A 72,089-nucleotide genomic window follows, 5' to 3' on the forward strand; every position below is an offset into this window, starting at 1 on the left:
AAACAAGAGGAGATTCGCCCTGTCCCTTAATCTGAATTTGTTACACTGATGTAAAACCCTGCAGAGAATAAATTGTAAAATGTAGAAAAGGTCACTGTGACAGAATTCTGGATGACTTTTCTCAGTAAAAGGGGTAATTTCTGATTCACAAAGTCAGCCTTTTAGTCACTGCCAACAGAGTGACTCCAAGCCGTAGATCAGTATGACATCACAGATTTGAGTCTTCACTGGTTGGACATAATAACACAAATGTCAGTTTCAGTGAGATTCCCAGCAGAGATTTTATTTGCTGCGCTTGTCAATAAGGAGCTAAAGAGAGTGAAAACCCAGTGACGAGATTAAATGAAATAAAAGACTAAAATTACCATTTCATTTCCAGTTAGCTAATCAGCTGATACACTAATCTCTTCATAGTCTCTTTGAAGGTTCAGTAAATTTACTATTTTCTGTTTCTTTTCAGAAACCACTGTTTGGCACAGTTGTAGCTGATGTTAACCAGAGGACCATTGAGCAAGCAATGTCTAAGCTTCTCAGAAAGAGCAAATGCTCTATTGCAACTTTTAATGCCAAGGACATCTGTTACTACAGAATCTTAATGTCACCATAACTGCTTATATTTTCACTAAATGCTAGCATATTTAGCCTTCCAGTTATGCCACATCTCTTGCATTTGTTTTATCATTAAAAGTATTGGTTAATAAAATTATTTATTAATATTGGAAAGGAAATGCATTGTGAATCATTACAAATACTTTGCTTTGAAAGCACCAAAAGAAAGAGTAAAAGAATAAATTCTATATAGAAAAAAAATGCATTAACACTTATTTTAGTTCGATAAGAGTAGACGTATTCAGGGTCTGCTGGGAAGGGGAAGAGTTTGGAGGTACCTCGACTTTTCCTCTAGTGCCACCATAAGCTTTATATTTGTAGGTTTGAATGACAACTTAATACTTAATAATGCTTAATTAGTTAGTCAATTTTCAATGTCAGTCTTTAACATCACCACTGTACAATGTCACAGAGCTACTAGCAGAGTTGGTAGAATTACTTTTTGTGCCTCCCAAAACTAAGTTTCAAATCTGCTGACAGACTGGGCACTGGCCACCGAGCCCCTGTGCCATTTCTGCCTCTCTAGCTTCAAAAACCAGTGGGTGTGAACCCCCACAAGTGGATAACAACGAGACAAAGTCCATACCATGCTAGACTCCAAGAAGGAGTAAAGGAAAATGTCAAATATCTCCACTGATGAAAGCCTGGAGCTGCCTGATCATGTCACAGTTCTCTCTGCCCAATCATCATCACCTTCAGTCTGACTCAGTCACACTGAGGGTGGGGTAGTAGATGCTGAGCCGGCCCTTCATATTGGCACACCTTTCCTCAGGTGAAGCACCAAGCCACTGCAGATGATATAAGATTCACTGAATCATTTCCGTGAATTTCTTTCTACCAACTATTCCTCACAATAACGATAAATTGAATAATCTCAGTGTTTTTGAAATAAAAAAAGCACCATCTGCTGCAAAATCACCAACAGTCTGCACACAGCAGGACAAATCTGAGAAGTGGTCCAGTGACATTCTTTAGGAGGTGATCCGTGAAAGAAGCAGGGGTCTAATTGTTTTGAGATGGATACAGAAATGTCTTCTGTGTCCTGGCAACCGAGTTAAGATGTGTACCGAACAATTCTACATCCTCAAAATCTTGTGCGTGTTATTCCCCTCACACATGTCTCTGAATTGAGTTTTCTAACTTTTAAGTATAGTCCATTAAGACACAGGGAAGTGCTCTTTTCCTGAACATAGTTCTGGAGTATAAGCTTTGGAAGAAGCTAGTAAGTGAAGCTTGAGCTGCTACCACCTACCAGCATGTACAGTATGTCCTCATGTTATGTTATGTAGTCTACAGTGTGTGTAATATATCTGCTTTTTATGTCTTTGTCTAGGTAACTGACCATACATGGTTTCCAATATGATGCTTTTAGCATTCATATGATTATTGCTGTGCAGTTTTTCTAAATGATTGCAATATGTTTATCATTTTAATTATACATGTTATTTTGAACATGCCACCCCTGAAAGCCACTCCAAAAACGTGTGTACACCTGTGTAAGTGGCCACTGTGTGTATATTTGCAGAAAAGAACACTTTTTATGGCCAGGATCTCTCATTTCTAAAGTTTTTAAGACATTAACAGGAACAATGAAGCGATTAGGACACTGTCTTAAACTACCTCCAGGTGGAGCTGAAAGACAACACATGTCTGCAGGTCCGTGATCCTGCAGAGGCAGACTTCCTCCTGCAGTAGATCTCTCTTTCTCTCTTTTATTTTTTAATAACCACTGTAATCACAGTCAACTCCCACACATGTGAGCCAATAGATCTGTATAAGTACCTCTTTTTATTTACAACCGCAGGCTGTTTATTGACTACAGTTTACAGCTTTCTTTTGCTATATCCTTTGTTTTATTGTTTGTTTTAATACTGTGTGAGTGCTTAAATTCAGTTTTCATCTCCCCTGCTGAATCTTATTGCTCTGACTGCTGCAACAAGCCTTCTTCTGCAGGTTGATCAATAATCATCTTATTGTAGTCTAATTTCATGGAGGCTGACTGTACAGGGCTGAAGAGAATGGCATTAAAAGGACATAGCATTGAATTATAGAGATGATTCAACTGAAATGTCGCACGACAGAATGAGATATTGTTTATTATGCGACATGCTGGTAGAGCTGCTGAGTGGTTAGATAAGGAATAAAACCACGTTTCCCACAAGGCCTTGCGCTGTCAATAAGGAAATACGTTAGGTAAATGTGTGTTTTGTCAAGATCATGTGGGCTTACCTGTGGTTTTACCTGTGGTTTTACCTGTAAACGAATCCGTCTGTCGTCTTTACAGATGTGCAGTGTTTGTAAATAAGGTATTTGTTGAACACAAAAAGTCGGACTTAATTGGGTTTCCGCGCAGAAACGGCCTACGTAGCTAAAGTTTCACAGAACTTCGTTTGAAATGCAACTAAATGTGGGATCGCCGTGTTTTTAAAGGAGAAACACAGCGGCCGCAACACAACTTAAAGACATTTCACAATTATATCAACGGCTTTATTTAATTCGGCGTGTTTAAAATGCTTTCAGTGTAAAGATAAATCGCTAAGAAGTTGAAAGATTAGAACTAGCTTAATGCGCCAGTTCAGGATTGTAGACTAAGTCTGTTTAGTCTGAGTCGATATTGCTAGAAACTTCATCCACTTATGTTGATGCCTTTATTCACTTGATCATATTCCTCTGATGACTCTCCACACTGAAGCTGAGGTGTCTGTTTTTGTTTTTTGTTTTGCAGGCAGCTCATGCAGCGGCCTGGCTCTTCCTCTCCCAGCTGCTCCTCCACCTCTCGCTGCTTCCCCCTCACACACCTCGCTGCGGCTCGATGTGGAAGTGAGACTGCAGCTGAAGCAGAGAAACGCGAAGTGAGAGCACACAGCACCGTGAGTAGCAGTCAGAGACCGAGCAGGCAGAGTCGTGGCAAAAGCAAAGCCCCCTCGAAAAACTCCTACATGATGTGGAATCAGGTTGAGTGTTTGTAGAGCTGCAGCTGCTTTCAGTGTGAGGTCAGCTGGGGACGGAGGAAGGTAAGGCTGCACACTTCTGCAGCTTGCAATGGAAACATGCAAAGATAAATGCTGCTGGTTGAAGGATAGAAGCTTTAGTATGTGTTCAGCCACGCCTCTTGAACAGTTTTATCAGAAGCTTGAACACTTTTATGGACTTGAGGTTAATTTGAACATGTTTGAGATATTTGAACTTGACTGAATCACTTCTGACTGGATCAGCACCGTGACTCTCTCTGTCTGTCTCTCTTTCATCTCTCTAGCCTCCAGAGCCCTCCAGGATGAGGTCCATCGTCATTTTCTACTCGTGCTACCTGTCGTGCCTGTGCCTCGGCCTGGCCTGTGTGGCGTGCGTGTGCGTGTGGTTCAGCCAGTGGCGCGGCGGGTTCGCCTGGGACGGCTCGCCCCTGCAGTTCAACTGGCACCCGGTCCTGATGGTCACAGGCCTGGTGGTGGTGTACGGCATCGGTGAGCCACTTTTCAGATTTGGATGGTGCTCAGTTTCATTTCTGTTTCTCACTTCTGTTCTTCTTCGTGACAGTCACACAAACATAATAACACGCTGTGGCTTTCACAGAGGCCTAGTGTGTCATTTGAGGCCTTTGAGCCACTGTTATGTACAGTATCTCCACCGTGGTACATGACGTACCGCACATTACAATCTAACAATGGCACCTGTGTGTGTGTTTCTGGATGGACACATTCATGTGAACACATAATAGGAACTTCACACTTCTGCTAATTTTCATCGTCCTCTTTAAACGATGTTGCGAAAAGATTCAAAACCTCCAGAGAGATCTCTGTACACAAAGGACAAGGATAAAAAGCAGTAGTAGTAATCTTTGTAACCTTTGATTCCTCAAGTAGCACCGTATTAAAAACAGACGCGCTTCTGCTGTGGGAATCAGTGCGTGGGCTCAGGAACACGGCAGAAAACCATTATTAGCACACTGTTCCAAAGCCAACATCTGTGATGTTATGGGGATTCATGTTAGTGTCAGACATTGTACAGAAAATGCTAAGCTAAGGTCAAGTCAATGGGTCCTTATGGAATACGTCTTATTGTTGATTATTGGTTGGATAGAGCTGGAATCTGAATGGCATCGTCCGTTTCTGTCACAGACTAAACGAGTGGTTTAGTTTGTGGTGACGAATCAGTTTCACTGAACGAACACGAGTTGAGAAGTCGTATTCAAATGAAGCAGCTGAGAAAGTCACTCACAGTTAGAACAGTTATATTCTCTTCACGCAGGTGTTACACAGTGTTTATTATAAATGATAAATAAATGAAATACAGTAGAGAGATTTTCATTTTGACTTTAATCTGAGTGCACTGATCATATTGATCCATCCTTTCTCTTGGTGCCGCTGTCTTGCAGGAGCTGTGTTGTACCGCATTCCCCTGACCTGGGGTCAGAATAAACTCCCCTGGAAGCTCCTCCATGCTGCGCTGATGCTCGTCGCCCTTGTCCTGTCAATCGTGGGACTGTGCGCCGTGTTTGACAACCACAACCACAGCAACATCCCCAACCTCTACTCCATGCACAGCTGGATTGGAATTGCCGCTACGGCTCTTTTCGCCACGCAGGTACACGAGTTCACATGCAGAAGAAGAGTCATTTCCTTTTTTCGTTAGCGAAGTTCCTTTTTTTTTTTTATTTTGGAGTCGTGTTTTTTTTCTCCGCTCTACCTGTGGATGTCTCCTCTGTGTGTTTGTCCATCTAGTGGGTGTTTGGTGTAGCTGGCTTCCTCCTGCCCTGCTCCCCCATATCGCTACGTAAACTCCTGAAGCCCGTCCACGTGTGGTTCGGAGGCACCATATTGCTGCTCAGCATCGCTGCCTGCATCTCCGGGATCAACGAGAAGCTCTTCTTTACTCTGTGAGTGCACTTGTTCTCGGTTCCCTTATTGTGAGTTCTCTCAGTTCAGATAAAATGTAAAAACTTCTCCACGCGATGATCTTTCCACAGTAAAGGAAACGCCACCGGAACTCAGCCGTACTCCAAACTTCCACCTGAGGCTGTGTTAGGGAACTCATTAGGAGTGCTGATTGTAGCCTTTGGCTTAGTTGTCCTCAAGATTTTATCCAACCCTGAATGGCAGCGCCCGGACTCTCGACCTGAGGACTTTGCATACGCGGTGAGTTGATGTGACATAGAAGAAGTTAGAGGATGCTATTAAATGTCTTTAATACCGGTCATTTTCTGCTGTTTCCACAGCCGTTGATTCATGAAGACAATGAATGAAGGGAAGGAACTTCAGTTCAACCTGCAGAAGTCTGGATTCTGTGCTGAATGTAAACGCAGCCGCCTCAGTGCGTGACAGTGACCTGCGTCCTGAAATATTTATTTGAAATTGTATTTAAGAGTGCTTCTTCCCAAAAGAATTAAAACAGGTTTCCCATCAAGTTCCCCAATTTCCAGAGACAAAAGATGTTTTGTAATGTTTCAAAGATCCATGAGCAAATCATTTCAAATGTTTTTATAATACATCTACATACAGTGGGTGTGAAAGTACAAGTGGAAGAAAATAAACACATCAGCCAGTAAGGAACATTCACATGAGTGGGTTGGTGTATGGTTATGTGGTTTTTAACCAGCGATATTCACAAATCAGCTTCCTCTGTTCTGTTATATGTGACCTGTTGGATGCCTACACAGGGAGATCGAGTTTGTTTATGCATAAGTAGGTGTCGGGGTGTGTTTCATCTTTATGTGTTTACATATTTTAATGATTTCAGCTCACAGTTCATAGAATTATAAAATCCAGTAGCCAGTTCCTGCTTCCTGGAAACACTAAGAATTGTTCACACGCCAAACACACTGATAAAAGTCTGATCACTTGAAACAGTGGGAGCGACGTACAGGGGTCCTCCCTGCAGTATCTGTGGCCTGTCTAGAGTAAACACATCATTGTGCTGTGTGTCCTGGAAGATGAATCCCTCCTCTGTTTTTCTTCCTGATGTTTCTTCCATTTTTTTTCTGGGACTGGGGATTTGATGTTGTGTTGTTTGTTTGTTTTTTATATTCTGAGTGGAGTTTCAAGCCCAATGAGTTCACCTTATGCACTGGTAATTTCAGTTCATGTGATTATATACGTCTGTTTGCTTGCATTCTGTTTGTGAACCCCCTAAATTACCATACAATTAATAAAATGAAGAACTGACGTGACCCAGAGTGTTTTCACTTTGATTTACTGCAGCACACTGAGGAATTTAAACTTTAGTTTAGAGGGTTCCCTGAGCTCCGTTACTCAAAGCAGTTTTTTGATGGTGGGAACTTGATCTCACCACCTTGTAATGGCTGTTTTGGAGTGTTTATGGATTTGATGGCTTTTGTTTGGTGTCTGACAGCAGAACAGTTTGGTTTAGATGTAAGACTCCAGGGTTTGTGTGGTGTGTCTGGTTTCAACAGGATGAGCATTTGTGTTGAAGTTGAGCCAATCAAGAAATAGACCCTGGCAATAAACGAAAACTATTAGACTCAAACTTCGTGTAAAATAACTTAATAATTTCATTGAGCCTCAAATTTCATGGTAAATACTGCAGTGTCTTATCAGGCTGAACTCAGTGGGAGTGATTCCCTTGTAGCTACATGTAGTAAATAGCAGCTTCAGATAAAGAAATGTGATGTTTGTTATAAGAACAAATCAGTCTCTATGTGGATGTCCTCCCTGGTGTGACTGTTAATCTGCCGAGGCCCCAAGGTGCCGTGTGGTAACATTAACACAGTGGAGCAACACAACCTGCAAGAACAATCACTGATGTTCTATTATATGATATTAAACACCATCACGCTGTATTAAAAAAGCACCAACGTGGACAGTAGTGGTCAGTGACTGGCTGGTGAAGTAGAGTACCTGCCTGCAATAGGAACCATAAAACACCACAACACTCCCCAGTGGGCTGTGTGACACTGCTGGTCACTTTACGTGACACACTCCTTATGTTTGTTTGTTTTGTTGGATGTCAATGACCACAGTGATGGTGATGGTGTAACCACTAGGTGGTGCTAAGTTGGGTACATGCCGAGAAATGTGACTAAAGATGTTGGCCAGTATTTACGTGACCAGTATGTGACTCCAGACATGTGAGGAGCCAAGAGAATGAATAAATGTATTGAAACAGAGACACCGATTTACTGTGAGTATGAACACGTCTGTTACATTTTAGCAGAATATCAACCAGGTGAGACCCAAAATGACCAGCTAAGTCCCAGTTACAGGTAGAAAAAATTGTGTTGAAAACCCCTGAATCTGGTTAAAGATCACTGTTCATCCATATGTGAGGAACAGTTCAGTTCTACTGCACTTTATGTTAGTAGCTGACAGGTTCAGTGTCTAGTGTGTTGGGGTTTGCCATCTATTAGATGCCAAGAAAATCTCTGAAATATCTCCAGGTTCCTATAGCCACTCAAAAACCTACATAATAACACAATTACACTTTACACGTTCAAATCCAGTTCAAGTTCTACTTGGTTTACAATACGATGCATTAGGTCACCTTCTCTCCCCAGATTGTTTCCCCGCCGCATAAACGGACAGCTGATTAGGGACTGAGCAGTGCACATTTGTTTTTGTGAACAGGAGGAAATCAGCGTGTGCAGTGAGGTCAGCTGCGATTGTCTGAAACAGTACAAAATGATTAACAGTGCAGAACAAAGTGTTACAGCGTGTTACTCATGTGAAAGATTCAGAGAAGACAGGTTGGTCTGCTGTGGTTGTTTGATGTTTTCTGCAACAGTTCAGAGATTCACAATTTGTTGTTAATTACTTTATCTTTAAAACATATTACAGCTGAACCACAATTAGAAAAGAACCACAACAGCACAAATAGAAATAAATACAAAAACCTCCCCTTAAGGAGAGACATTGATCAGTCTCTGGATGAAGGTGCTGCGCTGTCCAGCCGGCACGCTGCATGGTGAGTGGGAGGGGTTGTCTACTACTGAGAGGAGTGTAGAAAACATCCTCCTCTCAGTCATAACATGTACATGTGAAGGATTCTTTTCCTTTACCAGTGTTGAGCCGTATGATTAAGTTAACACCGTGTTAACTGTACAGTCCCCTGCAAAGATCAAGTCTGATTCATTTATTTTGTCTTTACACTGAAGACATTTGAGCTTCAGATTTAAAGATGGATGTCACATGAAAGTACACAATTATAGTTTTTATTTGATGCTGTTTACACCTTACCTCACACATTATACATTATACAGCAAAAATCCTAAATAAAAGGGTCTGTTCCAGAAGTAGCAGTGACACTACATTACATCCACTGAACCCAAATAGTTGGGGTGTCTAGGGTTGCTGCTCTGCCAGAAGCAGCTCTCTGGTTTTCATGTTGGTATTGTTGTAAATACCATCAAATAAAAGCAGGAATTCTGAAATTGCATCTCATTTCAATCTTAAACTCAAAATGTCTTCAGTGTACAAATGTACAACAACAGACAGCAACAGACAGCCGTCCTGTTTGTGGGGACTGTTGTCACTTTATTCAACAGTCCTGCAATAAAATCCTTCTTCATGACGGTGATACTACTGTGCCGTTTGTTCAAACTGTTTTAGAGACATATTAAGTCAGCTGATCATTTGGGAGGATGCTGTGCTGCTGTTGAACTGTAACACACTAACAGAGGGGTTTTCTGTCTCTAGGCTACCTTCAGTGATGGAAGTGAGTGGTGGAAGGTAGAACACCGCACAGACTGTAAAGTCATCTTAGATGTATTTGTGCTTCGTGAACGTGATTTATTTTAAATCAGACTGCATCATGGTTTTAGCTTGGTGTTCTCAATATAATACTTAACACTCAATAATACTCACTAATACTCCATACTGCCAACTGAGGGCTTTTTTTATTTTGGGGCCACAAAATCAACAGAATCAATATATTTGACAAACTAATTCAAATTTGTAGAGAATTAAAACATCACCTCATGCTACCCCTGATGAAACGTCTTTTATTTCTGTTCAGTTTTAGGTACAGATCATCTGTGTGACTTTTACTCCTCAAATGCAGAAGAACACACTCTTGTTCACATTTAGCTCTTCCAGCCAAAACTGTGACAAAGCATGTTCACAGAGTCTCCTAGTTAATGAGTTCACAGTGAACTCATTAGCTGTTTGGAGGAGAACACAGCTCCCACTTTGTTTTCTTTGCATGTATCATAAGTCAAACTCAGTACTCACATAGTGAATCGACACTGGGATTTAATGCAGTGTTCATTCATCTAAGTCATAAATTATTGTGACTTTACTCTCTGTCAGTTACTGTGTTCACTAACATCTGCCTGCTGTTTGATGCTGAGCAGGTTTTTAGACACAGCAGCTACAGCCAAAACACAACAGTGGAAGAGTGGAGAGTTTTAATACATGACTGTATTTTACCTAGTGAATAAATAACACATGCATCTGACCAGACGGTCAACTTATAAATCTGTGGATATTCAGATTTAAAATCAGTGCTGGTGGGATTATTCTTAAAAGTATTTGTTTATTTATATACAAGAACCTTAAAAACTGTACAGAGACTCCCCGTCATCGACATTCCCACATCCAACAGTCAATTAGTGCAGACTCGGCATTTCTCCGACAGTCTGTGAAAGCAGCATGGCAGCTTCACATCCACGTCCAGGACCCGTTATTTCCACGTCCCGGGAGATCTCCGGTGAGGTCATCGTTAAGGTGGGCGTCAGTGGGCGTGGCCCCGCTCCTCGGAGTGTGCCTCAGGACGGGGGGGGGGGGGGAGTTTGGAGAGAGGGTTAGGAAGAGGAGAGAGGACGCTGAGAAGTTGGAGCTTTGTGTCTGAGCGCACGGAGCTGCAGGCTGCAGGAGCACCCAGCCCTGAAGACCGACTGAAGTGAGGTGAGTCTGAAGTGATCAACTCATTGTTCAACTTCTACAGAAGCTTTAATATGACTGTGAGGAGGTCAGCAGGGATGTCTCCAGTGTCCCTTCATGTTACTGCTGACTGTCACATTATTTAAAGTGAACTGATCAGATGGTCTGTTTTAAAAATCCACACTAAACTGTAGAAACAGTGTCTCCTGGTTTGACTTTCACATCATTAAGGAACGTTTATTATGGACTAACGTGTAGTAGATAAATGTTCTGCGATGAAATGCTTATGTATGAAGCAAAGACACCACAGAGTCTCATTTTCCAGCTTGTCCAGTGTGAAGATCTGGTTCTTTTGTCTCCTCTCTTGGCTTCTGTGTTGCTGAGCTGTGCCTATAGTTACTTAGATTAGGCCTCTTTTCCAGTATTTAGCGTGTTATTATCGAAACAATCCTGTTAATCTGTGCTGAAAACATCCGTGCATTAGAGAAAAGGCTTTTGCTGTAATCGCAGTGAAGCTTTTGACGAGGGCCCCAGCAAAGGGCCTGAGGAGAGCAGTTGCATTCTTATACAGTGACATTTTGACCCTTTCCAACCCTTCAGCATCAGGTGGGACTTATTTCTGCCTTCAGTAAAAGTGAAAGAAGTCTTTTTATAGAAGGGAAAGGCCTTTCGTTTGCTGACATACAAGTAAAGATGCCGTCTTAAACCGAGTTCACATCCGTTCTCTCACATATGCTGTAGCTTTTGTTTCAAAACATCCCAGTGAGAATCATTTCTTTCTTTTGTCCGGAAACATCTGTCAGCGTTTCTGAGGCGAAGCAGCAGAGCAGGTTTCAGGTTTCAACGTTTCAGGTTTAGTGAAAGTCCGATGAGGTTCTTCACGTCCTGTTTGGTTCTTATAAGAAAGGGGAGTAACCGCATGGATTAGCAGCTTTGTCCATGTCCCATCCGCCATGCTGGGATGGGACATGGACATGTCCACTCTGTTGCTTGAGATGAGTGACAGTCAGGAATGAGCTGCTCTGGAAACTCACAGTTGAGCTGTAGCTTTTATGTACGTGCTAGTATGATGTTTATATAATGACAACATGGCTGTTTGGACTCACACATTGTGAGCAGACCCGGAGCCCGTGGGCTTCGTTCCATCTGTCCGTTCTATAATGTGTGTTGTTTTTTTTAAGCTTGTGCAACAGTGCCACGTTACAATGAGAAACGCAGAGACCCTGCAGTTGAAGGATTAGCTCTCTCCTGCCAGATGTTTTTTTACACACGTTTGCAGCATTTAATATTTGAATGGTTTGTGGAAACACAGCTGTTGATGAGTCAGTGGGTGATTTCAAGTGTGTTTTGTCCGATAGTGAACTCCTGGGCAAACCAGTCTTTGATTAGGAGGTTTGATTTGTCTTTAAATGTAGTTAAATTGCAGTGCAATGGCCAGGTGATAGACCAGTGTTTTTGCTGTGGGAGTTTTCACATGACCTCACCTGCAGTTTTGACAATATATAATATATAATATGATTTTAAAAGCAGCATTAACTTTTTTGCCACTTGGGGGCAGTAAAGGGAGATGTAAACATGATACGCCTTTAAAAGTTGAACGAACAATTCCATTTCTGGTCATTTAGCATAAACAGAGCAACATTAGCATTTATGTGCAATTTGTGGAAGTCCAGTACTCGCTGTGTGGTTGTTGTTGGAAACAGGGTTGATGAGGGTGCTGTGGCTGAACCAGAACAATAAACTTGTGGGCCTCAAAACCAAACAACAAGCTGAAAGACACCAAAACAGCCGGTAGTGCTGAAGAAAATTGTAGGGTTGGATGATAATTCTTTATGGGATTGACACAGTGAGCAACCACTTTCACATCATGCATTTAATCTACTGTCAGCATGAAAATATTGATCAGCGCAGCTTTAATATTCCAAGTGGAACATCATCTGTATGAAGTGGTACTTGAACAACTGAGAAGTGCACTTTTATACAGTTAGCAGGTTCACAAGACACACAAATAAACAGCAGTGGAATCCAACATGAGATGAACTCATTATCCTACATTTCCCATAATGCATGAGATGATACCATTAAGTTATTTCCCACTAACCCTCCCATCCTTTTATTTGAAAATGATTCCACTGTAATGAATCAAATATCTACGTCGTTGTCAAGGACTTTTACTGACTGCTTCTCTTTTTTCATCAGTTTCCACCAAAATGCTGGCCACTCATCACTTGCCATCCTACGCTGTCATTCTGATAGTGCTATTAAACCTGGCTCTTGCCCAGTATGAGTACCTCGGCTACCCCCCTGGCTATCCCGATGCAGCCGAGGAGCAGTACACCGCCCCGCAGCTGACACCGGACACGCCTAGAATTCAGCTGAGACTGGCGGGAGATAAGAGGAAACACAACGAGGGCCGCGTTGAGGTTTTCTACAGTGGCGAGTGGGGTACCGTGTGTGATGACGACTTCACGATACACGCAGCTCAGGTGGTGTGCCGGGAGCTGGGCTATGTGGAAGCCGTCTCATGGTCACCTTCCTCAAAATACGGGAAAGGTGAAGGTAGGTGAAGTAAAGCACAGCCACTTCCAGAGGTTTCCTCAGAGCGGAAGCACACACTTACTTAAACAAACATTAAACATCATAATTTCACTGCAAACAAACATTAGATATTTAATAGAATAATACAATACAATACTGCCGAGCATACTATATAATGGATGTGTCCTCAGTGCATGCAGAATGCACAGTTTTTGGAGAACCTAGCTCGCCCTTCAAAGGAAATCTATCTTCTTTCGTAGTTTCCACCAGCAAAGGGAAACTTCCTCCCAGTGGGAGCCTGATGAATATGTGTTTTGTCTGATCAGGACGCATCTGGTTTGACAATCTCCACTGCACCGGCAAAGAGGCAACTTTGGCGCTGTGTCCGTCCAATGGCATCGGTGTCTCAGACTGCAAACACAGTGAAGATGTAGGCGTGGTGTGCAGCGACAAGAGGATACCTGGATTTAAATTTGTCAACACTCTGCCCAACCATATAGAGGTACACCTGCAGTCTCTGTAATCCTTCATGCTCCCATCCAAATGCTTTGCACACCTTTTCCTTTTCACTATTTCCTCAAAGCACATTTATTTGCTTTATGATCTGTTTTCTTTTGGTTGATTTGTACAACCACAACATTAGTCTCAAAAGCCCTGTTAAGGCTCAAAAAGCCACAACACTTGGCCACAAAATTTTGGCTCCTGATGTGCCAGAGGAAGCAGTGGAATTATCACCGCCATTCAGCAAGACAGTTTTCTCCCACAAGCTGTATCAGTGACTGATTTTACAGTTGAAGCCAGAATAAATAAATTACCTAAAGCGTCTGTTAAAACCCTGAATGCAGTTTTCACAAAAAAAAGAGCTTAGATGGTGTAAAAAACAGTGACAGCTGTTAAACGATTGTACGGTTGTACAGTTGGATGACAACTCTAAAGTAAAAGTGAGCTTGTAGTGACAGTTTTACTCAGCAACCTCAGACCTGTAGCAAACTACACCTGTGACTGTAACTTGAGGGCCACCTAACTTTTATATAGCGTCATTAGGAATTGCTTATCCAGCATATTTTCATACTTAAGAAATTGATGCAGGTTGATGCTAACATGAGAGTGAGTGATTATCATATCCTATCTCTTCCCTCATTGGTTGTAATTATTTCACTAATTTCATAATTTCTGACATAATTCTTCTTCTTTCGACATCATCGAAAAATCTATCAAAGATTACCCTGATGGCATCACTGATACTTGTCTTTCAGCCGTGACAAAGCTCCTCCACAGTCATAGCAAACCCATTTCCAGGAGTTTGGCTGGAAACATCGCTGCACACTTAAACTCAGTAACCCATTCCCATGCCGTGCTTTTACAATGGCCCTTTCCAAATAGCCTGCAGCAAAAGTGTGTCAGCAAAAGTGAAGTTTAACTGCTAATTATTGGGTATCGTGCTCGTAACTGTCAGAGTTGACCAGCCTTACCATTAACGGCCCTAATGAGCGTCACTTTCTGGTCCGGCCAATAAACTCCAAGCTTATTGCCACCAAGCGCCGAATGTTATCTTTCAGCTGGCTGGGCAAGTCTCATGAATCCACATTCCAAGGTTATGAGCAAACTGCTGACAAGAGCTAACTCTGCCCCTGTCTCTCTTTTTGACCCATTCATCTGCTTCTTTGAAGAATTTAAGAACTAATATTGCATTTTACCTAATATCCTCAGAACACGGAGTCCCAGTAGAGCATTCATTTTCTTTTCTGACAAGACTTAGCGTTTGTTTTGGTCGGGTTGAAAAACTATTAATTGAGTCAATGAGCTTGTACTGCTCTGCGGAGCGTGTTAATGTGGCTAATATGAGGATTTTTTATAACAATGTATCAGTAGTGAGGTTTTAATTTAATACAGAGCTCTTCAGATTTTTCTCTATTTCTGCATAAACCACCTAAAACTAGATAAAGAGGAGCCAATTAAACATGTGAGGTAAAATAAATAAATAAATAGTAATAGTAGTAATAAAAAGTAATCTATTCATTTATAGTGGAAAATGAGCCAATCTGTTTGTGGATAGCGATGTGTGTTTAGCATCTGGTGCTAATCCCCCTTTTCAGCAATAACTTTGTTGCCAGTAACTTTATCAGCTCTGTACATCAGCTTTGAGGGATTTGAGCCCATTCCTCAGACATGTTGTTTGTCTTCTTATCCTTCAAGTCCACAGCATGGATTAAGATCAGGACATTGACTCGTTTCAAACCGTTAAATGTATTTCTTCTCCTTTATTCTTTGGTAGAACAACTTGTGTGTTGAGGGTTGTTATCTTGTGACATCATCAGCTTTCTGTTGAACTTTAAGGATTGAATACGTTATCCTGTACATCTTATTGTACAAATTAAGGTCCAGAGGCAGCAACCCAGGCCCAAATCATGATACTGCCACCACCATGTTTCACTGATGGGATGAAGTTCTCAAATTTTCTGCTGGAAAATAGAGTTTAGTCATACACAACACAATGCTTTTTCATTTTTCATTAAAGCTGGAAAGTTCTACTTTGTTCCTATCTATGCACAGAACATTCTTCCAGTAGCCTAGTATGGTTTGTCCACATGGCTTTTAGCAAACTGTAGACAAGCAGCTTTTCTTTTGAAGAGTAGTAGCGTCATTCTTTCAATGTTCAATGTTCTTCTGATAAGGGGAACATGATATCATTATATTATTACAATGTTAGAGAGGCATTTAGTTTTCTAGACATTACATGGACCATAACACAGCTGTTCTTGATGTGCTCTACTAAAGGAAGTAATAATTGTATGGAATGTTATCTGCCTGACACTCGCTGGTCAATACGCTTCACAAATCCTTTTGTATCCCTTTAAGCATCAAAATCTTGTCTTCCTCAGAAGTCTTTGTTTGAGCCATGACTCCCATCTACCAACCTGCGTCATCAGGATCACACTTTCATAGTAAGGCCCCCAATGTGTTAAAAAAAGGCAGGGCCTCCCACACTGATGCTTGATTGCCATCCCACTGACTGAAATACCTTTCTCTAATTTGTACCCGTATAAACAAGTGGATAAAAAACCCACCTAACGTACCCACACAGACTTTCCCTTTAAAGCTTTGCTGTAAAAGTGAATACACTTTTCTGACTTCCTGCGTGGAGGCTTTCAGAGACACAGGGTAAAGTTTATGATTCCCAAGGGAGCACGGCTGGAGATGTCTATGTGCCTGGAGTCAAGATGGAATAATAAAAATCAGACTCAGCTTTTCTAGGCTCTAGAAGAAGTCACGTAGACTCTGAGCATGTAAAACATAGCCAGCCAGGTTCCACTGCCACACAGCCACCTTATCATCTGGAAGTGGTAATCTGGTGAGTCACCGGAGCACGTTCTGTTGTGTAATGACGACATGTCGCTGGGGGTTTTGTGGTGCAGGATGATTAGTAGGCTTTCAGAGCACCGAGGAGCCTGCATGTAGAGCCACTGCTGCCTTCTCAGGTGATGGTAACTTCAGTGTGGAGGCCAACCAGTCAGTCAACCACAAAGGAAATACCCAGAGAGTGAGCTAAGAAGGAGGTGAAACGCGAACCCTTGCACTCACATGTTGCTGACCTTTGACACGTGTGCTCAGATTCCTCTGTGTCTGTGCTTCTTACATGGCTGGGTTAAAAGTGGCAGATTTTTCGGACTAACTTGTAAACTGAAAGAAAATAAAACATCTTGTTCCATGAGTTTGGTTTTTTGTGGTCAGCAGAGTTGTTTGCATGGATTCCAGCAACTGTATGTTTTGCATTGTGTCAACACAACACACTGATACCCAGTGTTCAGTTCTGCACAAGTGGAATATTTAGCGTGGCATCTCTCTGCTGTTTATTTATACTGTATATTCCTATCATGCTTCGAGGAAATCTATTTCTTCACCATAGCATTTCAGTTCACACAGAAGTGGCTGCAGAGAAGTTTTCAGAGGTTTGACTCGCGGTCAAATGCATGTATCACATTCTTTTTCAAACCAGTTTCAACATTTAGAAACTCAGGAGTTTATGAAATGTGATGTTTGGCAGTGTTCATTCTCACATCTCACAGGGTTCCAAGAGGCTGTCTCATTTATCCAAATGACATGAACAGTGGTGGAGTCACATTTCTCGATCCAACTTATTCAAGTCAACATAAGAGAAGGGGCAGAAACAGCAGTTGGAAATGTCTGAGGAGCAGCTTATGAAAGAGGAATATATATATATATATATATATATATATATATATATATATATATATATATATATATATAGTCATTTCATTATATGGGGGAAACGTCAACTCATGTGGAGACGGGCTAAACAAAGGAGTCTTACAGAAAGTCTGGGCTGAGTATTATAATCATTACAGCCCTTCTGCTGTATTCAGTGCTAAGTCCTCAAAAGGTTTTAAAGAAAGAAAGAACATGATTACGATGTACATGTAGGACTTTTAGAATAGTTTCTTACTAACTGCTTTTAAAGACTGCTATAGTGTAGATTGGTTGATTAGACTGAAACTATTGTGTCAATCAAAGAATTTTTGAAGTACTTCTTTGTGCATAAACCACCTTCTTAACTTTGAGGATGTCCTTTTCTACAATTCTGTTACATTTAGCATATATTTAATATATTTATATTAAAGACAAGCTACTTGACGACACCCTGCGCTGCTGGAAGCAGTGATGGGCATCTTTAATCGTGTAATGACATTGTCTTCACATTGATATTTTATGGTAGTAATTATTAATTGAGTCATTCAGAAAATGTGCACCCTAAGGTCACTGACTGTTTTCCAGTTGGTGTCTGTCTACTGGGGAATGTGCCACATAAATGTCTATGAGGGCCTGGACACAAATTCTGAGTCTCTCCACATTTGGAGATAAATAGCTGGACACTGGTTTTGTGCACTGTAGACATCTGTTGTTTATTTCAACATTCTTCAAACTGTTCTTGTTAAGTGTTCCTAATCGTATTGCCTTTGAATAATGACAGCCCACACTCCTGTACTTCTAGAACCAAAACTCTTTCTTGTCACAAATTAAAGGCGTTTGTTTTCTAAGTGGCACAGTGTGTGACCTTAGCTCATTGAGAAAATTTTGCATAGCAGAAAAAGTTCTTGGTGATAAGAAACGCCTCCAGGCCATGTCTTCACGTCACGCTGCCTGGCTGAGTCTGCCCTCTTGATCTGATGAGGGCTGTCTGTGGCTGTCATGACAGAACAGGATGAAATCTGACTATGAAGATTAACAGAACCCAAAACTCTCCTCTCTATTTCTTTCTCAGAGCTCTTCTCTTTTTTCCACCCTTCCTCCATTTCTCTACTGCTTTCTTCCTCATAAGTAGATTACAAGCAGCCATGAAGTCACCCAGAGCTCAGTGTAAAGCTCCCATTTATTCATTTTTCCCTCTGAGGCCTTCAGGTCAAAACTTCCAATTGCCTCTATAAACCTTTAACCATGCCATGATAGGACGCCATAAATTGCCTTGTCAGCCCTTCAGCATGTTTGAACGATGAACCTGGCATGTCTGCCCTTTGTGTCCCAGTCTTAACATGGTCTTAACAATTTTAGCTTAGTCAAGATGGCTAATTTTTCACATGGCTGATAGATGTTGCTGCAGCTTTCTAAATGTTTTCAACCCCGAGGCATCACATTCCCACAGTGCAGGCGGATATTTAGCCTCTGGAGATTCTAAAATTAATTGCTCCATCTGACATTGCTGTGCATAGAGGATTACACTCACAGATGAGGTTGTGTTTACAGACAGGGATATTTTAAGGTAAAATAAGGATGCATGTGAAAGTCTGTAACTATCCAGAATATTTAAACATTTTAGTTAATGTCAAGTCTTAAAAGATTCCAATTTATTCTTGCTATTAGATTGATATTATTGAATTAATAGGTGTGAGCTAATGCTAAATAAAACAACTGTGGCACAGCACTAACAACTGTTCTTTACTCCTTAGGACTAGATGCAGGGTTTCTTAGTTTGTGATGATGAAAACCTCTAATAAACTGTTCTCTGACATAGTCTGTACAGAGGAGCAGATGAGAAAAAGATTCATTTTAGAATATTGGTACATTAGTCTGAACAGCTGTTGTGTGTTTTGTTGGTGTGTCACTGTAAAACATTCATGAGTTACTTTGCTGTCAACATCTGTCAATGCTAAGATCTTTTCCTTTGAGATCCCAAATGAGTACTGCTATCCAGACCTTTGTACCCTACAATCACTTCCAAATGTGTCTTTATTGTCGCTTCAGCTGTGTAGTGCCATGTGAAAACGGGTCTTTCAATTCAGTCACTGCATTTGTAATTCGTGCTCCATTTCAGGGTTTGTCACAATCTTGTGAAACATCTGTCTTCAGTTTGTTAACAAAGGCAGTTTTGGAGGAGGAACTGCACACTGTGACACAACATTCTCTGCATTCTCTAAACACTATGCGCAAAAACAGCTAATCCTTCATTTGTGCTGCAGCTGGTGAAATAATCAACTGTTGTGAAAGAATAGCTATTAAGTACATATGTTTTTATACTTATTTTTCAGTCCAAACAGGCATTAGTTCACAACAACATGCATTCTACATCTGAAACTAATTGCAGTGTTGATTTTGCAGGCTAATGTTGTCCTGTGGAGACTATAGAGTAGTCTATAACAACCTGACATGTAGTGCATCAGTGCATTGAGTGACTATGACATGACCAATCCCACTGATGCATAGCTCCAACTAATTTTGTCCCACCACTTAGGATGGTGGTAATAGTAATTGCTTGTTCAGAATTTTGCAATTTAAGGACTCGTCATAGCCACCTTGACATTCATTATAGCTGAAAGGAAATTCTAGGAGCTGTTATTGTGTAATTGCCAGTTACAGCCACACTGACCTCTGATCAGAAAACATTTTAGCTTTAATGTACATATGAGTCCCTCCAGGAATTCAAACATCTGGGACACACAGTCTTTGACATAAAGGGACTGATGTATTACATTTGCAACATTAACTGTTGCACCACAGGCACAAATAACCCAGTTAGCCAATTGCTGTATACAGTGTACAGTGCTTAAATGGTGGTCTGTCTGTTCCCTGTGAATTGTTTCTAGCACTTACATGAAATACGGCATGCTACCTGTTTCGTACCTCTAAACTCTTACCAGACTCCATTTGTCACTTGACTCATTCCTACTTATCTGCCAGTACTAAGCTACTGCCAGCCATCTTACTTGTAATTGCTACCCAAACATTTAGATTTAGTTGTTTGGCTGATGCTTTTTTTCAAAGCAGCTTACGTGTGAGGTAAGTTCATTTTTTGTTTTGTTTTTTAGGAAGTTGCAGTAGAGCTTTGTCTTGAGCAGTTTTTAAAATAATGGGAGTGAGGCTGGTGTAGTGACCGCCAGACAATCTTTATTGACAGAGCACAGTGGGTGAGAGGGAATGTAGACCTGCATTAGCTTGGATTGGTTTCAGTTCATCATTTAGAGAATCACATCCATTTAAAAGTAGGTGACCAGTTTTTTTATATTAAAGAACTTCAGAAAATGTGAAGGGCTCAAACAGCTGCTCCACAACAACACCGTTTGTCCTTAGGCCCTCAGATAAAGAGAAATGTACAGTTGCCACTGCTAAGATTTAACCAGATAGGTGATTTACAGTGTCAAAGCCTGCGAACAGATTGAGTAGGATTAGGAATAATGACTGGGCTGCAGCTTTGGCAGTAAAATCAATTTGAAACGAAAAGTCAAAAACCAAAGAAAAACATTTTTTTTTTTAAATTTCCAAAACCAAAATGAAAAACGGTTCGTTTTCTCATTTCCAAGTTTATATTCAAATAAAAAATGGGAAAAATAGATAACAAGCACTCATAGAGAGTGCCTCTGTGGGACCGGGCCAAACCTGGAATATTAGTGCTTCATCAGTTTTTTTCCATATTTAAATTGAGCACAAAATGGGAAATTAGAAAACAAACCATTTTCATTTTGGTTTTAGAAACTAAATTTGACAAAAGCAAGTGTTTTTTCTGTTTTTTGATTTTTCATTTTTAAATTGAAAAATTAATATACAAATGATACACAGAGTTCTTCAGTGTTCTGTCTGATGCACTGTTTGATCCACTCTGCATTTACTTGCTAATTTGACTCTTGACTCAGTATGGAGCTCCTTCTATGCTGTTTGAAATGTTGGCCAAAAAGTCATTCACTGTATGTATGTTCAGTAAACCCAGACAAGGTCACCATTCCCACATGTTCACTAACTATCATGTTCCACGATTTCAGCCTGTATAGTTTTATATTCTCAGCCGTCCAGACCTTACTGCCTCTGACCAAAATGATTAATGTGGTTATCTTTGAGAGAAAATAGCAGAGGACAGAGACTTATGATTTGTAGTTTACGCTCTGGTAGCATCTGTCCTTCTTTGGATTCGAATGCAGCTTTAGGAAACCCTCCTTTCTCATTATATTATGTCTAGGTTCTTCTTGGCTGTATATGAGAGGCGTTTGTACCAACCCATCTGTTGAGCTAAGCAACGTTCTCCACCCCCCCACCACACACGCCACCCCCCCACCCCAACCTCCACCCTACTTCCAGGCACATCGGGCTCTCTGCACTCCCCCTCAGCCTGATTTGTCACGTAGCACTGAGATTGCAGATGTTATCCACAGAGGAGGACAATGTTCATTTAATCTATGCAAAAAAATCTGAGAGGAGGCACAAACCTTGTTATTGACAGTTTCTTGATTTTACGTAGATGCCCAGATGGCTTTGGTCCATATCTACTGTATTGATAAAGCAATTATTCTTCAGTGGTTGAGCAAAGTTTCCAGCTTAGACGGGAAGTTGGTTGGTTAATGTGCCCAAAGAGACAACGTACATATCAAAGTTATCCATGTGTCTAGAGCTAGTACTAGTACTGCATTTAGTTTAGAATGAAAGGAGCTTCCTTGTTAATATCATCCTGTGCACCTCTGGGACCATGGGGGAATCAACCCTGAGTAATTCAGAGGCCTAGAGGTGGGCAAGTGCCCCATAAGCATGTCCGCATGTCTGTGTTGAGTGACAGGAGGCTCACACGTTTGTAATATTCTATAAGCCAGAACAGTTTTTTCAAACAAGAACTTGCAGCAGCTAAAACAGTTACAGCTGTACTGTCTGGAAGTTTTTTATGATGTTGATTTTAGAAATGTATGAAAAACTAAATGTACCTGTAGATGACTGTAGATGTACAGTTTGACACAAGCCTGAGTAACTTCTGCCCTGTAACATGCCGTAAAGGTCATCATAAATAGTCAGTGAGTCATTTGAAGGGGAATAGTACGCAGGTGTTTCAGTAGAGGGGTTGACACATATGAGTGTGTTAGGGTTTGCTTTGTTTAAAGGAAAGAGGATTAAAGTTTTAGCCTGACAACACAGCCTTGTATAAATGTGTCAGTGCCTGAAGAAAAGAGATGTTCAAGCTGCAAATGCTTACCAAAGTATTTCTACAGTGAGTTAGCGCTAGACTCAGACAGTCACCTGAGGACCGTCATGATATATCACTTAATATAGTCTTGGCTCATGCATGGAACAAACATCTAGTTTCTGACTTGGGAAAGTGAAACTTGGAGTACATCAACACAAAATAACTGCTGGTGTGCTGTTTGAGTAGTGTGGAGCTGTCCTCTGCCTGTACAGCTCCAGTCTGTGGCTGGCAATAATGTAGACGTGAGGTTTCTTAATTACCTCCTTCCGCACGTGTGCAGACAGGGATGTTGTTTGTGCAGTTTCCCCTTCATTGACTTTCTTGTTTTTTTTTTCCTTCTTTCCACACTAAAGTGTGTTGCACGTGTTACCATGGAAACCCTTTGATTATCTTTGGCTTTTAAAAAGCAGAAACAGTTGCAGGGCAGCTGGCTACGGTGTTTAGCATTAATACAGCGATTCACCGTAAAAATGTGCAATCTGGAGAAGATTTACGAGCAGCGCACTCAGACCTGAGAGTCTGTGGTTAGAGTTTGGACAGGGAGTGTGGGGGGGGGGTCTTTGATTGCACATTATGTAACACAGGAAACAGTCTGTAGATGTGATATGTAGAAGGCTTACAAACTGCTACACTCTGTTTAGATAATTAACCAGCAAGCATATTTGGTTGAAGAAGAAAAACTGGTTTTGTGTTTTTACTTGCTGCATATCCACATTTCTCATTGTATTGTCAACAGAGTCTTGATATTCAAGTGGAAGATGTGCGAATACGACCCATCCTGTCATCCTACCGCAAGCGGATCCCGGTGACAGAGGGCTATGTGGAGGTGAAGGATGGTGGGAAATGGAAGCAGATCTGTAACACAGAGTGGAGCCAGTTCAACAGCAGAGTCATCTGTGGCATGTTTGGCTTTCCAATGGAGAAGAAGTACAATGTCAGGATCTACAAGTGAGTATTGCACGTGTGGGGTAAATCAACCAGGAGATATAGGGTGTCATCCATACAAAACGTTATGGTATTATAAGGTGTTTTAGAATGATAGGGCCCCCAACTGACTGCTGTGATTCAGCAGGTGTTTTACTGGATAACAGTAAAATCTGAATCTTAGGCAGACAGTCAGCTCTGCCTAAGACAGTGTGTGTGTTTCCCCCATTTCTTCACCACACCCACAAATTGGTAATTACACAGGCTGACATGCATGCAAAACTTGAAAGCACATACAACAGGAATTGGTTTTAGTGCAGTTTCTTGCAGGCAGGCGCACATGTTTACAGCAAAGTGATTCAAAGGGAGGAGATGTCCCACTATGCTGGTCTAAAATGCATAATGTTGCCAAAGATGTAACTGTTTTAAAAGATACAGTTTAGTAACTGTAGCACCTTAAACTGAGGCTAGGTTTACGTATTAGTATATAGACATAGGAGGAACCTCATCATCTCAGTGACGCAAGATCTTAACTTCATAGTTTGCTTTTTAACTTCAGTCCGACACACTATTTATTAGTGTTGGATTATCAAAGTTATATTATGAGCAGTGCTGGTCAATAGGCAGTAGGCTCTCTGTCAACAGGATGCCTTCTTACCCCTGTCATTGTGCATGTATCCCATCAACTCAGTGCACACTACAAACTGTTGATGATTTTACACATGCTTGTTCAGCATCCATCCATGACTGCAGACGGTTATTGGAGGCAGATTTTTAAAACGAACTGGCAAATCAGTGTGTCAGAGGCTTAAATAGCCTGATGTTTAGTCTCCAGTGTGCAGCAGGATCGTAGTCTGTACACTTCCCACAATTAGACCTTCACTGTCGGGTGAATTTAAGGTCAGAATTGGGTGAAATATCCCTTTTGCAAACTCCACATGCACAGTTTGCAACGCACATTTGTCAAAGAGGGAACGACCTCCGCCCAGTATAAAATCTCCACCCACAGCTACAAAAGACCTTATGTGACTGTCATTAAAGTAATTCTTCTGGTCATAGGTGGATTCTGAGACCAGAGGCCCCCTGGGTACAGTAAAAGGCCCCCACACCTCCCACTTTATTAGTCATTCTGCTGTTATTCTCTTTTTAAGTTACTTTAAATCCTTTTTGTCGCCTTACATTTCCTTGTGGTAATTTTGGTCAGTTTTACTCTTTTTTGTCTGAGAGGTTGTTTCACACATCTTTGAAATTGAATTCTTTGTAATTTTTCTAAAATTCAAGTGTTAAATTGTGAACCGGGAGCTTTTTGGATGCTCTCGGGGTCAGATATCTGGGGCCCTAGGGCTGCAAGGACCTCATGGCGGTTGACTGAAAAGTGGCAGGCAGCCTCTGAGGGATGTCAGAGCGGGTGGTGGACAACTTTTCCAACCTCAAGCAGACAAGGTTTAAATTCAAGCCAAGTTCTAACCATCAGGAAAACATCATTAATTACAATTCAGAAAGGCTACCAGCTAATTAGAGCAACCCAGCATGATTCATCTTTCAGTGTGTGGGGTTACATGCTTGACATCACATCCTTACACTGTACATTGCAGCCCAACCTGGCTTCTGTATATCCAACATCAGTGCATTCCTCAGGGCTGTCGTAATGTGGATATAAATCTGGCCTACATAAGGACGCTTGTAGCCAAACTGCCACAGGTTAATATCAGAGTACCATAAAACTTCCAGCACTCAAGTTAACCTTTCTGTCTGAGCTGAGCAGCAGTTTCCTCTGCTTTAGGTAATCACAGCAGAGCACAACGGCTCCTTAACTTTCCATCTACGTGTCAGCCCGCTGCTGCATTACCCCCATGAAACGTGCAGTGTAGCTCTTTTCCAGCCTGTCGGTTGAACCAGCAGAGACGCGGAGCCAGCAGCTACTGTACCGTGCACAGCACATGTACAGTATGTGGTGTTGGAGCTCAGTGTGTCAGTAGCTTCTATTCTTCTATTAAGTTTGGACACTTGTGACACAAAAGGGTAATAAATGTCCACTTTTGAATATTCACTATGATGATGTCAGTTCCAGGCTAGCTGCTGAAGCTCAGCATAATCTCTTCAAGGATTTCTTTGAACCGGCTGAAAAGATGAAGCACATCCCCGGAGCTGACCTTCCCATGTTTTAAGATGAAAGAGACATTTTTCATCTTTCTTGATGTAATCTCTGCTGTGTGGTACAGACTTATTTCTTGAAATAACTAACTGTGATGCAGTCATTGAGTCTCAACTAATCCTTGCACTGCTCATGCCTGTAAAAAGTAACAGTACTCTTACCATGATGCAGAACGCAGTGTCTTCTGTCAGACCTGCTCTGCCTGGTACATGTTCCAGCTCTTCAAACATAGCCGCAGCCTCTGATGCGTTTGAATTTGCAGTTGCGAGCCCAAGACGAGGTTACGGCTCAAGTAATGTGATGTTATTTTCTCAGACTTGGCAGAGCTCCTGCAAACATACAGCTGTTTTCACAAGCTGTGTAGTAGGAACTGTGACAGATCCCACAAATTACCATTGACATGTAGTGTTGATGCTCCACTGTATTAAAAGAGCTCACATGGTGTGTGTTATCACCTGCTTCAAGTGGAGTAACATTCATATTACCGGTTTCTGCCTCAGGACCATTTGACAGTCCTGCTATGGACCACGGCTGTGTCCAAACTGTATTTGAGGAGACAACAGATCCAGTCCTCTGACTGCAGCTATGAACATCAGCCTTGGATAACGTCCAGCCTGCAGCGGCTTTGTCCCAGCTCCCAAATGAGAAACAAATGCCGTCTGTCCTGTGCATGTCCTTTTTTTCACATACACCTCAGACACAGACACACAAGGAAAGGACATTCTGTGAATGAGGCTCATTAAATACATAATACAAGCTCAGTAGTCAGCGGAGAGGAGGACATTCGCACCCTGGCAAGCCTGAAAGGATATCATTAACCCCAGTTTGTTGAAGTTCATAAGGAAGACTGTGAATGCTCCAGCTGTTAGCTAACCTTTGTCTTTTGGTATTAATTAGAAAATCTGCTAATATCATTGCTTGTTTAGTTTTGTGGTGTCATGATGAGGCCGTTTATCAGAGGTGTGTTGTTGCAGCTGCCTGAACGTGAGGATGAAATCGATTAGACTGAGCCCATCTTTGAAGTCTCAGGTCTTAAAGTTGGGGTGAAGGAGCAGTAAATATGTGTTCTTACTTTCTGACAACACAGGAAAATGTGTTATCGACCTCCCAGCCAAATTTGAATCATTCAGATTTAGTGAACGAAGTCAGGTTTCAAAAATAGTGGGAAATATTCCAGACATGGTCAAGCTCTGTGCCACCCATCGACTCTCACGTGAACTCCGCTTTTAAAGACTGCTAGAGAACTAAATATTGTGTAAACAACTGTATGAAATAGTTTTTCAAAAGGTTACTGTACTTACCTTAACATATTAAATAAGGTACAAAGTATAATGATGGAGAAAACTGCTTTCCGAGGCTGGAGTTGTTATTAGTGATGTTGAAATCTCTGAAAACTGATTTTGGGTTTAAAAGTTTCCTCATCTTGAAACAAACACCTGTCTGTTTATTATAGATGAACTTGAATCCCGTCTCTTCACAGCATTTATTGTTCTCTCCTCCCTCTCCTCCATCTGTCCAGAATGTTTGCTCGCAGGAGAACGCCGTCGTATTGGGACTTCGCTATAAACTGCACTGGCAACGAAGCCCATTTATCCAGCTGTAAGCTGGGCCAGCCTACATCACTCAAGTCCAATGCAACCTGTGCTGGAGGGTTCCCTGTGGTGGTGAGCTGCGTGCCAGGAAAAGCCTTCTCCCCATCTCCCATGGCAGGATTCAGGAAGGCCTTCAGACAAGAGGTAAAAGGGTCACTTAAAAGTGTCAGTTGTTTTAAACTAGGTCTTCCTCAAGCACACATTAGGGTCCACAAAACAACAAATGACTGTCTTAGTATACAACTGCACTACCTTAATAAACTCTTTTCTGCGTGTATGAACGCGGTTTTGAGGGCTGATGTAGGAAATAGCTGCAGTGGTTCAGTTCAGTTCAGTTCAGTTCAGTCCTCTGGCTCTGATGTAGTGGGAGTGTGCGTGAAGTGTTTTGGTTAGACATTAGCCAAAGATGATGTTCAGAACTCTGTGTCACATTCTGAACTGCAGCTGGAGCCGCTTCGGAGGCTACTCCTCAAAATGAATTATCCTCTCCTCTGGGCTTCAGCAGTGACACGGTGTAGTAAAATACTTGGGACAGGGAAAGGAAAAACATGAATCTCCAGAAAGTGAAGCGAAATGGTTCCGAGTCCGTAACACTGCAACATTAGGGCTGTTTTTACACATCGTCTCATTAGTGGTGGTAGAAAGAGTGTTTTTCATCAGCGGTATGAAGTTCATAGCTGGAGTTGGTGCTCAGACTGTGTCACAGAGGCAGTTTATTAAACACATAGCATTCCAGTGCCAGATATTCAATGATGTTTTAACCTTTCCCCCACATGATTTCTTTTTCCTACGCAGACATCTGCCAGATGTGCATTAGATGACAGTTTGGTTTGGGGTTATGCTTTGGGCATGAGACCTTAGTCCCAGGTCTTATCACCCACAGTTCAGCTTCACTTAAAAGTGTTCGACTGACTCAATGGAAGTAAAAAATTCCTTCAGCCAGGTCCTACAATCTGCTGGAAACTGTGGAACCAGAAGAATGGGGGCAGATTTTTCATGTTAATGCTCATAAGTTTGCAGTCTCAGTCCAGATGTTATGGAACATCCTCAGACTGTCAACAACCAAATCAACTTTTAGATCAAGCAAAAAAAAAAAAAAAAGGAAAACAAAAAAAGCAGGAAGCACCAGTGAACCAGTGAAGTGTCTGTGTGACTCCACATCCACATGCTGCTGTGAGGTATGAGCTTGCATGCTCTCTGTCACGTTCCACAGCTGAGTGTGGAGCTGGGAGCTGCGTGCCTCACATCACATCTCAAACCTTCCACCATGCGCAGCTAGTCTGACTGAAGGGAAGCTCAAACTAAAAGCAGATATTTTCTTTCTTTTCTCAGTTTGCTCCTTTTTTTTTTTACATTGCATTTAACTTGCTAAATCTCCATTACTTGAATTAATCTCTTTAAATCACTGTTTTCAGATTAGTTTACTGATCTCAGCAGTTGATCACTGTCTATTTTACTCAGTCAGTGATCAGTCAATTTAATTGTTAATTGTATGAAGTGAGTAAAAAATACATTATTTGTGAAGCAAATTTTTAAATCAGGGTTTCGTAGAGCTTTAGAGGAGCAAATGAGAGTGCTTGCAAGCAACAGACAAACCCACCAGATAAAAACCCTCAGGCAGCAGGTCATCCAGGTGAAGAGCAAAGGGATGACTCTATCCGCCATAGCAAAAGAAGAACTTCCAGAATATTGCACCTTTAAAACGTCACAAACTTATACAATTCCCCCAAGAAGGCTGTTTGTCCACGAAAGACAAATGCAAGATAGGACAGGATGATACAGAGAATATCAATGGGCAGTTGGTTCAACACTGCTGCAATTTCTCGCCACTTCAGTGCTGAGCAGGGGAAGGAACTGTCTCGTCATACAGTGTCTCCACATTTAAGAGCATTTGGGCTGAAAGCCCACCCTGCAGTGACCAAACCTCTCATTAGCAGGACAAGACTCAAAAGGCTGGACTCACCTCTGCTAAGTGCACTTTAGTGATGAAAGCAGGTTTCATTTATTTGGGTCCGATGGGAAACTTTATGTTCATTGCAGAACTGGAGAAAGACTGAACCCAAAGTGTGTAAAGAAGTCAGTGAAAGGTGGACGAGGACATGTCGTGGTTTGGTTGTGGCTTATACAGCTACATGGCAGAGTGAATGCAAAGCAGTTCCTTAATATAGACATAGAAAACCTCTGGAAAATCCTTGACGACAACGTTATGACCAAGAAACCTGTTACAGTCACAGAACTGTGGCAACTGAAGTCATTCAAAGCAAGGGCCTGAACACTTCCTACTGAGTGTCCACTGTTGTAATCTTCACAAAGTATTGTTGTAATCTTTCTCCATGCTGCAGTCATTGCTGTTCTCTAGTTCTGATCTTGTATCATGGTGTAGCCACAACAAAAAGTCCTTCAAATGTTGAGCAATGAAAATTACATCATTTCTAAGTATCATAAAACACAACCCTGTTCATAAATTCTCTCTTCTCTTATTTTCATCTCCAGTTTAGATTGAAACAATTGCACCACAAAAGATCAGGACAAAGTGGATTTAACTTCAGCTAGCTGTGATTAACTAGATCTGTTCAGTTGGCTCTGCAGTATATACTGTACAGAATACAGGAGTCAACAGTCTCTGGAAGCCAGCAGTGCAGCACAGGCAGCACCATGATAATATGGAGACTCTGCAGAGTTAAAGCTACAGTATGTAACTTTTGAAATGTTTTTAAAATAAGAAATATGGTCCATAACTTATCTGTCAGTGCCTTCTATGAAGTCAGACTCACAGAACAGCGTGGCAGCAGTGTGGAGGATGTGCACGGAGGCTGTAACGATACAGATTAAGATGCCTGGACTTTATTTCATGAATACAGAGAAGCTGTAAGTCAGATTAAACTCTGCTACTAATGTGTTTACTTGTAGAATTGAACTCTTCCAGTTTGTCTAAACAGTCAAAGGGCGGATTGCATTAATAGCGTGCTCTCTAAACATGAAGCCACCCACTCTGCTGCCTCAGCTTTCTCATCGCGGGGAAGGAAAAGTTGACGTCCAAACTTTCAGCTGACTGAGTGAACCAGAAGAACCTAAATATGTGGTTTTAGAAAATTCAGCTTCTACAGTTTCTCTCTTTTCCTTCTTCAGCAACCGCTGGTTCGTCTTCGCGGTGGGGCCATTGTAGGCGAGGGCCGGGTGGAGGTGTTGAAAAACGGAGAGTGGGGCACCATATGTGACGATAACTGGAGCCTGCTGTCGGCCAACGTGGTGTGTCGGGAGCTGGGCTTCGGTACAGCACAGGAGGCGCTGTCCGGAGGGCGCCTGGGACAAGGTACGCTGGCTTTCTGTTGTCACTGTTATTGGTGCTTTTTTGTTTTCAGCTGCTTCTTGCTGCACATTCAGAACACATAATAATGTATATGGGTGGATCATGACACAAGGGGCCCCTGGGCACACACAGCAAAGGCCCTACCACCACTTGAAGACAAGCAAGGCCCCCACGCTGAAAGAAACACAGAACAGCCACACACTGCCACCTGCAGCTATGCCACGTGTGGTTGTTGTGGTCATGCTTTGACTCTCTGTGGTCACTTTTCTGTCTTTTTGTGGTCATGTGTGTCCTTTTCTGGATGTTTGGTGTCTCTGGCATCTCTTTGGAAGCGTCCCATGTCTTCGATTACATTGTATGTCACTCTTTGTGGTTTGTTTTGTGCTTCTCTGCAGTTGTTTTGCATCCTTAGCTTCTCTTTAAGAACACTACATCTCTTTAATGTTGTCTTTTTGGCTGTTTGGTGCTAAATATGTAACATCTCTTCAAGGCAACAGTAGTGTCTCTTTTGAGGACACATACATCTCTGTAGATGATGTCGCTCTCGTTGTTTGTGTTCTTTAAGAACATTTTGCACATTTCTGCAGCTATTTAGTTTCTTATTTTGGTTGTTTTGTGTCATTCTGATTCTGACCCTCGCCTTCCCGACCCTAGTTGGATCATTCAATAATCCATCCATGAGCATAATCATGTAAATAAGCAGCCTTGACTTTGTACAGAATAGGCTAAAAACATTTTCATGGCAATGTGCAGAATGACTTTATCTTTAGAACAACTGTCCATGTTGCTTATATGGCACAGTATAGAAGTTCTGACTGTGTAGACAAGCGACATATCCAAAACATTTCAGCCAGTAAGTGTATTCTTTAAGCTTCCCCTCCTCATTTTTCCCCTGTGTACCCCTGAGCAGAGTATCATGAACTCACAGACATGATTTATCTCGGTAGAACAGGATTAGTTGCGTTGTGCAGGTCAGTGAGGGTAGGAATCCATTCCTAAGCCAGTGTGAACCCTGGTATCTCGCTGCAAGGACTTATGAAGATTCCTTTATATTAATTTTGGAAGTCTGATCCCTGCAGAGGTAAAAAAAGAGAAGCATCTAACTCTAAATTGTGGGAAACAGTGTTTGCACAGAAATGTAAACCTCTCTATTGGAATGATGCTGATCTATTCATACATTGTGTTGTTTAATATACAGTTGAATTTTTTGGACACACATAGACACTGTTGAGTGACAGAATATTTATTTATTCAAACAAGGTGTAAGGTTTAGCAATTATTCCTTTCAATAGACTCCTAGTGATCCTTGTTCCCAGACATCTGCAGTTGCTTGCAGGGGACATGCTGCTGTATGTTGATGCACATTCCAGTGATATTAGACATGGAAACTGTTGAAACAGAGAAAATGTTCCTTTTCCAAACTCATTTTCCATCATGGTTTCTCATCAGTGGCTCTTCAAGGACAAAAACAAAACTCTGATGGAAAAAAAAAAAACACTCAGCGATAGTAAGTAATAGTAACAGAGGGAAAACATTGTAGCAGAATCATGAAGGCGTGGCTTATTAGTAGATCGGACTACCAACGCTATATCTGCTGTAGACATAGACACTGAGAGTGTTACTTTCGTAATACAAAGCCTACATACTGTACACAGGCAAGTGAAGAACAGATGAAGCATCTAATCTAAAATAGGATTTCCAGGATGTTGTATCAAATGTATTGACTTCACAGAGTCAATGTACAGGAGACTGTCCAGGAGATGTTGAATGTCTCCAACAGGGTGGGACGGCGTTGGGGGAGTGGACACTGTCCTCCACAGTCATTATTTCAGAAATACACCTAAAGTATTTATAATTAGTTTTAACAAGAATGAAAAAACCCAAAGCAGCCTATTTAAGATGTTTATTTTATCTTTACCTTTCAGGTATGGGCCCGGTGCACATGAATGAGGTGCGGTGCTCTGGATTTGAGAAGTCCATTACAGAGTGCTCCTTTAACAAAGAGACGCTGGGTTGCAGCCATGAGGAGGATGCCGCTGTCAGATGTAATGTCCCTGCCATGGGCTTCCAGGAGAGGGTCAGTCTGAGCTTCGTTTCACACACCATGTGGACACACACACTGACTAACACACGTTAATTATGTGTCCAGCATATACTTGTAATAGCGTATCTTCAACTAGCTTCTACATCACCATTCCTAAATCTTCTACATGTAGCAGTACAGGGGGCTCTCCAGTGAACGTACTGTGGTCTTTATGTTGGTTGCACCTTTCATGTTTTTCATGGCGTTAGCTGCGTCTGAGTGGAGGGCGCAACCCCTATGAAGGCCGTGTAGAGGTGCTGGTGGAGAGAAACGGCTCTCTGGTGTGGGGGACGGTCTGCAGTGAAAGCTGGGGAACCATGGAGGCCATGGTGGTCTGCAGACAGCTGGGCCTGGGTTTCGCCAGCAATGCTTTCCAGGTACGCGTCACAGCAGCCAGGCAGATGGAAACCAGCTTCTCTGTGTCTATTCTGAATCTAACAAGATGTTTTTAGTTTTTGTCTTGTAGTTTAAATATTGTTACAGGAAAATCCCTGACATTTCCTTAAAGACGTTTTCCATTTGAACCCACCTAATTATAAACTATTGATTTACTATTGGTACTTTACTATTGAGACCATACTTGCTTAAGTGATAAAAAGTTGAACTTTTAGACCATTTTCTGTTCATATTATTACTATTATCAATAGTTATATTGATAACTATTCATTTGAGTGTCATTTTCTTTCCATAAAACACTTTATTCATGGAAAGTATTGATACAGACTAAACTTGTTATTGAACATACAGACAAACTATTCATGTTATGACATTTTTCTGTGAATTTAAATAAAGATTCCTCTTAATATTGTATATTAAGTATATACATATACATATTCATAAACCATCCTCACGAGAACATTAGCTTGTGTTTCTGTATGTACAGTATGCTAAACAGCTGTAGGATGTCAACATAATGACTTCTTCTCAAACTGAGCATCTCAGACACAGCTTAATGTGCAGCATGATAACAGTAACAGCATGTGAGGAGAGCATAATTGTCCATGTATAATTATAGGGGGGCTAGAATAAAAAGGACTCTCTGCTGTAATAGGAGTGAATTTACAATGTTACAGCATTGTGTTGTTTATCTGGACGTTCTCCTACAGACAAATGATGTACAGTTGGGACAGATTGTACAAAATATACACTTGGTAATTACATTCTGTTCAACACAGAAAAACATAACTAGTCACAATCAAGTCATCTGTTTGATATGGTGATGATATATGAGAATTTTAATGCCACATCATCAGTGCTATTTAAAGCTGATGCTGTAGAAAGACTAAGTGCACCCTCTAGTGTTCAGTGTGGAGTTGTACCTTTTCCTCACAACAGTTCATGGAATGACTTGGAAAAGGTTCACTGAGTTTTTTAATAAAGATTTGGTCAGCTGTGAACCGTGGGGCCTGTTTTCTCCACAGGAGACGTGGTACTGGCCAGGCGAGGTGAGTGCAGATGCTGTGGTGATGAGTGGCGTTCGCTGCTCTGGAACTGAGATGTCTCTGTCCCACTGCCTGCACCACGGCGACCATCTGAGCTGCCCAAAAGGAGGGGGACGCAACGCAGCCGGAGTCTCCTGCTCTGAGAGTAAGACGGCCAAATTCACAATGTTACACATAGATGCTTTCGAGGGGCTACTTTATAAAAAGTGTCCAGAAATCAGCTAGTGTTACAGTAAAGTTTGTCTCTGCCACTTTAGGATCCTTACTGCTGTATGCTAATGCATTTTGAACAAAGAAAAAAGATAGCTGACATTTCCACTTTTAATTGTAGGTAAAGTTCACGCTGAGACTGAGTTTTAATTCAACAAATGAAATTATTTCTACCCCTGGAGAATCTCTGCCTCAGAGTATTGTTTGCATAACTGAAATTCTAATTTCCCTCCTGGATCCCAACAGGGCTCTGCAGCATGGAACAGAAACCATTAATTCACTTCACATGTGCCAGTTCTTTCTGGAGCCATTCCTCTGTTTCTAAATATGTTTTGTCCCTGTCTGCCTCTCTGTGGGTTTTGTCTTCTTTGATCGTTCCTATCCACAGCGGCTCCTGACCTGGTCCTGAACCCTCAGGTGGTGGAACAGACCACCTACATGGAGGACCGGCCCATGTTCATGCTGCAGTGTGCATACGAGGAGAACTGTCTGTCCTCGACCTCCAGCCAGGTGCCGGCCAACACTTACCGCCGCCTGCTGCGCTTCTCCTCCCAGATCCATAACAATGGCCAGTCTGACTTTAGGCCCAAAGCGAGCAGAAACTCCTGGGTGTGGCACGAGTGTCACAGGTCGGTATTGCAGAGTAATGAACACACAGAACATACAGACATGAATGGCTCCTCTACTAAACTGCCAGCCCAGCTCAAAGATTTGAATAAAATATGCAGTGTTAGTCAAATTAGACATAAATCATGGACCATGTTGTGTAAACTTAAGCTATCCAGTGCTACAAAAAGTCCCACATTTTTGTGGTTTCTCTGTTGGCTGAAGAAAAGTTCCCAGTTTGCAACTCCAGGCAGATACCACTTTTCCACACATCAAATCTTTGGCACCACAGCTGGCAGATGTAGCTTTAAAGCCAAAATCAAACATGTGCATTTAAACATCATTTAAACATGTTCTGTGTTTTCAGCAGAAGTAATTTAGAAGTATGTTTGTGTCTGTGTGTGTAGACATTACCACAGCATGGAGGTGTTTACGCTGTATGACCTATTCAGCCTCAATGGAACCAAAGTGGCTGAAGGACATAAAGCCAGTTTTTGCCTGGAGGACTCCGAGTGTGATGAAGGTAAGAAACACACTACGATTCCTTTTATCTCAAAATATGTAATGTGGTGAATAAGAAATGTGGCAGAAGCGTGTGGTCAATAATGGGCTGTTAAAGCTGCATGAATCAGTATTTTTTATTTTCACAAGGGACATGTTTGATCGACACTGAGCTGTGAATTAATTTATTTTGTTGAATGGCCGCCTTGTATTAATTTCTCATAATACATCCAGAGTGTCCTCAGGACATGTTAATGAAAACTATGTGTACTGAAATGTTTCCCAATAACATCACATGCTATTGTAGCTGTGATTAGAGTCCTTCTGCTGCCCTCAGGTGGCCAAATCTATAATGCAGCTTTATAATGTAATGTAGAATTTGTAGAAGGCTTCAATATAATATATTTCAATTTATAATGTCTTATTGCAGGTATTGAAAAAAGGTATGAGTGTGCTAACTTTGGAGACCAGGGCATTACTGTGGGCTGCTGGGACACCTACAGGCATGACATTGACTGCCAGTGGGTCGACATTACTGACGTGAAACCTGGAGATTACATTTTCCAGGTAAAGTTTCCTTTTTTCTGTTCTTTTTTTTTCACAAAGAATGATTTGAATACACCACAGCTCTCCACAACTACCTCCGGCTCATTCACATTCTCCCTCTCACAGATCGTAATTAATCCAAACTATGAAGTGCCAGAGTCCGACTACACTAATAATATTGTGAAATGCAGATGTCGATATGATGGTCATCGCGTGTGGATGTACAGCTGCCATAATGGTAAGACCTCACAGTAATTCAGAGGAATACCTATAACACTTGTCCTTACAGTGCTGATGTTCAAGTTAAGATTACAGACATACAGTTAATAAGCACATTTACCATGATAATTATCTAATTTAATTATAGGGGCAGTTGAATTTGTTGAATTTAATTGCATAATTTACTATTAGCTTAGTCATCTGGGACTTTCAAGCAACCTTAATGAGATAAAGTTGGCTTAGTGTCAGCATGACGTATGGGAGCTCAGTTGTGGTCAGTTGGTGTTGGTCCCTGAGGTTTAGGTGAACTTCTGATGCTCTAGTATTATACTAGTGTAAATGTTCCTCTCGTTTTTGCTCATTTGACCATGTTTGTGTTTAATTTGAATGAAAAATTACATTTATCACACCAGTCTACTCACATCAAGCCATAACAATGTGATAACACCTTTAATTGCTAATTTATTGAAACTCAGAAACGATGGCGACTATGTTTAATACCAGATAAATTCTAAAACAATGTTTTAGGTCAAAACTATGTACATTTACACAAGGTGATTCAGGTCAACAAAGATTTGCAGCTATGGATAAAACATTTAACAAGCAGAGAACAGTTTCAGGGAACAAGCAACTAAACTGCTTTTACAGTGAGTTGCTGCACTACTGCTACCATTGTTTGGGTGTTGATACAACTCCACAAGTCCTGATGGAAAAAGCTTGTTTTGATGGGCAAGATAACTGCAATCTGTCCTGTGTCCATGCAGGACAAAAACAGATTTATGGATTTACCTGAGTTAATGTAGACGTAGTCTGAAATCTCTTTATTGACACCTTTAATTCAGCACTGTGTAGAAGCCCCTTTAGCAGCAGTTACAGCTTTGAGTTTTCTACTGTATATTACTACAAGCTTCTCACACTGATTTGACCTGCTTGACAGACATGAACCTTTCTGTAACACTGCATATATAGCAATGTGTAGAAGTGGTAACCTCATCTGTCTCTGCTGCTGTGCTAGATGGCTCATTAAGCATGGAAACAGAACAGACGTTCCCAGGCCTCCTCAACAACCAGGTGACTCACAGGTAAAGACAAAGCACGGGAGAGGAGACGACTTGCTGTTTTCCCTCCGGCAGGGACACTCTCTGAAGCCCACCAACCACTACTCATCTCCATCAGTGGTGGATTCCTTCATCCAGCCCTGCCTTGGTCAAACCTTCTTTTATGTTTCCTTCATCCATGTGGCAGTAGCTTCCCCCCCCCCCCCCCCCCGCCCTTTCATTTCTCCCAGCAGAAAGAATATTTGATTCCCCCTCCTGCCCAGTCAGGGGCAGCTGCAAGCCTTCAATTTCTAGCCTCCCTGGTTAACATCAAGAAAATGTCGAAGCTCCCTGCATTCCCCAGTTTTTGGTAATGAATGATGAATCAACACCTGCTGGGAAGTGGCAGGTACTTTACCCAGGGTGCAGTACCCGGGAGTGTCCTTAACAATATGTCCTCGTTCAATTGCAGCACTTTAACACGGGCAATTTTATTTTTCTCCAAAGCTCACCCTGGAGAGTTGAGGGGATTGAGAGCAATCATCGGTAAAAGACAGCAGCATTGGAAATAAATGCAGCCTTCTTCCATTTTGCAGCAGTTTCACGGCGCCTTTACACACTGATGTCCGCCAACACTCAGGTTATGTTACGCTAGGACATTTGCATTTGTTTGCGTGTCACTAATTTACACTGAAGGAACAAGTTTCACTGAGGAGTTAATGCAAATGAAGCAACAAGGTCTAATGAGACTGAAATATTCCATGCTAAAGTGCCTTAAAGGGCCTGTGAAGAACAACTGGGGCATTTCTTCTGCATGGACACACATTTTTGCATAAGGTCACATTACAAAGACTAGCTCAGTTCATTTGGGAGCAGTGGTGTTGCAAAGCAAGTCTCTTTTTTTATTTTTATTTTTTAAGGCGCACATTCAAATATCCTTCTAGTAACCGGCAATTTATCCCAACTCAGTGGTTTTGTGCGCTCAACTCTTCGCTCCTCATGAAATGGAGCAATGTTTCGCATTTCAAGCTAATATAACAACCTTGTCTTTTTGTGAACTGCTGCTACAGAATATCCATATTTATTAGACTAACACCGCTAACCTCCACCGTTCTACCTTGCGCGGTCCTCTGCACATGGGCATTAATGTGGTTAATTAGCTTTTGGTTGTTCTCTGGGATTTCTTCAAACTGAAATTGAATAGCATGGTATACAATATATACCACAGACACAAAATGTAAGTTACATGTCTGTACCCAATTTAGAAGCAGGAAGCAAATAAATGAGCAAATATCCACATTGAAAGTTACAATATGCTATTTAAGCTAGCTCTAGCATGAGACTCCGTTCAGTCTCCTACCTTTCAGGTATTAGTCAGTATCAAATATTGTTCTGTCATAAGCTAGCAACCTAAGAATTAAAATCAAAATGCAAAAAGTCATTAGCTTTCTGTCTATAATATTTTCTTTAACTGTCCTAGTATAGACGATAGCTTAGCTGAGCAAGCTAACAGTAGGTTGCTACTTAGCTTTTCTCCTGCAGCATGTAGCGCAGCCTAAAAACACCAACACCACTGCTAACAAAATGCTAACTGTAGCTAACTGTCATTAGCCTGGAAGCTACCGTTCCCAGAGCAAACCCGTCTCCTCAGCTGTCAGTCTAACCTGTCCTCCAGAGCACTGTACTAAAACAACACTTTCTTCCTTTTAATAATAAACATATTCAGATTTTCTGCTATTTAGCTTTGTGCTTTGTGCCACTTAAGAAAACGTAATGGCGCTATTTGCTTTTTCTCCCGCGTTTCTACAATTCAGCATGGTTCTGGCCAACGTGCGGCGTGTGAACAACACAGGGAGTGTTTTAATAAGTCTGAACTCTCTACACCTCCACTCTCCTTTCATTGATCCGACTCCAGCTGATCTTTTCATCATCTCTCTGTATGTTTCATGAGCATGTTCAATAAACACATGAAAGATAATGATGGTTTGTGTTTTATCAGCTAAGAAATGTTGTGTTTGTTGATATTTGTGAAAATCAGATCACATCTCATGATCAATTTACGCAGGAAGACAGGAAAGTGTGAGCACGTCCTCCACAGCCACGTCCCCCCAGTGAGAGCATGTGGACATGTTATTTTTCTATTGTCACATCTGGAAAAACAAACCCATTAGCAACATACTGTCAGTCATTTGTTGAAATGTTTAAAGTGTAAATCCTATTTTTATTGTACTTTTTATAATGGTGCTATAAAGCTGGCCCTCTGTTTTCTGAGGGCGCAGTGAATGATGGACATTATGTCGTATACTAACAGTATACTTGAACTGAGCTATAATAAAAGTCTGAGTTATGGAGCAACCAGTCTTGTTCAGTTGTCTTTATATTTGTTGCTGTGTTATTATGGGAACAATTCTATTTTGTATGCATTTATTTTTCAGCCTCATCACCTTTGTTCACATAATATTTTGAGAGGCCCCTAGAACTGTATTTAGACTATTATAGACAATGTGGCACAAAGGATATCATTAAAATGCTCTGAGCGACTTCAGCTCACTCACCGCCATCATCTTTGAAACACAGACTGTGTGTTTAAAAAAATCTCTTTCTTGTTGAAGTTAATTTCCCAGGAGCCCTTGACTTTTCTCACATTTACCTTAAATAGAAGAAACAATCTTTGGCAGTGTTTATACTGCAACAGATGGGATTTTTTGAACTCCTCGTGTGTCAGATTTTCTCCAGATATCAGAGGATGTGTACATCAGGTGCATGATGTTTCATAAATCCCCTATAAAATAAGTCGTTTTGATGCATTCCTCTGTAAATTAGCAGATGTTTCTTGCACACATTGATCCTGCTGCTATCATCATGAGTTATATCAGCAAAGATCAGCGAGCCTGTTCCAGAAGCAGCCGTGCAGCTAAACCCTGACACTACCTTCACCATGCTTCACAGGTGGGTTATGTAGATTATCAGCAGAGCCTGTCTTCAAACACACTTTGATAAAGATGAAATGAAGTCCCTCCAACCTTTGGTCAAAGAATTCTTGTCAGCTTGTTGGTAATGTAAAAAGACTGCTCCCGTGCTTCATGAACCACCTCTCACCTCTCATTTGGATGGACTCTTGTGAAATCAGTGTCAAGCTGCTCCTACAACAGCTTAGTAGGCTGGAGATCTGGTGCCTACGCTGACTACTCTACTACGGCCAGGATACCTGTTGATTGCTTCTTTCCTAAATAGTTCTTGTGTAGTTGCTGCTGTGGAAACCTTTGCCCTCATCACAGGATGTGGCATGGTACAAAATGAAGCTAGTTTTCAAGATTCTTCAATCTGTGTTCTTATGCCAAACTTAACCTTTATTCTTTTTTTACTGTATTGGCCTTTTTCTTTACAACTCTGCCTAGAAGGCAGCATCCCAGAGTCACCTCTTCACTGTTGATGTTGATACTGAAAACAAGGACATTTCGAAGTCACCCCTAAACTTGGTGGATACGATCTATAAAACTGAAAATGGTGCAACACTGTCCTCTAGTGACGTCCAACATATATTACATTGTTCTCTCTACAGGAAACTGTTACAGTTGCCATTTGCCAACCATTCATCCTACTCTAAAGCATTTATCTCAGTCCCAGCATGCGCTGGCAGAGGCGTGCAATACACCCGGCCAGCCACACAGCTCTAACACAAATCTACTTTCACGGTTCTCTTACAGATATGTGGAGACTGTGATTCACCACTGTGGATGGAAGGAAACCCTTCACATACAATGGGAGAACATACAGCTGTGAGCCAAAGCTGCTTCAACACAATAGGAGTGGTCCATGTACATACCAAACAATCTTCTGTTTCCCCATCTGCCACAGACAGATCTTGTTTCAAAGCCCACTGGCAGAGGGGAGGGATGTTTACAGTAAAGGCCAATTATACTTTTTCTGCCAGAGTACATTCAATAAACCATAAAGCTGATGAATTACAGTTGTCATGAGTACTGTCATTTAGAACTGAGACAGTAAGATGCCCCAGATCTTTATGCGGTCTTTAAATTATGCCTGCTTTGTCTGAAGGAGAATCCAGCATCCACAGCTACTTCAGAGTAGCTGTGGATGCTGCAGTGTAAACTGTTGTGCAGCAGTGTAAACTGAGCTGCTGCTGCTGCTGCTGCCCAGACAGAGGTGAAGCCTGATCAGGTTTAGACAAATCCAGAGTCTCCTTCAACGGTGGGAAGGTGTGATGTGTAACCAACTGTAGTCCAGTTCAGTTTTTCTTCATGGTGGTTAAAGAACGGTAATAAAATGTATGTAGTTATATAAAAGCAACAACAGATACACAGTTGATGTTGGTTGAAACAGAAGGTGACAACACACAGCGATATACAACAGCCGGCTACTCCCTATTAATCCTGAGATTAATAAAACTCTATAAGACAGACACTCATGTCTACAATATATTAGTAAATCAAACACACCTGCAAAGCTGTTTGAGAACTGTCAAATGAAGAAATGACATGAAGTCAAGGGGCCAATCAATCAATCAGTCAGTCAGTCAGTCCATCGCCAGGAAATGAATCAACAATTTCTTATTTGAAGTCAATGTATGTAAAAGAAATCATAAAAATATGAAAACGGTGGATACAGTTTGCTTTTTGAATGTTGAATGTCTACTTCATGGAAACACTGTAGATTGAACACTAATAATATTTTGAGAGGCCCCTAGAACTATACTATGATTTATTTCATACAAACGAGCAACAGAGAGGATATCCAAGCAATTAACAAGTAAAACTATGTGAATGTGAGCCAAGACAAACTGTTTCACACAGAGGGCAGAAGAGGTGCTGAATAAAGAATGATCATATTGTACATTTTCCTAAACTATTTCAGTGGAGCCCTTATGAAATGTTCATATCTTTGCTTTTGGCTCCATTGGCCTGACAACACAAGAGGCTGGCACTGTAGAAATCTAGATGGCCACAACTCAAAGTCCGCGTACAGGTCCTGACATGTGGAGAAAAATGTAATTTGTATTTAGTGTTCAGACCTGCTGTTTCATCCTTCCAACATCAGATGTTTGTCTGACACACATGCTCTTAGAAATGTCATATCGTGTTCTATGAAGCCACCGAAAGCTGTGATCAGGTTTTACAGATGTGGAAACAATTGTTGGTACTTTTCCATTAAAGAAAGAAGAACCCACAAAAAACCTGAAACCGACAAAAGTAATAATAAATAAACTTCTTGAAAATCAGACATTGCTTTTGAATTGTGGTTCCTCCACAACTGGGCAGAACTTTAACAAGGAGGCTCAACACAAAGAAGTTAACCAACGATTTCCCAGGTGTGCATCAAAGGTATGTCAACTTGGGTATTTAAGTGTCTCAAATATCATAATGGAATGTAATTCTAATTACTGCAGTTACACACAGCTATGACTTACTTTACAACAGCATGTTGGTCAACTAAGTCCTGTTTTTTATCTAAAACATGAAAAATGCTGCATTTTCACTCAGTGAAGGTTCAACAAAGTGTTAACTACGTACTAGCTATATAACATGGGATTTACAGTGTTTTGTAATCTCTCCTTTTGTAATCTGGCCTGCACTGAGAACTATAGCTGGTTGCATCTTGAATTAACACACACCAAGTTGGCAGTTTACACATAACTATAACCCTGCATATGTGTGTGTGTGTGTGTGTGTGTGTGTGTGTGTGTGTGTGTGTGTGTGTGTGTTTGTGTGTGCGCAGCTCAACATCAGCTCATTTTCCAAAAAGATCAAACAATTGAAATAACACATTTCTAAAACATTGGCAACAAACATTGAACACTATTACCCTTGTGAAGTTTTATTGGTGAGGTGTACCTTGTAAACTGGGAGTAGTTGAAATAGACATTTACTCACTTCAACTTAACACTTAACATCAAATTATTATTCAGTGTTGCAGATTCCCATTCAGCTGTATAGACATTAAATATGTTTTACCCTGTTTAGTTGCAGTCACACTGTGAAATCTTTTTATTGATAGGTTATATGAACACATACTAGTCATTATTAATAGTCATGTATTCATTCTCACGTGCAGCCTGTTTCCTGGAGCACTCAATATTCACAACTCTAACTGAAACATTAAGATGTTACTTTAAAAAGCAGTAAAATGTCATGTCCCCCACGTTTCAACGTGTTTATGCTTTTAAATTGTTAAGGTGACACATTTTTACTGTTATTTGTGTGTGTACTAAAGTACTCACTTTAATAAGCACACACATCTAAACATGTAGATAATCTATCAAAGAGTAAAAATGAATTCTCTCTTACTCCATCACTGAAACCTACAAATCCCCAAAAATCAGTAAGATCACTAACTGATAAAGTCGCTATAGGAGCGAAGGAGGCGTTTTTAAACCATATTTTCAGCTTCCAACATGTTTCCAACATTCAGCTCCTGACTTCAGTGTTGCTACTTCTGATTCCATCTCATATTTTGTCCAGGCCAGTTTCCTTTGTTTTTTACAGTGCTTCTGTTGAACCACAACTCAAAAGCAATGTCTGATTTTCATAAGTACATTTTTATTTATTATTACTTTTGTCAGTTTCGGGTTATTTCAGTGACCTTTGGAGGTTTTTCTTTCTTCATCGGAGTGTACCAACAATTTTCTCTCCATCTGTGTATGTGTGTGTGGTTGGCAGAGAAGAGAAGGCAGGGGGTCCCACTGCTGCCATGATGTAAAACATTGTTATGAGTTTTTCAAAGCATGTTGGTGTGCTTCCACGTCCTAAAATTCCTGCTCCTTTGTGGTTTGGATTTCATTTGAGAAAAGAAGTGAGGCCTGCTCATTTTGGACTGCAGCTTTCTATGGTGGTAAACAGCTGAAAACCACAGTTTACTGCACTATATGTGAGGGGATGATTGTAAAATACAATATATTCTTATGTCATTTTCTTTTCTTAAGGATTTATCAAGTAATTTTTTTGAAGGGAGAACTTTATGATTGTTTTTTTTAACGTCTTTGACATTCAATAAGCCACAATGTAGTGCTATTTTTGCTCTTTACTGTCACATATTATGGATGAGGCCATAGGGAGGGCTGGACAGGCCCCTCCACAAATGTGATTGGCCATATGGTGCCTCTCTGCCAGAGTCAGATTATACTGTAGGTATAATTAAATGTAGAACCCTCATCACTAAGGTAACTGACAGAGAATGAGGCTGAAATAAATCATTATGATTATGAATAATGATGACTACATCATATTTACTAATGGAACATCTTATGATGGTTGAAATACAAACCAACCAACTCCATACACGCTTTTCCGATCCACACTAGCTGCACATTTCATGGAACCCCCCCACCACCCACTCAACGTGTTGGTAATTTTCTGTGGTGAGATCAGGTCTCTACAGAAAGTCCACTGTGTTACTGCTTTCCAGGGGAATTTTATGGTTTTGTAAATCAAATTAACCCTAAACACATACAAACCAGCATGTGAGTATGATGCTAAGATCAGGAAGAATGAAGTCACAAAGGCATTAGTGAGGTTAGACACCTAGTGTTTTCCACTGCTTAACAATCCCACTCCATCCACTGATGATTACAGTGAGATGCATGTGAGGTGGCAAGCAGGAGAGAACACAGCACTTGGTATTGGTTAGCAGATGCTTCAAATCGGACCTGGCTTCATAGTCAAACTGCCTGCACAGACTGTGCAGGGCCATCGCCATAAGTGGTTCCATAGACTAGTTTATCACAGAACTATTCGAACACTCCCATGTGGACAAATGAATCCTGTGACTCGCTCTACATAACAAAACAAAAAGAGGGCTCTGCTGCTTCTATTGGGGAACATTTCTTCATATTGATTGAGTAGTGAGCTTAAATAATGGTTTAAAATGCACCAGGAGGGAAAGCCCTGGTTCTTTTTGTACGTCAGGACGGGGTCTGTAACACACACACACAGAGATCATCATCACCATCAAACAAGGCAGAACCAATTAGCTGTCATTTGGTAATTAAACCTTGTGTGCATTTGTTCCATAACACAAGTGTCAGGCAAAGCGAATCATTACTGAAAGAGTGTGATGGGCCGAGAGAAGCTTCCAGGACATTTCTTTTCTTGAATTAATATGGTTTCTGCGAAATGTGGCCTTAATTCAAAAGAACACTAAGGCCACTAGACAGTATTTCTAAGCTATAAATTCATCTTTCTCTCTGGACAACTGCTTCCTCGTGAGGCCAGTCCATCTTCGAACACTCGCCTGCAATTCTCATGTCCTTTAGGTAATCAAATCCTCTCCTTGTTGAGAAATCACACTGAAGAATGTGATGAGAATGTTACACATCATTGTAAGTGTATTTTTTTCAATCAATAACCAGACATATTTTATTTCCCCTTATTGAACAGTTTGCAGACCTTGCAGCGTAAACTCAGGTTCACCTCTTCATTGCATCATTCTGCTGTTCCTGTGGGAATTTAACCTCATGTGTTTAGGGTTCACCTCCGCTGTGAGAAATAGTGCAGGTCTTGGTGGATTTGGGAGAGCTTTAATGCCACATAACTCTTGGAGACAACAGGAAATACTGCTCTTGACAACAAACCAAGTTGAAATGAAGCCAAACGTTTTAAATATCAGGACGTTTGGGTCCCGTAGCTCTTCTCTCAAATGTGCAAGTGTGATTGTAAGGTGAAATCAACTCTCCAAACCAGAACGGCACAGGAGTGAGCAAGATGTAAAATATGTATGTTTATTTATGGGCATATAACATTTACATTAATAGAATACTTGGATTTCAAATGACAAAACAAAATAGAAAAGTTCAGTTAACAGAACTCGAGATAAATAAAGTACGAGCTAAATCAAAAATAAATGAGACTTTATTTACATAATAATTGTTCATCCTTTAGCTATGGCATTCAAAAGTCTTTTCTTATGCGTGTAGTTATGTAGAAAATCAAAGTAGGCTACCATACACACTGAAGTACTGTATAATCTACCTTTAGTTACAGAATCAAGAATAATGATCCTGGATTAAGTTGCTTGTTAGCAATTAAGCCAAGATCTGAGACGGTCTTCCTGTTTAGGCCTTGTCACACCATAGACTAAATGATGTTACATTAATCAGCTATGCGATATAACTGGTCAATTAAACCAGCAGGGTTAGCTGGCTAGCTAACCACTAACTTTGCAGCTAGCCTGGTTAACTAGAAATCCATTTCATTTTCCTCCCTCATGTTCTGCACCTAGCATTTGATTTCCCATTACACACTTTTTCATTGAATAAAATAGTTAATGCATAGAGAAAATAATGTTAAGTAGCATACTTGTTAGCTGTGCTTGGTTGCCAATAGCAAAATATGTTCACAATTTCAAAAGGTGTTGGTTCACACCTGCCCTGTGACTGTCTAAAATTTCTCTTGTGGAGCAGTTATGATACCCCAAAAAAAAAAAAAAAAAAAAAAAAAAGGTCAATGGTGCAACGCGGTCAATAAGCTCCGCTGGCCGTCACTGTTGTGAAATCTACACTGTGAAAACAGCTTGCTATGGTCAACAGTGCAGCAGTTTACATAAAAAAGTTCACCAACATTGAACTACATGCTATACATTAGTGATGACTTCCAACTCCTGCCAGCAAATAAAACTAACTGCAGCAATTCTTTCTATAATTCCTGCAAAATGTGGTCCTGGTGTGACAGGGCCCATAAACGTACATGACATTCAAAGCCATTATAGGCACAGTCAACTAAAAAGAGCACTTTTAATACTTCGTTCAAAGCCAATCTGACAATATATGAATATATGCTTAGTAGAAGAGAAAATCAACAGTAGTCACCAAACACTATGCATGGCACAGTTACAAATAAAATGACGCATAGTAGCATTAAGAACAGTACATGCTAAATGCAGCAATGATGCATTTTGGTTTTTCAAAAGCAAAAATAATAACCTCAAATCAATGCATTAACCGGAAGGACATGCATGAATATCTGATATTAGACTGGAATGTTTAGAGTCTGACAAAGCTCACTCAGCCATTAACTTCAAAAGTCAAACCCTACAGGGTAAATATGCAGGAAAGGTAGTGAGCACTAAGCACCTTTGCAAGACACGTGAATAAGGATGAAAGTAAACAAACTGTGAGGTGTGGCACATGCAGTAAATCGCACTAATAACCCGAGCTTGCTGTTTCTTAATTAAACGATATCCTCAGTTCAGCCGGGACAATCACTTAAAGCATGGGTGTAGCAGAGCTGTATAAACCTTCAGATAAGTTACCCTGTGTGTTGGCTTCACTACTGAAAAGGGAGTGTCCAAAAAAGTATACAAAAAAATTGTATCTTTACAAATACTATTACTCAAAAACATATAGTAGTCCTCAGTTGTTCCATAACATCCTTTCCTTTTCTCCAAATAAAAACAATGATTATGTCACACATAACAATGACAAAATAATCTTTGAATACATGTCAGATCATCTCCAACTTGGTCACAAAGGACACTCTGAATGGGACATGCATAGGATGGTCAGAGAAAGGGACAGATTGTAGAGACGCAGTTTTAAGGATGCCGGTCTAGGTGGTCCTCGGGGAGGTGGGCACTGGTGCTGTGCTGCTCTGCTCAGCTAAACAGGTGCTGCAGAAACAGAAAGATTAGTCAGAAACATTAAACTGAGTGCACATTAAATAAAGCCTGTTCACAGCAGGCAGTCGACTTGTCGTGTAAGAAAAGCACATGGAACGGATAACAAGAATGACTAACCACCTCAGGGGCACGATTAGTGCAATTACCTCACATGAATAGATTGCAGTCATTAACAGTGTTCATTAGTGCAGTGGCAATTCAACTGCTGCTTCTGTGACAACTTACACTTGAACTGTTCTTCTTTATCTTTATCTCACCCTTTAGAAGAGTACTTACACTGCTGATTACATCTACAACTAGCAAGTCAACTTTTCACCTCACCTGAAATTTCAGCTCATTGTACCTCAGCTTACACCTCAACTCCTTTCATTACTTACTTAGACATCTGCTGCTTTCAAAACTAACAATTGATGTGACATGTAATATCCAATGTGACCGCTTATATCCCAGTTCAACTGACACGTTAACTCCTAATTCAAACACTTCAACATGCATTTTAACTGAAACTTCAAATGTTTTCAAGGCTTCTACTCAAGGACTTTAACTCTATGTGTATCTCTATGTGTAATGTTTTAGAATTTATTACACTTCTGCCTTTATTGAACCACATGGTGTTAATGTTGTAGCTGATCTGCACATACATCAAAAAATTATAAGTGAGAAAAAGAAGATTTAAGGTTAATCGCACAACTCTGGCTTGTTTCTACACAAAAACCTGAAAACCTTCTAATGAATACACTTTTTTCATCTGCCTTGGCCAAAATTCCCCACTGAGACAAAATATTCTCATGTGTGCAGCCTAATTTTCAAGTGTGTTGGCATGCTATGGTGAGGTTGCAAGTTTGTACACGGAGCCTGACGACACCTTAGGAGCAGAATGTGTTTTGGACAATATGCCAGGGCACCACCTTGACGCCATCTGCCTCCAAAGGAATGCTTGGCAGTCAGAATCTGATCTGATCCTTTACCCTGAAATGCTCCTAGTCACACTGAAAAAAAAAATAATTAAAAAATAAAATAAAAAAAGGCTATAATGTTTTAATGGGGGGGAAAGAAAGATGGGAGATGGGAGCTGGATATATAGAAGTTTATTCCAAGATAAAAATACACGAGCAATTAAAGCAGAAAATCAATAAATAAATATATTAAAATAAAAAAATTTATTCCAGATATTTAAGTTCGGCAAAATAGAAAATCTACCCCAAAACCACTACAAATCTTTGGATACCTAAAGCTGAATTACTCATTATTTTCCAATGTGAACAGATCACATGATTACCCATAATCAGTGCAAAAGGTGATAAACTCCAATCACTCAATAATCAACAACCCAAGCTAATGCAGCTTTAAACCTGCATTTTGGATTTTTTGCAGCTATCTAGTGTAACTGTACACAAAATAACGTTTTAGGCTGTAAAACCAAAACAATACACTGAAAGATGCTAAAATGCTCTGTGAAAGCCTGGGAGGGTGATGGCTGACCCATCTTGTCCAAATCCGAAGCAAATTGAGTTTGTGCAGCGTTTTATTTCCAGAAGGAACACAGCCACCTCATCATTCTCCTTTTAATACCACTTTAAATTAGACTAAAGAAAGAGCATGGGTTCAAGTAATCTGTTTCCTGTTCAAATTATTTGAAGGTTAAACACTGAGACTACAAAGTGCAAAGTTTGACCTACGTGACCGAACTCTACCCAAACCCAACCCAAATAATTTCTAAATTCCTGTCTGAACTAAATACATTGGGACCTGCCAGTACAATACAATGCACTATTTGATATAATATTGATATTATAGTTTCTTAAAAGCTTAATACATAACTATCCAGTAGGGATCCTTGTATAAAGTAAGATTTCATAACTGATCTCAGTGTCCCCTGACAGTTAAGAAGTGGCAAAAGTGAAAGCTTCATGATTTCATTGCTGATATGACCTTTAATAAAAGGTTGGTGTCAGCCTGATACAGCGGTGTGTTTAATCCTGGAGGAGACAGAGGAGAAGAGACTCTGGCATATTGTATGTGTGCTCAGTCTGCTAGCTGTCTTTGGTTTACCTTGTCTTTGACCATGGCAAAGCTCCAATGCACTTTTCTCTCAACAGCTACTTATAAAAGACCTGGGTTTACATTCCTCAATAGGACATGTATATGTATTGAGGCGCTCAGCAGGAATCTCAAATGAAAGATTAATCCCTGTGTGCATCTGTATGCTGGCAGTGCAATGGCTTATCCATCCACAGGGATCTATAGTCTCAACCATGTTGCCAAACACAACATTCCCCATAGGTAAAATATTTATAGGGTCTTTCTTACTTTGCCTGATGGTATAGACTATGCTGCGGTACGGACTGGACCCTGTCCAGCAAAGTACTTTTCCGTATGATTTTTGCTCAGCACATCCTAGGATGACACCATGAAATGAAGTTTCATATCCTTTTCTGTACACAGAAGAAAACAATTTTGGGTTTACAGTAACCCAAAAATCAGTAAGATTGAAACAAACTATGGGATGAGATGAGGTTTTACATCAAAAACCTTGAGGCATCTGCCAGGGTGAAGGATCTGCAAAGGATCTGTGGCTAACAATCATAACTATGCTGTCACACAATGCTTTAGCCTTCAAAATAAAAGTGTGTTGTGGGGAAGTAAATAAGCGCTATGGAATGATAACTGTCGTGGGCTGTCCATGGCAAATTTTATAACACAGTAAATTAGGAAGCAAATATTTTCTTTGCTGCAAAACATTTCCGATAAATGTCCCTTTTCAAATCCTTGGTCTTTGATTTTAAGTTAGCTCAAGCTCAAGCCTGCTGTACTAAAATTATGAAACAAGAAGTAGGATTAGAAACGGTGTTAATGTTTGGAGCTGTTGCCAATTAAATTCTCTTTAAAACTGAATGATTTCAACAGAGTAAATTGCAGCAGCAGTAAGTAGAATATGGCCTTGCACTGTTTGAACCCAGTGTATAGTAAGCTAGTTAGGTTACGATTATGTCCCACTTTGTCTAAACTCTACCTTTCCTTCCTTTATTCTGCCAGAAATTGATCTATCCGTTAAATCAAAATGCAGACAAGGTGTTCAAGGACACCATACTGCCAGGATGGAGAGGGAATCAAACCAGTGACCCTAAACTTCATGGGCAACTGCCCTGTTGCATGATTTACTGCTGCCTACAAATACATTTATCTTTCCAAATCCAAAACACATAAAGAAAACTCAAGTTGTACTAGTTGTATTAGAAACTAAATCAACATGCAGTCACATTTGGTGCTATTCCTTATTTTCAGTGAGCCTGATTTTTATTCTATAAAGTTGTAATTGTTTGTTTTCAGGAACCAGGGAAGAATTAGACTCTCCCGCATCCTCTGAAATGACATGAATGTGGTAGGAGCCTGGTGGGCTGCTATGTCAACAGGGAAATTAACAATTCTAACAAAAACCTGCTAATTGTTTAGTTATAACGATTTAAAGCCATCCAACTACAGTCAGTATGCTGTGGTACTAAAAGGACAATTAGCTACTTTTAGGGTTTGGCCTGTGTACCCTCTGAACAGTAAGCTATAGGTACATACAGTACAGCCTTTATTGAAGTAAGTGGCAAAACACTGCGTATGCTGCAACATAAAGTCATAAAGTAAGCAGTATGATCCTTTGAATGCAACATAAAACAGCCCTACTGACAGTAAAGCACTTAACTAATATTACTCACAGATGAAGAGGCTTTACAGTTTGATGTGGGATTTTTCTTTGAATGCAGAGGAGGCATTCTGCCTGGAAGCAACAGACAGCGGGGCACATGAGGAATGAACCCAGTTTTATTACTGCTTTTTGACTCAAACCCTTTTCTTTCCAATATTTCCCGACGATTAAGAGGAAAATGTGCTTCATAGATGGAAGAAATGTATCTGTACAATTAAAACTGGTTTCAACCGTTTCCGTCCCATGAGGAATGTGCAGGTCCTTGTTATGAAATGTTAATTAGAAGACTCACCGTGGCAGCGTTTATCTAGTCAGGCTTCTGTCTTCAAAGATGGTGACCTCAATCTTAGTGGGACTCAGTCAAGAAAAGGCATTCGGAGCAAGTCTGGGTTCATTTTACATTCAGTGAACATCCCGTGAAACTGTAATTCTCCTCACTTTTTTACATAGGGAAAAATAAATATAGATACGGCAGAAATGCCCTTTTCTCCACTTTTCAACAGAGACTTCAACTGGTTTTGGTTGTAACTGTAGAAACAACAGTTAATGTCCTCAGAGTAGAGTAGTGTCAATCCTTCCCTAGAAATACAATTGTTTAGGTGTACTCATTTGGTTCAACTTGGAATATATTTTTTGGAAAACTTCTAAAATGTGTTCATTTTATTTGTGTTTAATCATACTTATGTTTTAACTGTATTTAATGAACACCATTTGCTTGTAAGTGTGTTGGTGAACATATTGAATATGACTAGAATCTTGTAAGTTTGGTAAAATCACAAAGGCTTCAAGTTGTCATGGCAACTGCTGTAGTGAAACAGCTTTCATTTCTTGAGAAAGCCAGATTAAAGAAACACTAAATAAGTTAGTGACGCTAGTGGAACAGAGGCTACTCCTAAACGCAACCCTTTAAAACAGTACAAGGGGTCATTTCAGAGAAAATGTCAACAGTCCCATCAGACAATTACAAATACTGTTCAGGTAACATATTCCTCAATACGTCTATGCTCCCTAAGTCAGCACGGCAGCCCGACAGTGTGGGAGAAATAATCCAGATCACTGTCAGCCGTATAAAATCATAGACAGGAGGGGGAACAAAGCTCAGCTGTGAACAATTTCAGTCATATTTTGTTATCCTTAATCTGCCATTGCTGCTCAGTTACAATTACTTGGGATGTTTAGTCACCCCCCCCCACACACACACACGCGTGCTGGTAAAGCCAGGATGTTGGTGCACCCACTGATTTTATGCAGATGCTATGGATTACATACTAACTTTTATCTGGTGTTTTTACAGGGTTTCCCTACATTGCGCTGGATTTCCTGTAAGCTGCCGAGACTGCTGCTTTCCATTTTCACTCTGCTGTTACAGGCAAAGACATAGTGGGGGCACAGGGTCTGTAAATCACTCTTTCTATTAGGTCACTGTGAAATCTCCTTGAACTGCTTAAGGCTGTGGTGTGGTTGTGTCCTGATCTCAGGCGATGTTTAACAAGTGAAACTTGGTCACAATACTTAACATTTAATTCCTCTTTTCCATACCAGTCTTGCACAGTACGGTTTCTTTATTCCAAAAACACTGAGGCTCTGACCTTTCACTGTGTTTCTACTATCTTTGTAACAGTGATGATCTGAGTCTAATTTACTATTGTCTTCTCCATGTTAATGTGGAGACCAGAGTCTCCTATATATATATATATTTATATATTTCTATAAATATAAAACTATCTTTAGAGAAGAGAGTATTTCTTGGCTGCAACAGACACTAAAGCGCAGGATACAACTCGCAGGCCTCTCTCGATAGGGTCGGTCAGCAGGAGGCCTCGTGGTGCGTAGATCTTGTCATTCTGCTCCTGAATGTACTTTGCAATCTTCTTCAAAACCTAAAAGGGGAAAGTAGACACAGTTTCACATATATGACTGACAACAATGCAATAGTATATATAATACATAATTTCGACCATTTAGAAACCTGAATCTCCTATTTCAGTCCTACTAAAACACAAAAGATATCAGAGATGTGGGCTGGACAAAGTTCTCGTATAAGGATCTATTGGTAACTGTGTTGTACAAAGTGTCTTGGAATAGCCACCTATTCCAAAACAATATTTTATTGTCTTAAAAGATAGATTCCCAATTTTTGAAGTATCTCTTAAAACAACAGTAAAGTGCCAGTAAAGGACATGACTAGATCGCCACCTAAAGTCTTTCTTTAATAGAAGTTTTGGAGGCCAAAATCCACAGCCCTTGTTCTGTGCAAAAATGTATTCAAATGTTTATCAAAGCATTTTTGTGGCTTAAATAGTCTGAGTTTTTGTATCAAATGGATATCTTCCAAAGTTGAAGTTTAATAGTAACAAAAAAGAAAGAACTTTGTTTTAAAAACACTGCCACTTTGGAAAATCTCCACGAGCCTATTCTTTCAGTAAATAGAACCGCTACAGCAAAAAGAGCCTTTCTTCAAAAGTTAACACACTGTTCCATTTTATTCCATGTTCTTAAAAATCTAAATAAAAAACATTAATTGTTTGGCTAAGCTTGTCGTGTTAAGCAATGGAGATGAAATATTCTTCTTTGAGGCTATACTGTATGTGCAGCCAGCTGCACAGAATAAATTGCATGGATAGCGGAAAGAAAGAATTCTGCTAAATATCAGCAAATTCTCGACACAAATGTCCTGCAGTCACTCAAGAAAGTGAAAGTGAAAAGTGACTGGCTTTTACAGGATGATGATGATCCAAAGCAGACCTCAAAATCCACCATGAACTACTTGAAGAAACAAGCTTTGGAACAGCTCTTACAGTCCCTATGACTTTAAGAGCATTGACACTCTGTGGGTAGATATTAAACATGCTCACAAAATGTGTTTACTGGCTGTGTTACCTGCCAAGCTTTTTTACATGCTACAATCATGGTGTCCCTTTTTTTGGTTTGATATTTTAGGGCTAATTAAAGAAAAAATTATTAAAACATTTGCAGTAAGGCATTTTTTTAAATGTCTGTTTGCTGCAGAGATTGTGCTAAACTCCTGCTGGGTGGTAGGTGTTCATGCAGTACATACTGTTGCTACCTGGCATCAAACTGACACATCTCTGAATGGCTACTTCGGGAACAGTTTCCCATTCACCAATCTACTGCATTCTCAAGCTGACTGGCTGAATAACAGACTCCGTTTTGACTTTGGTAAAGACCAGTGAATTTAAATTGCGTGACTTTGTGGTGCTCATAAAACCCAAACCAAGCCAAATGTTTTTTCCCCCACTCACTAAAATGCAAATTGATAGGACAGGAAAGACCACTGACAGCGATCCATGTACATTCCACATGAACTGGGCCAAAAGTGATTTTAAATTAATGTAAATCAGATTTAATTGCTAGTTTTCATAGAAGTCATAAAGTTGTTGTGCTGCAGCCAAACTACAAGGTTCCACACAGCAGCAACTCAACGTCTTACAATACTAACCCACCTCAATAATTTGAAAGGTGAGATCCAGCATCTCTACATATTGTATTTTTCAAGTGGTTGTTCACTGACATCTTTTAAAATGTACCTTAAATAAATGCTCATATCTTATGTGAGCTTTGGTAAAAATACCAAAATGTTAAATGTATCAATACAAGCAGTCACATACATGAACTCTTAAGCTTAAGCGTAAAACCACTTTGCCAGTCAGCAATGCCTAAAATACCCTAGTCCAAGCTTTTTAAATTGTGAGGATTGTCTCTGTTTTCTGTCTTTGTAAATTTAATGACTTGGGGTTCTGGACTCTTGGCTCCCGTTAAGCAATCTGCATACATCGGTTCAGGCTTTAAGAAAAACTGCAACCAAACTTTGACTAGATTTAGGATTGTTAATTGTTGTTAAATTAAAAAAAAAAAAAAGACTATATGAAATTTCCAGATGTTTGGTTCAAACTGTCAATTTAATTCATAACATCCCTGCATGAATTCTTGGGTCATCTTCCCAGTAGCAGCACAACAACAACAATGCTGCAGCCTGGTCTCAGGAGTCTGGACAAGTGAGAAAGTGAAGTAAAAAACATATGAGTCTAACAGCAGGGCTTGGCAGAAACAAAACAGATATTTGGAGCATCTATTGCTTTGGAAAGATAGAGTGAGAGTGTACTGCATGGAGAGGTCTTGTACTGTCTGTTTTAATTTGTTAGGAAATCTATTTTTAATTTATTTGGGATCTGAATTCATTTTATGAACCTATTACCTAATGTTCTCTTGTCTATTTGCCACGGTGGCTTAAGAATGCTGTTGGAAGGAAGCATTTAAAAATAACTTAGTCTGTTATATTAACAGCACCTGTAGATGCAGTGATAGTCAAAGTCACATCTACTGCAACAGTTGGAGCAATTCACACCAACAATCTAATAATGGCTATCCTCAAAAGGTAATACGGTCAAATATACAGCCCCATCTATTTCTTCTGCATGCATCTATGCATGTAAACTGTCTCTCACCTTCTCATAGTGGGTCTCCATACACAGGAAGACGGTGTATGCTGTGAGACAGGCCAGACAGCCTTCAATATATGACTGGCTCCCCAGCTTCTCTGCTTCAGCATAGAGGTTATTTAGTGTGCGCACCGTCTCCTCAAACTGCTGTTTGTCAATCTGAAATATATGAAAACATCAAATGTTCAAACCATTAGACAATGCGAAGAGCCAGGAGTCTATTAGGACTGTAGTGTGTGAGAGCTTCCTGCCTCTGTTGGGATATTTGAGTGAAAACACTGCCTTCTTTGGACCAGGGAATATTTCCCCCATTCTTTCCATCTTTAGATAAACGAGGAGCTGAATTTTGTTGGACTAGTCATACATCAAGGGAATACTGAGCCTCCTACTGACACTATTAGGAAGCCTTGACCATATGCTATGTGACTGTTTTCCCTTAATAACTGCCAGGATAAATGTACTCCAAGTACGACACAAGACTGTGACAATCCAGGAAGGAATGTTGATGGTTTCTCCTTCTCTGACAGAACCAACACACCTTGAGTGAGATAAAGACGTAAATCAGTTGTTGTGAAACCATGGCTGGCTGATAATCAAGTCTGCCTTTTTCAAGAATTCCAAACTGAAGGCCTACTGCAGGGAAGACTGATGAGGACTGCTTCAACTGGGGTGTTGACAGAAGTTCCATGCTGGTGGACAGAATAGATTTGGTGATGCATCTGCTATACTGTGAAAAAGTAGGAGCCTCCTGAACTGACAGTGAGCCAGCCAGTGGCCTCCCGAGTCTTTGAAAATTCTCCATGCAACGTTCTGCTCCCTTGTGCTCAAGGAATGCAACAAGAAGCTCCAATGCATCAGTGGTCTTATGTGTGTTTGGTACCCACCATTGAAACTCTTTGTTCTCCTTTTAATTTTCCATTTGAGGGGTTGCGATTCAAACCACATTTCTCTGCCTGAGCATCTTTCCGTTACATCTAACACAGCTCTATTAGAGCGTGAGGCTGAATAGGGTTCACAAACTATGGTCAAGTGCATTGTTATTATTGTAAATTTGAACTGAACTCGTGAAATAAATATTATATAATATTATATACTATTTAATAAATAAATAAATAATAAATAAATATTATAAACTGAATTATTTCCTGGCTCTTCTTACCAGAAGCAATAAAACATGAAAGAGCTACCAAAAATAAAAAGTTCTACATCATAAGATAAGAATGTGATGCACTACCATACAAGCATGCTCTAAATAAGGCCAACTATATGGCAAAAATCAGACACAGAGGTAAAACATTTTCAGAGTGACAAATGACTGGCCTAAAATGGAAGCCACTAAACATTTTGGCATTAAACTGCATATTTTATAAATTGATATTACAGCAAATCATAATAAAATATATTTGGCAAGAACATTTTTACGATAGGACTTAGCTTTTACCTCCCAGAGGAAACCTATTTTTTAATCTGTCCAACAGTTTAATGTGTGTGTGTGTGTGTGTGTGAACTGAATCGTACCAAAAAATATGGGAGACCACCCAATCAAGGGGGAAGTGCCAATAAACCTCAAGTTCAGTGGTTTAAGTGTTGTGAAGCTGCTCTTTTCATGTGGTGGGTGCATTTCAAAACTGCGGCTTTCTGTCCTGCGAACTCTGAACCATTTGCCTGGCACTGTCTTTAATGTGGGGTAGAGCCTGTTCAGTCTCAGCGACCTGCTCTTCCTCCTCCATGTCATTATAGATGCCTGCTCTTAACCCACTTCCACTGTGGTTCACATAAGGATAAAGTCCAGCAGTGTTCCTCTGGAAAAGTTCCTGACAGTATTTTTGATTTGTGACTCCATGTTTGCTGCATTTATTGTTTCTAATGACAACAGCAGCTGTTAAACACTTCAGATGTGGCAATTTTGTTATAATAAACACACGATGCAGCAGTGTTTTGCTGAACATTAACTGAAATTTTTTTTTTTTTTTAAGCAGCCATGATAACACTTAAAAACAGAAAAGAGCCTGGTTCAGGAAAAAAAGCTGCAGTCAAGACAGAGTTTTTAGCCATTAAGCCGGCCAGTTAGGGCCAATGCTAGAAATAGAATCTTACCAAGTAATAATATTCAGCTTCTACTCAGTGTCAAGTAATTTGGTTTGGTTGATTCCCTGTATGGTTTATTAGATGAATATGGTATAAAGCATGGCATTGGGATGGCAGAACCAGACTTTTCATTTTTATTTCCATGTGAGTTTTTTTCTGTGCTCATAAATTTGATTAACTTTGTTAAAGCACTGTATTAGATGATGATTTGTCAACAACAGTATAAAAATTAAATTACTGTTTTTTCAGAAAATCAGATGAACAAACAACAGAATGAGAGATTGTGTTAAAATACAGAGGACTGCTGGGCATCCGATAACACTGAGACTCAAAACCATTGGATATGAAGTGGATAATGCTCTGTCAAGTATGATGGAACAAGCTGTAGTGAATAACACAGTAAAGAGGTTTGTCCTACCCTGGTCTCCAGCTCAGAGGGGAACTTGGTTTGGAACTGGCACACAGTGCCATTAGCATAATCTCTCTGAATGAAGACTTTAGCAGCAACAGCTGCCTGTTGCCTCATGTCCTGCAAGCTGTGAGTCTGTGAAAACAAGAGATTATCATTTTAATTAATAATTTTTTAGGGGTTGATAGTTAAGACCAAAAACCCAAGACATTCAATTTAAAATCTGTAACAACAGAAAAAGAAGCAAATTCACAATCTTGAATGTCTTCAACCAGATATCTTTTTTTGTCTTTTTGGCTTTAGATGTTATTTAAATCATTCATGCTGGGTCACTGTCTGCATCATGAGTTACAGGTACAGTTGTATTGTGTAAAACAGTTACACAAGTATTAGGTATTAGCTTTATCTTCCCTCGCTGAGCTGTTTCAGCTGAACTTTCAAACCAGCCCTCTTTACACTATCAGGAGCCAAAGTTTAAGTGACGTAGCCATAATGTCCAGTTGTATAGGTAGATACTGAATTAGCTCACAGCCAATTACTCATCCAAGCCAACTAGCTGCTCTACGCTGCTTGGCTTCTCGCTGGGAAGAACACCTATGCCAGTAATGCCGCATACATTTGTTCATCGTATCTTGTAAGCATAGATGTAGTTGAGCTAGCTAACGTTAGTACCATAACTAGTAACAGCTAATATTACTAGTTAACAATTATTCCCAAGCTACTACCCGACAGACCGGTAAAACACCAGGTTGTTCAATCTTCCTTCCCCATTTAAGGTTATCAAACATACCATCAAAAACACAATAAAACGCTAGCATTAGGAAAAACTTTGCTGACACATCACCGACGTATAAAAAAATAGTGTTAAAAATCATCGTTAGCTTACCTCTGCCATCTTGAACAAGATTTCTGTTTATCTTCCGCTAGCAGATATTTGCATGTACCACGACATATTCCTTCCGGGGGGAACAAGTGTTTCATAACTTAAGTACCGGGTGAAGAAAACTGGTCTCATAAACAAATGAGCTTTTGAACACCAAGATACAGTGTGTGGAAGAATTTAATGAAAGGTAACGTTATATGAATAACCGCTGATTGACTGACCCTTGAAACCAGTAGCAGTGATTGTAGTGTCTCACTGTCTAAAGACTTTGACTGGCCTTGTTTTAAGTCAATTTGGCTCCAGTGTAGTCTACTCCTAACCCTAGCCTGGCTGATAAAATGACAACAATGTCAAACACAACATTGTCATTGTCATTTACTCACAGGTAATAAGTCACACACTGACCCCTGGCCATGTTACCAAAACCTCCTGCCACCATTTGCCACCAAATATTAATATTTCCATCCGCCACTGGCTTGGACCATGACAGACCCATAAAACAGTAATACAAGCTGACACATTTGCAAATCTTAGTAAAACATGTTTAAAAAGCTTTCTCTGGGTCTCAAAACAAAAACCTGTGTAGGTGTATAGTTAAGATTTAAGACACTCTATGTCGTTCCACCTGAACATGTTGAACGAAATACAGTAGGCCTACTCTGTAGCACTCACAGCATCCGGAAAGAAACTGTTCCGCAGTCTGGCTGTCTTAGTACGGATGCTGCAGTACCTTCTGCCTGATGGGATGCTCTTTTGAGGCACCTGCTGACATAGGGGTCACTGATGGTGGGAAAACTACTGCCGCCGAGCCTCAGGGCCATTTTAACCACCCTCTGCAAAACCTTTTTTGTTCTCTACTGTGCAGCTGCTGTACCATACAGTGATGCAGGTGGTGAGGAGGTGGTGGTCCTTTCCACAACACACCTGTAGAAGGAGGTAATCACAAATGCTGGTGTGCTTTCTTCACAATGTTGGTGATGTGGTACTGTTGTACTACGTTAGATTGTTTGTGATCTACACCCTCAGCAATTTATGATGATTGTAAAAGTCTATAATCATTTCTGTTTTTGTTTTGTTGGTGTTGATGCACAGGTTGTTTGCTTTGCACCATGTCTCCACTACCTCCACCTCTTTCCTATATAATATCTAATCATCATTGGTGATAGTTCCCAAGTCTTGTCTTAAGCCTTGGTGGAATTGGAGCATTTCTGTCAAGTTGAGGCACTGGTGTGCGGTGGCATGGGATGCTTTTACAGGTCCATACATACATTCACAATATACACCATATAAACTATATACAGGAAAACTACTGCTAACTGTAGGAGCTAGAGAAGCTGCTGCACATTCGTGTGCTGCCATCACAATTCTTCTTAAACCTATGGTGCATCTCACCTGTCTTAACTGTGCAGGTGTACATTGTACAGTTGAATTATTACATTACTGCCTTTTATCCACATATACCACTGTCTATATAAAGCCTGTTTTGTATATGTGATGTATCGTTCCATTTTTCATTAGAATATATAAAGAGTGTAGAATACATTGCATACTTTGTCCTGTGCTTTGTCAAGTTAATCATTTGGATTAGTGTTCAGTTCCCAGCCCAGTTTTCTTTAAATTGCATTCCTATACAGCTAAACTGCAACTGTAGTCACATTTTTGTAGCAAATATATTTCAATTCAATTCAATTCACTTGGATATTTTGGAGGACCAAAAAATGTTTTTCAATCAATTAAATTATTACATTTTCAATTAAATTGATATGTTATAAATACATACATTTTGTATAAACATACAAAGACCACAGGCAAAGACAGAAGAAGTCAATAACATGACTTTAAGAGTATTCCTGTTCAATAATAATTTCAAGTGGCTTTTTGCTTTAGCCTCATCTTACTTTGCTTTTTTAATAGTTACTGGCAGAAATTAATGAAAAAATAAATGTAATAAGGGGTGGGCGGTCCTTCCTACAGTCTTAAGCAGGATTGGTCAGCTGCTGCATTCACTGGTGCATTATTTCCTGGCTTGACGCTTGTACACTGTTTTGGATTAATTCTGCTTTAGACTGGAGTTATAACCACTTCATTAGCATTCAGACACATACAGACAAACAGAAATTAATTAATATTACAATTATAAATGAATTAAATAATGAAATACTGAAACATGTAGATATATTGCATTTTTTATTTATTCTGTGCTCATTTATTTATTTATACTTAAGTAGCATTTCAACCTGCATACTAGTTGGTCATCATCACATTGCAAATCCTACTGGAGTGCAACCATAGGACAAATACAATTAACAAGTAACAATATTTGTGTGTGGTCTGATTTGCCATCACTATAATAATGTCCACACAAATCAATTTAAAACAAGACTGGTGGTAAATGTGCATTGCCCTCATTAATGCACGGTTAAGCACATTTTGACCTACAAAATCAAAAAACGTTTAAAAGTTTAACAATTTTAAATATCTTAATTTCTTTAGTTTTAATTGGTATGCACAGTGTGTATTCTTTAATAACACTGAGTTTAACTAAACAGCTAGCATCAGAAAAAAATCCTCACTACTTTACACACCTTTAACTGCATTAGCATAACAGTGTAATAGCTTTGACAACATAGAGACAGATTTTCACAGCCTATCAGGAGCCGGTGTTCAGTTTGGAGCTCTCATCAGTGAGAAATCCCTTTTTCGCAGCTATGCCATGCATCAGGAGGCCAGGGCCTGGTTTTCAGGGGGTAATTAGTGGATTGGTATAAATGCAAAAATCCAGCTATTGCTCCTACACTGGACTTGGCAAGAGGGTGGGTCTTTAAGACCCCTTCTGCATTGTAATGGCCAGTGTGCAAGAGACCACTAATGAGCACCATTTGGTCCCTTCTTTTACAACACATGCTGGTTAATAGCCCACGACAATGGTTTTACTGCTGCATAGGCCGCTCTCTCTAATGGAAACTATACAACCTCTGTAGATGACCACTTCTGTCTATTTAAAGAAAGAAACCACAACTGGATCATTCAGCTGAGTAAATGTCGCTCTCAGAGGGACCCTATAGTATGTGGCAGTGTCCCTAGAGAAATTATGCACATCATGAGAACATGTATGCCATATTATACTGGACGCTGCAAACAGAAGGTAGAGAGTAACTCTGAAAGCCACTGGGATGACGGAGGAAAATGCATGAAGTGGTAGAAAATTGGCCACCAAACTGCAGTGTGTGAACATTAGGGATAGTGGTTAACCTCAGTCTGTGAGGGGAAAATCTGCTCAATTAAATTTTTATGTTTTTCTGGCAATTTTTAGTTTTCACGACTTTGCCCAAAGCGCATGTGTTTAACCATAATTATTCACATCTTGATTCTAGCATTGAGCGTTCATTGCCAAAGACAGAGACAAATTCAAAAGAACACCTCGCATTAAAGAGAAGACAAAGCATAAAAAAAAAAAAAAAAAAAAATAGGGGGGGGGGGGGGGGGGGGGGGACTTTCCCATCACCACTTTAAAGCAAAGCATCTTTTCACCAGAAAGTATCAAAAATCCACCTCCTAACACAATGTAGTATTCAGTGGTGTTTACTTAAGAACTGCATTTAAGAACAGTTATGAGGTACATGTACTTTCCCTAATTGGTTTGATTTCTTGCTGTTTTCTGCTTCTATTCCATCAGAGAAAAAATAAAATGCTACTGCTACAGAGTTGCAGAGAGCTGTATTTCAATAACACTGCTGTTTGGGAGGCAAAAAGACAACACATCCTTCTTTGGATAGATACCAGTAGATACCATGGATTAACTGCATACCTTTTGTTTTCTCGTTTAAGTTTGATGGAGAAAGGAAGAGATGAGAAAGAGAATGACATCTTGTGTCTTCCTCTGTAATCAACCCTAATAAACTTACAGGAGATAAGTATACTTGCCTCCCCATTCCCAGTTAAACTTTTTAAAGCAATCCAGATGCCAGTCAGGGCTTTCATTCCTTTGCCAGTCATTCATAAATACAACAGTCAATCCAGACGCAGGATGGCCCTTGATGGGACGCTAAATGAAAGTTAAAGCCACTTTTGTCATGCTGTGTTATATGTTCTGTCTGGTCCCAAAGCTCCAAAGCCCCAATCTGCCTCCCTTTGAATAGTAAGTAGTAGTGAAAGCCAAGTAGAAAGATCCACAGCAGATCAGTGCAATGCTGAGTTCCTCCTGACAGCAGCATTAAAATAATAAAAAATGTATCAAGAAGCGTGTGACTTTTATTGACCTCTGTTGGCAGCGTGCAGGAACTGCAGCATTTTAAACCAATCTGGCACATGATGGCATGTCACTGAACAATGCAGTCATGTTTTCAGAGTAAAAAGGAGTAATAAATTAGAAGAGAGGTTGACTTTTCTTTGAAGACAAAGCTTTTTAACTGTAAATCGTCAATCATGGTGTTGTGTATGGAAGATAAGAAATGTTGAAATACATACACAATACATACAACTAAAAACAGAAATCCACAACAGAAAAAAAAAAAGAATAGAAATGGAATACATATCCAAAGTACATGCTGGCTGGTTATTAGGATAATTATCTTCCTCGTGTCTATTTTTTATATACATTTACTTGTATTGTTCTACTGACTTTCTATTTATTTGTATTTCATATATTGTTGTGTTTGATGCCATGGCACTAGACAACTACTGTGATCAAACAAGCATAACTAAACTAGTTACAATTTGCTGTCAATAGGCGAACTGTGAATTACATAGCATTATATGCTGCCCTGTACATTTTGTATAAGGAGAAATTAATTAGATTAACCCTCAAAAACCCAGCTATGATGCATATATTAGTCGTTTTATAAATGCCCTAGCTATTTACTAAAGATGCAGTTAAAATTACTAACCTATCTTGTTATAACTAGAAACTAGTGTTGTATATTAAATTGTATTGGCTACCAGTATTAATTGGTGCTATTTTTGTTAGGGTGGTAGCAATATGCTGCAGTAATATGAGCCAGTTTGTGTTCAGGTAAAACTGTAATATTAATAGTTGTAAGATAGTATGTCATAATTATGACTTAGTATTTTATAATTATGAAATCTTTTCTTTGGTGAATGCTATGCATTCCCATAGTATACACACAGAAACACAGAAATAATTGAATTCGGGTAGAAAATAAATGAGTACATGTTGAAATACATAAGACATTTAGTATTTTTTACCAAATTAATGTCCACCATTTGTTTATTTATCCATCCATTTTTTGTGCATTTTATTGTTTATTTCGATACTCTTCAGCATTGATCATTTTGTACTCTTTGCTATTCATGTGTATTTATTTCTCTCTATATATGTTACTATATGGTGCTTTATAGTTTTATTTATTAATGATGAAGTCATTTTTGATCCTCCGTACAGTAACCATCCTCTTCTGTTGAGCAGTTGAACTTGTCAGTATGTGGAGGAGTGTGCTGAAATTCCAGTGAGTGTGGACTTTTTGTTCCAAATCAGGCTGGTAAATGAAAGCCAGAAATCTCAGCACCTGCCCACATAATTATTCAGCCATTGGCATTTATCAGCAACCACATGAACCACCACACATAGCACACAAATTAACTGCAAGTTAATCATTTAATTTTATAATTTAGGTTTTTAACACAAAGTATAAAGAGCCAGGACGTCTCATCAAAGCTGTGCATAAATTAAAGAAATGAGAAACTTGTTGTGCTTCATGCAAGAATGCCTCAGTCACACACAGTTTATGTGCACCGCCAAGATTCCCCTCATGCCACCCCAAATTACCAGTGCAATGGCATGATGTTATTACCTCACCTCCATGTGACTCACTTGCATTAGATGTGGCTGACAGTGTGCATTCAACAGCCCGTGGAAATTCAAACAATCCTTTTCCTCAAGATGCCTGGGAAGGATTTAAAGGGAAACATACATGCCTCTAAATCTTTATTAGCTGTTTAATATCCTGTTTAGGGTGTCTTTTATCATTTTGGTACTGTTAAGTCCCTCGGTAAAGTCACTGCTTCCTGTTCCAGGGTTTCCCTCTTCCTTAGCTACTCTGTTCCTTTGGGTCTTGAAGAAATATAAATGATCTAAAACAAAACTATAGTTATATGGTATATTATTTATTTTACACATAAAATACGCATACACTGTGCAACTGAAAAGGCAAAAACACCCTATTCATGGATGTGAGCTTCCATCATGTTGGGCATGTTTTGACTGGGACTGGAGAGTCAGATTACCTCATATTTCATACAGCAGACTGAAGAACATTAATCATCGCGTTAAATCAAGACAGTTTTATAGTGTTGAGTGTGTGTGTGAGACTGCTTATAGTCTCACTCACACAGTTCTACTGCTCACTTAAGACCTATGTGCCCAAATCTACAACTTAACAAGCAGAAATCTTTACAGCTGGGCATTCCTTCACAGCTGCAGTGGAAAAGTGAGAACGTTCCTTCGCACTAATAAAGTAATTTCAGCCCTGTTTTTTTCCTGCTTGGTGTCGTTGTCCACAAATACAAGACGCGAGTCAGTGCTTAAAGCTCTAGAGCAAAAACTTCAAACTCTGTTTGCTATTAGTTCAACCATATAGAAAACGACTAAAATCTAATCCTCACTGCAGGGGTGGCAGTGGTTACTGGTAAAATGTTTTCAACAACATCAGGAACATTAATTCAAATCAATCCAGGATTGTTTCCTGACCGGCCGTAGCAGTCTGTAAAAATGATAATGGAAAAAAAAAATGAGGTTATGCTGGCAACAAATTAAAATTAAACCTACCTATTAAACACTGTCTCTGTGCTGCTCGTAATTAGTACCAAATTACACAATTCTTTCCAGGGAATTTATCAAAAATTATTCAGAAAGTACAGACATGTAAAATAAAGCTTTACCAGTATAATGAACAAAAGGCTATTTGGGTTTAAATAGAGCAGTTATTTCAAGGATATTCCCATGTTGGTCTTTAGTTATTGCTAAATAACATAGTGCTGTCCAGGAAACTGTCTACAAAAATCATTAAGAAATTACAAGGAAATTAATAACCCATACAATACAGTAAAGCATTAATCAAATAATGACTTGAAATCACTTGGGATCAAACTGAACTTTGCTAGTTTCCTTGTAATTTGTTTTTAAAGAAACCTGCTAGGAAATTACAGCATAAAGAAAAGATAGAGCTGTAAAATGAAACGAGTGTTACACACCATTTGATATATTACAATACACATACATGTAGCAAGTGATTTAGGGATTGTTCTGTAGCTTAAAAATAAACTATATTTATATATGTTGAAATCTGTGCAAATGGCAAAATAGAAAAACTTAAATTATTAATGTTAATGTGCCTGATGAACATAAACCTATAATCAAGTAGTTAGCTTCTGTTAGTAGCTTTCACCAAGCAAATCCCTGTCTTTCCCAGCAGATGGAGTTTATTCAGTTGTAGTGGATGGAAAATTAATTGGCTATTAAAACAAACACTGTCCTCTGATAAGCACTGCTAGATGTGGTTGAACGCTCCAATCGGTGTCTCTTGACTAAAAGTTTAGATTTTATGTATTAGATTGTTTGACATGCAATTTGGACTTTGGATATTTTTGTACAACACTGCAGTGAAAATAAACTGTACTGCCTTAAGTTTAACTCGTTTTTTTCAGATCTTCTTTTTTCAGATGCAGCGCCCTTGAGTGTGCTGCAGGACAGAACTTAACTACACATCCAAAATTGTTGCAATACTTGCTCATTGAATTTAAGTTAAAAGGAAGTGACCATGTGGTTCCTCACGCGTTAGGTACGCACAGATGTTTTACCGTACATCAACATTCTTACCTTAATTTTGCAGATTTTGTGCTAAAATGGACTCTAGTGTGACATACATATTCTTAATCAGAAGCTGTATTTTTGGTCCTAAATCCTTTCATAATCTTTCCTCCACAGATTGTGATTGAGTCCTCCACTAGTAGCATATTCAAATCTAAAGCTTCCTCCATGTTCCCCTGTTACACTGTCACTACTCAAATTAACATTCTTTAACAACACAGAAAAACTCATTGTATTTACTACAAATGTCTATATATGAAAAATCTAGCACACATAATGTCAGGTGTTAAGATAAAACCTCAGTAACATTAATAAGTTCCAGGACTTGATGTTAACACCCCCAAACCCACCGAATGTGGAGATTTCATCTGTGTAACGCAGTCAATCCTTCTAGTTACTTTGGTGGGAATTATAGACCTATAAAAATATTTTTCACTATATTCCTTTCAAAAGGCATCTGAAGTACAAAATGCAATATGACATTAGGACAACTGAAGCAGAGGTTCATGCAGTATGCAGCCAGTATGTGTGACATTGCAATTGGATGCACACAGTGAAAAACTCACTGTAAAACCTCTGTTGGCTGGACAGCGCACTTTACTTGTGCAGAGAAGTTACGAGGTGTTGTTCTATGCAGCACACACATTAACTCATTTCGCTCTGTGTCGACACTGATCCATTATAACATTATGCTTAATGCTGAGTTTCTGCAGACAGAAATGATGAGATTCTTTTTTTGAACAGGAAAGAGACCTTCTCCAATGTAATGACCCTGGATTTGAAAGAGGAAGTTATTATTTTAGGCATGAATACAGGATTTGGTCTCAGAGTGGCCAAACTCCCATCCTCTCTGACAACGAGACACGCTGGAGACTAGAAGTACAAATAGATCGCTCACTCTTTTAGCTGAGGTCAGGGCTCAGAGAAGAGCTTTTTTAATAAAAGGAACTCTATAAAAGGACTCTACTGTCTGTTAGTTTGTAACTTATTTGATTCAATTTTGACCTGGTGTTGGACATCTTACTCACATACTGCTGGGGAACACTTTCTTTACTCTCTGATTACTTATATCTAGTGGTTGATGTAAAGACATTATTGTTTGAAGTGGAGAGTCCAGCAGGGGCAGATCTACAGGGGAGCAAGGGGCCAGCTGCCCTTCCCACTGTAAGGCAGGGGGGCACTCCTAACCGGTCCCAGCCCAATTGTTCCTAAAGCTATAATCAGAAAATTATTTGTCCATGAGCTAATCAAATCACTTAAAGAAACAACAGAACAAAAACCAGTAATTATAAATATAATAATCATTTCAAAGTTTCACACACTGTTTCTAGGACATCCTGACTGTCCCCCTGTGTAATTAGTCTGAAAATGTTAACATTAGCCACATTAGCCATGTAGCATTACTATGCAGCTCATGTGGCTACATTCAACAAGCTAACCCAGTGAACAAACAAGACCAACCAACCACTCAGTGTTGGTGACACTGATGGCTTCAAACTTTGAATGAAGCCCAGGTTCAGGTCACAGGCAGTCAGGATGAGTCTATCATTGAGCTTTAGACTTGAAGTGAATCCAGCATTTAAGGACTGGTTTCTACAGAACCAGAAAATGTAGAGAAAGGGAGGAGTGCACATGTCTGCACAATAATGACAAAAAAATACGTATAACCTCAAAGTCATGCGATGTCTGCACTCAAGTTTTTCACATAAGAAACTGTCAACAAACCCTGGTGCTAGCAGGGAACTTTTTTTTTTTTTTTTTTGTGACTTTCACCTTGTTGATCACTGTTGTACCTTTAGTGAAAGCAACATGTCCAGTCCCAGTCAACTGTGGTGTGCCAGCCAACATTCAAAGTGGCAGCAGGGAGGCAGTCAATGATCTGCCTGATTGTTCTGTTAGGTAAATTGGTGGTTTTGGCCCCTAGGTGAAGTTTTCCTCTTCTGCAATCAACCGACGCCAGACGCCAGCGAAAAACAAAGCAAAGGAGAGCTACAGTTCCATTTGTCAAACATCACTTTGCTTTGTGAGCTTGTTTAATCAGATTCACAGTCGCATGGAACTTTATTTTGTTCGATTTTCCACAGTATATATATTTCAGGGTTACAAATGTCACGGACTGTGGGCCACATGCATGCTGTCCACCGACTGTCTAGTCTTTGCGGTGAGTTCGAGTAAACACAGGATGTTTGATCACTTGTTGTCTGTGCTAGTTCTTCATGGCCAGGTTGCCACAACAGGGTGTGTATTGATTGTGGTGATGTCTGACAGTGATGGAGGAGAAAAATTTACACACACATTCTTCTAGCCAGACTAAATGTCTTCAGTAAATCTGTACTTGGCACCAGATTTTATGCCAATGCATTGAATGAGAGAGATTTCTCACAGGAGAAGTAAAAAAGTTGACCTGCTGATGGTGGTAGATGAAAATGAAGGTGTTAGGGTTTATTTGTGGGGACCATGAACGTTACAGGGTATTGTTTAAATAGATGTTTCCAACTTTCCCCACTAAGAACAAGACTAAAAATAGATTTGATCACCAAAAGGCCTTAACGGAGAATCTTGTATGCTAAAATACATTTCACATCTTTTTCATCTATAGTTGTCTGGCGTTGTGGTTCAAATTAACTAATAGGATTATTTCGGCCACCGGAGCAGCTCTGTTTGTAAAAGAATGACTTCAGTTTGCCTTAGTTTACCCTAATTTCCTCAACCACTCATACTTTATTCCTGTCCCTCATCACATGCAAAGGACTGAGGACATTCAACCAGCACAGTAAATGAAGATCTGTTGCACAATTTGAAATCCAACCGAGGATTAATTGCTTTGTGTTTTTAGGATTGCTAACACTGCTCTGTTTCTACTCGTACCAACTGCAACCACTCACACAAATTCTCACCCCTCTCGCACAGCAAATTAGACTGATCAAAGCAAACCGCAGTCTTTATACGGATCTCTCTCCCGACACTGTCGTAATTATGAGCTTCATAAGGAACATGATAGACAATCAGAATGAGTGACTTGCGCAAACCAAGCTGTCTAGAAGACCGATTGTGTTTACCCCCCTAAAAACCGCGTGACATCACACAGCTCAAGATTGAATCGTCTTCTCTTTCCTCTGGCTTTCATTACCTCGCCTTGGAACACTGAGTCTTCTGTGGGCAAATGGTAAGTTCCATGTAATTTCACACAATGATTGCAAAACAACAAGGTGCTGGAAAAGCCTGTTGTCAAGGAAAGCTCTCATAGGGACCATTGCTATAAATAACCACAATAATCTTCCTATTCATCTTATTTATCAGTAATGTTAAGAGTTCACTTTGAATGATTTTGTGCCCTTTTGGATCTAATTAAAAGTAATCAGTAATTCTAAGGTGCAGCTATGTTTCCAATAGTATTTACTGCTTCAAGATTAAACCAAAAGTGATACAATTTTATGACAAGTCTTTAAACAAAAACCAATGGTGCAGTACGAATTGAACCATGGGAAACTAGAAAGTGCACTGGAACAAATCATTAAATTTAAATTTCCCGAAAGAGATGAGTCAAAGGGTTTAAAGCATTGTTTCTGATTTCCACTTACATACCATGTGTACATTATGTGTGTAAATTATTGGTTCCTCTAAACACTCCTTCTGTGCCAGTGAAATTACCCTTCTTCCAGTCAGACTTCTGATCTCCCCAGCCCAACAAATAGGGTGTATTGGATTGGATTTTAAATGCATTTGAGGAAAGACATTTTTGAACTTTGTCCACTGACGTACGCAAGAAAAGTGATCTAGCCTGTTTTGATCCCACAGGCTGAACCACATAAGTATGTAGCTATTGTCAATGGCTTCCCAATTCTCAAAAAGCAGTAGTTTTAAGGAGCTACGACAACTGGAGTTTGTTTTTCTTTTTGTTTTCTGTTTCTTTCGCTTTGTAGAAACTGCTACTGATGTGTGAGGATGTGGTTACACATAAATCAAAACCTGTATTTAGATTATGAGCACAGTGCAGCAGGTGCTAAACTTTGTCTCTATGAATCGTTAGAGACGTCTCGAGTCAATCCTAAGGTCGATTCCAGTCTTATTTTCACTTTTACTCCACTCCCACATTTCTTACCCTGGGGGTCTCTACTTCTTTCTCTCCTCACCTCTGGAGCGCCCCTCTTTCCTGTGATGGGAGGGGTGACCTGCTCACAGTCACACTCTGAGTGGAGCTGAGAGGAGGTTATGTTTTCTTAAGTAAACCACATTGTTCATTAACGATTCGTGCAAAAAGAATCTTACAGTAATGGAGCCGGTACAAGCAATTTATCAAATAGCTGTTAAATAAGCAAAACACAAACTTGCACAAATATTTACACAGTTTTATGCTGCTTGTTATGCTATTTTTTGCAAATTGTTGTGAAGGAACTATAATCAAACAAGTGATTGAACAGGTCAGCTGTAACATGCAGAACATTTCCAGTAAATTATCTAATTCATCACCCTGATCTGCTCAACAGATATTCCATCATCAGACATACGGAGTGCAGTAGTATTAACAACAGCATTGCTACTCCTGGTAACAATGTATTTAGTTTAGCCTTATTTGTTCTGTCAGAAATTTAACTTCATCAAATTTAAAACAAAGTTTAAGCTTGAACATAAGAATGATGCATCAGAAGCTGCAGTAAAACCCAGGAACACAGCACCCACGAGCTAATGTGTTAATCACAGATCATGTTAATGCAATGCTAATCAAGTGCCTAGGTAGGTTTTTGTAACTTTAATAGAAATGTATTCTGTATTCACAATTACCAGAATTTGGACATCTTGATCAGTGACAGGATGGTGGCAGTGTGACAGAGGGTACAGCTGCCCTCAGGTCCTTCACTCATAAGCTGACTGTATGCCTTGATTTTTGAACAGACTTTGTTGTGCCTGTTTGTTACCCCCACCCCCCACCCCCAATCAACTGTTTGGACTCAAGCAAGTTTGAGTTTGATTATAGCTCCACACCTGCTGATAAAAGGTTGCAAACACTAAACCTCTAGTACAGCTTTTAACTGTACTGGGGGCCT

At 40.0% G+C, this 72,089-nt stretch overlaps 3 protein-coding genes across 5 annotated transcripts; 2 read left to right on the plus strand and 1 right to left on the minus strand.

Annotated features, from left to right (window-relative positions):
- Positions 1 to 2,787: 2,787 nt before the first annotated feature.
- Positions 2,788 to 6,772, plus strand: LOC113151360 (cytochrome b ascorbate-dependent protein 3). Of its 3 annotated transcripts, none has more exons than XM_026344314.1 (7): positions 2,788 to 2,802; positions 3,335 to 3,479; positions 3,866 to 4,070; positions 4,982 to 5,190; positions 5,328 to 5,482; positions 5,573 to 5,741; positions 5,822 to 6,772. In XM_026344314.1, exons 2-7 carry the CDS (start codon positions 3,342 to 3,344, stop codon positions 5,846 to 5,848), a joined length of 903 nt encoding a protein of 300 aa, XP_026200099.1. In that variant the 5' UTR covers positions 2,788 to 2,802; positions 3,335 to 3,341; the 3' UTR covers positions 5,849 to 6,772. The 3 variants fall into 3 exon arrangements, with proteins under 3 accessions (XP_026200099.1, XP_026200098.1, XP_026200100.1); XM_026344313.1 differs by lacking the exon at positions 2,788 to 2,802 and adding an exon at positions 2,809 to 2,915; XM_026344315.1 differs by lacking the exon at positions 2,788 to 2,802 and having other exon boundaries at positions 3,345 to 3,623.
- Positions 6,773 to 10,371: 3,599 nt separating this feature from the next.
- loxl2b (lysyl oxidase-like 2b) lies at positions 10,372 to 37,278 on the plus strand. The gene is made up of 14 exons (XM_026343949.1): positions 10,372 to 10,463; positions 12,639 to 12,998; positions 13,304 to 13,479; positions 23,165 to 23,376; positions 27,027 to 27,243; positions 30,229 to 30,412; positions 32,335 to 32,486; positions 32,702 to 32,869; positions 33,914 to 34,079; positions 34,533 to 34,773; positions 35,158 to 35,273; positions 35,682 to 35,818; positions 35,924 to 36,035; positions 37,032 to 37,278. Exons 2-14 carry the CDS (start codon positions 12,650 to 12,652, stop codon positions 37,100 to 37,102), a joined length of 2,301 nt encoding a protein of 766 aa, XP_026199734.1. The 5' UTR covers positions 10,372 to 10,463; positions 12,639 to 12,649; the 3' UTR covers positions 37,103 to 37,278.
- A 9,210-nt stretch (positions 37,279 to 46,488) lies between these two features.
- Positions 46,489 to 59,273, minus strand: LOC113150957 (golgin subfamily A member 7). Its single transcript, XM_026343722.1, has 6 exons — positions 59,223 to 59,273; positions 58,346 to 58,471; positions 55,846 to 55,998; positions 53,158 to 53,259; positions 51,672 to 51,724; positions 46,489 to 47,673 (listed from the first exon to the last, which is right to left on the minus strand). The coding sequence occupies exons 1-5, from the start codon at positions 59,229 to 59,231 to the stop codon at positions 51,683 to 51,685; spliced, it is 432 nt and encodes a 143-aa protein (XP_026199507.1). The 5' UTR covers positions 59,232 to 59,273; the 3' UTR covers positions 46,489 to 47,673; positions 51,672 to 51,682.
- Positions 59,274 to 72,089: the final 12,816 nt, after the last annotated feature.

Source organism: Anabas testudineus, chromosome 9 (genome assembly GCF_900324465.2).
Source record: "Anabas testudineus chromosome 9, fAnaTes1.2, whole genome shotgun sequence".
NCBI classification, from domain to species: Eukaryota; Metazoa; Chordata; class Actinopteri; order Anabantiformes; family Anabantidae; genus Anabas; species Anabas testudineus.

Bases quoted from the DNA above. Each gene is read 5' to 3' on its own strand.
- LOC113151360 (XM_026344314.1), top strand. From the start codon at position 3,342: ATGCAGCGGCCTGGCTCTTCCTCTCCCAGCTGCTCCTCCACCTCTCGC. The intron at 3,480-3,865 runs GTGAGTAGCAGT...TCATCTCTCTAG, and splicing joins AAGTGAGAGCACACAGCACC to CCTCCAGAGCCCTCCAGGAT. The intron at 5,742-5,821 runs GTGAGTTGATGT...CTGTTTCCACAG, and splicing joins CTGAGGACTTTGCATACGCG to CCGTTGATTCATGAAGACAA.
- loxl2b (XM_026343949.1), top strand. From the start codon at position 12,650: ATGCTGGCCACTCATCACTTGCCATCCTACGCTGTCATTCTGATAGTG. The intron at 30,413-32,334 runs GTACGCTGGCTT...TTTACCTTTCAG, and splicing joins CGGAGGGCGCCTGGGACAAG to GTATGGGCCCGGTGCACATG. The intron at 32,870-33,913 runs GTACGCGTCACA...TTTTCTCCACAG, and splicing joins TCGCCAGCAATGCTTTCCAG to GAGACGTGGTACTGGCCAGG.
- LOC113150957 (XM_026343722.1), bottom strand. The intron at 55,999-58,345 runs GTAGGACAAACC...CATATATTTCAG, and splicing joins CCTCTGAGCTGGAGACCAGG to ATTGACAAACAGCAGTTTGA. The intron at 53,260-55,845 runs GTGAGAGACAGT...TTCCCCTTTTAG, and splicing joins TGGAGACCCACTATGAGAAG to GTTTTGAAGAAGATTGCAAA.